Source organism: Primulina eburnea, chromosome 8 (genome assembly GCF_022965805.1).
Source record: "Primulina eburnea isolate SZY01 chromosome 8, ASM2296580v1, whole genome shotgun sequence".
Classification (NCBI taxonomy): domain Eukaryota; kingdom Viridiplantae; phylum Streptophyta; class Magnoliopsida; order Lamiales; family Gesneriaceae; genus Primulina; species Primulina eburnea.
The window spans coordinates 38,549,872-38,619,809 of record NC_133108.1 but is presented as its reverse complement, the minus strand read 5'-3'; the positions used below and the strand labels follow the sequence as shown (position 1 = coordinate 38,619,809).

Sequence of the window (69,938 nt, the reverse complement as noted above, 5' to 3'; positions counted from 1 at the left end):
ATGTGAAATTTGATTGTTGATGTGATGAAATTCCATAGCTCATTTCTCGTGTGTTGGTGGTTTTTGTGAACTTTGTCTTTTTTTTTTTGCTCCTTTAGCACCTAGCAAGTCAATCAAAGTTACAACAATTTATTCAAGTAAAATACAGTATGCAAAGTTACAACAATTAAATCAATTCAACTATATACTCGACCATCCACACTTAATTGAAAATATGAAAACTTACTTGAAACTTCTGTTTTCTCCTTTCATTTTCCTTTTCTTTTTTTACTCTTAGTATCTCAGTGTCGTGTAATATTAACATTAGTAACTTCTTTGGCTTTAGCAGTAAGTGGGTTACCTATGCAAACTTCAGAACTTCGAATATCATCACATCGTGTCTCATTATCTACACTTAACTTTGATACAAGGTTAGAGATTTCATCTTTTGTAGTGTCGACCAATCCATATAATATTTTTCTTGCCTCCTCATGAGATTTGCTCAGTTGAGTAAGATCATAGATTGATCTCATTATTTCGTTGACAAACACCATTTCAGATACATGACCAGCACCACCCCTTCCACTTTTGTCAAAGTCAAATGTAACTCTATTTCTTACATTCTTCATCCACCTCTTCAAAATATAACATTCAGGTATAACAGTGAGATCCATACAATTAAACACCATCAAAGTATGCTTACACAAAATCCTCATTGTCTCAAACTTTTGACAACTGCAATTTATTTCATGACTCAGCTTATTGTACACAACACACCTAACCCTTGAGTTTTCATCATGAGATTTTACTTTGATTTGAATCCAATTTCAATCATTACCAAAACAAGATGGTGGTTCAACCGATTTGCAATTCAATGAATTAACCAATTCAACTTCGAATAGATGATATATTGACATCGTATAAACATTAGACGCATTAATCAACAATGGATGGTTTTTCAAAATCTGTGCAGGATTACCATGGCGACAACGAGTATCTTCAATCTTCTCCCTTTCCCGCCAGTTATTTTGAATCTTTGCATAATTCAATGCAAAGTAATACAGAAAACTCATTTTGTTACCTGCCTTTTTTAAAAGTATATTCGTGACTTCACTTTTCGAAGTAGCCAAAAGTCTCTCACTAAACCTTCCATTCATAAAAGCAGTAGACCATTTCTTCTTAAGCTTGTACATATCATTCAACCATTTATGACCATGCAAATCATATGTTTCAATCATATATTTTCACGTGCTCTCAAATTCATCTTCAGAATCACCATGATTCATGCATTTATACCACAATCCTTTAAAAGCAGAATCACCATTTATACTACCAAAATGTGAAGGAGCATTTTGATTTATATGCCATTGACATAAACGATGATGTGAAAGTGAAAAAATTGTTTCAATGGCATTCATCATGGCTTGACATTGGTCTGAAAAGATAGTTTTTGGTTGCCGTCCATTCATAGAATCAAGAAATGTTGCAAATAACCATTCAAAAGAACTTTGAGTTTCATCTGACATAAAGGCCAAACCAAACAATACATTCTGCATATGGTGATTTATACCAACAAATGGAGCACATATCAAATTATACTTATTTGTTCTATATGTCGTATTAATCGACAAGACATCACCAAAATATTCATAATCAACTAGGGATGGCAATTTCCTCCGAACCCGTTGGAGAATCCGATACCCGACCCGAATAGAAGAGGGTATGGAGGGATTTTTAGACCCGATTAAATAATTGGGTAACCGGGTATGAGGATTTTCGGGTTCGGGTATAGAGGCGGGTTTGATATAATCCGACCCACACCCGACCCGAATATCCGTTCAAATTAATATATATAAATAAACATATATATATATATATGTTTGTATATATGTATATATATAGTAATTATAATTATTTATATTAAAGATTCATCTTCTCAAATCCAAGTGAATCGGTACTTTTTCTTTTCTCTTCTCTTTCACTTTTACTTTTACGTTTCAAGGTTTTAACGCTCTTTTATTTTTCATTCAATTTCCCATCTTCTCCATTTTTAAGTTTATTCCATGTTTGACTTCAAAAATTGAAAAATATCTTTTTCCCGAGGTTTGTGAAATTAAAGCTTCATTGCTCAAGTGGACAACATCTCCTAACAAGGTAATTTCTTCCATGACTGAAAGGATGCTTTCCAAATTTGAGAAGTATTGGTGTGATATTCATGGAGTAACGAGAATATCTACTATTTTAGATCCAAGATATAAGACAAAGTTGGTTGAGTATTGTTTCAAAAGAACACATGGAGAGATTGGTTTTGAAGAACCTGTTAAAAAGATTAAAAAGATGTGTTGTAATTTGGTTGACAATTATACAAATAATAATGGTTATGCCAGTGTTGAACAAAGATCAACAGAGACTAGATTGAATACAAGTACTGATGATTTTTTCGATGGTTTCGATAAAGAAGTAGCACTTGAGTGTGATGTTTACACTGATATGAAGACTGAGCTAGATCATTATTTGGAAGACAAAGTGTTGCCTAGAAATGTTGATTTTGACATATTGGAGTGGTGGAAGACCAATGGAATCAAATATACCACTTTGATGAGGATGACACGAGATCTGCTTGCCATTCCAATATCAACGGTGTCTTGAGAATCAGCATTTAGTACTGGTGGCAGATTGGTGAGTTCCCATAGAAGCAGGCTTCATCCAAAAACCATAAAAGCGTTGATGTGTACTCAAAGTTGGTTATTGAATGAGAAACAAGGTAATATAAATTGCATTTTTAGTTTTTATTGTTTTTGAACAAAAATATTATTAATTTACAATATACAGGAATGATTTTTTTCTTTGAATTTTGTAGCTACAAGTTCACAAGAAACGGAAGCATATTACTCTTCAGTTGAATTTGATGAGGATACTATTGATGTTGATGTTGTAAGTTTTTAATACAATTTAATTTTGTTAAATTTGACATTGAAAATAAACTGTTGGGTCAATTATTTATGTTGTTCTTCATCATTTTGCAGGACATTACAATGTCAAGTGATGAAGACATGTACGATTAGTTCGAAGATAAACCGATCTAGTTTGATTTTTGGTTGATAATATTTACATATGATTAAACTATGGATAGCTCATAGATGATTAATTAGTTGAATTATGAATTTTTGGATATAATGTAAATTCTACTATATTTTTGTTGAATTGCGTACTTTTTTTCAACTATTATAAACTATTTTTAATATTTTGTTTTTTTTTTCTATAAAATTTATTTTGCAAATTTTTATCATTAATAATTTTTCTTATTGTTCATTTAAATAATTTTTTAAATATTCATAACTTCATTGAAACAATTTAAATTTGAAAAAATTCAATTGTATATGATAATAGGGTATTTGGGTAGGGTATGAGTATCCGATAATCCGATGGATATGGGGATGAGGATGAAATTCAATAACAGATGGGTATGGGGATGGGTATGAGGATAAATTTAATAAATGGGTATGTGGATGGATGTATGAAATCCGACCCATACCCTACCCATTGTCATCCCTATAATCAATCTCGCATCTATAGTCCCTAAAGAAAAAGTTCATCACCCTATCATCATCATCCAATTGAACATTCCAGTAAAAATAATTCTCCTTATTCGCCTTATTTATAAAATATTGAATAAGTGCAGTGGCATCTCCATTCTCAACTTTGGTATGTTTTTTCAACCGATTCATATGGTCATATGCATCATTTCCAATAAAACCTAAATTTTGTGGCCCACATGCTCCATTTTCCATAAAAGAAACAGCATTAGAGATGGATATTCCAGCATTTACCATAGCTTCTAGAGTAGACTTTTTAGCATGTGATATATTGCGTGCCGATCTTAGCAAGTAAGTTTGATCAGGTGCAAACATCTCATGGTTATGCTCTTCAAAAAATCTACTCACCCTGCCTATTCACACCCTTTTTCCCTTGTAATCTTCAATTGGCTTTACATTGTGTTCTAATGACCGACTTTTGATAAACTGGAATCCTTTTACTAGAACATTTCTCATCTTTTAAACCTTCACGGAACAATGAAATTCTTTTGATTGAAGTTCATTGGTATGAGAAAATATCGTTGATCGCCCTTCCTCACACTAAATCTCTTGGCATGCGTATATTGACAATACAATGAATAAGCATCTTGAACGCTATTGACAACCTGCCCCACTTCCAATTTATTATCTAAAACATGGACAAAAGAGTTTTCATTTGGTACCTCAACATTTCCAGCTTCTTGATTGTTATCTCCTTCCACCTCTTCAAGTGACAGTTGATTGTTATCTTCCATTTTCAAGCAAGCAACCAACTGGATCAATAAAAAAAACAAAATGAATTTAAGTATTTTTGAGTCAATTAATAAAAACTTTAGGCAAAACAAATGCTAAACAGCGAACTGTGTGTGTGAAAGTGTTTTTCGTGTTCAGGGGACTGTATGTGTGAAAGTATTTTTCGTGTTCCGTGTGTGAAAGTATTTTCCGTGAATTTGAGTATTTTCCGTGTACATGGGATTGTGTGTGTGAAAGTGTCCCAGATTATTGATGACTCAAATGCTAAACAGCGGCACATGAAAAATGCTATCGAGAGTGCAGTGGCGTGAAAATGAACAAACTTTTCATATTACCATGAACAAACACATATATCTTAAATTTCACAGAAATTCTTTATTCACCAAATCTCATATTACAAGAAACAAACAAATTTATCTTCATTATACAACAACAAATGTGCAGTGGCGTGAAAATGCCTCGTCTTACCGGATTCAATGAGAGGAGCTCTCCCCTGGTGTGAAAGATTTCCAGTGGATTTCGAGAGGGAAGAGGAGCAGAGAGAAGAATTGAATGTCGAAATGAAATACCACGGGAGAGAGAGAATACGGGAGAGATAGAATAGCCCAGATCTGAATTAACTCAACCATGATTTGTGTAATTAAAAAAAATCTCCTTGACACGTGTAAAATAATTACGGGAAGGGGTGGAGAAGTCTTGTGCAATTAAAAAAAAAAAAAGAAAACTTCTTGACACTTGTCAAGGAATTAATGGAAGGGGGCACTGCCCTTCCTTCTCCAGCATCGACCGAACCCTAATGTTCTTGCAAAATCTCTCCTATCGATGTTGGGACAGTTGTGCTAGTCATTGAAAGAAATAGTCAAATAATTTTTTGTTATTTTTAAATAATTGTTTTAAATATGATTTTCTATATCTAAATGATTGTTAAATACATTGAAAAGTGATTTATGAAATATATATATAATGTTGGAAAGTTTTTTGGTACATATATATGTGATATCAAATAGTTACTCTAATAGTATCAGACTTAATAATATAGTATACATAACAAGAGATTAACAAACTTCTCTCCGTTCAAAATGGCTAATACAAATAGATCCGTCAAAATGGACTAGCGGTACGCGGTGGTCGGAAAATTGTCAAAACAAGTCGTGTATTTGTCAGACGGACCTATCTCATTTTGATAAGGGGTGTTTCGAAGTTCAAATAATGTTAAATAATTATAACTCTTTCATTTAATTTGACTTTCTTTAACTTTTTAAAATATAACTAGTGCACAATATAACTCGCAAAAGACCCAAGCTACTTGGTTCAATAATTATACGCAAGATGCCTAGAATTCAACAGATAATTCAAGATATAGCATTGAAAACGACGTCACCCAAGAAATAATAAAAATAGTAGAGCTTCCTACAAAAACAACATCGAAATGCAAGTCATTTCATGTGAGAATGGCCCATTTTGCTTCTACTATAGAGAAATAGAAATCGAACATTAACTTCAAAAATCAATCTTTAAATATATAAAATTAAATTAAATAAAGGGCCTTTTCATAAAACAAATTAGAGTAGAAAATTTCTGAAAAAGATTAAAATCGGAGGAAAATGAAACGAAGTCCATGCATGCATGTTATGTAGTGGTAGGGATAAGGGTGATTCAAAGAATGACAATAAGTATTATAAATTGTTAGGGATGGATGAGTCGAGTGGCAGCAAATGGTCCCTCCGCCGAATTTTGCCAAACAGGTTTCTTTGTACAACCCTCCATCTCCTGTTTTTTCACTGCTGGTTCATACATTATTTGATTTCAAATCATTCAATACTGTTCATGATGGGAAAATGTGAAAAATATAGAATGAAACTGTTACACTTTTGGTATGAAAACTGACCAAATAATAGTGCTACCATTTCTTAATTTAAGATCGACTCCTACTCTTTTTTTCAAATAAAAAAAAAAAAAGAGAGAAAATTGGATGGGTTACACATCAGGTTTGGATTGGTTAATTATCTACCCGTGCGTTGGATAAATAATTATGATTTATTTGAACGGAGAATAGGCCTCCAGTTCCTAGCCATCGATTTTTTTTTGTGTTCAGTCCATGAGTACTTTTTTAGTACCACATTTCCACATGAAATGTACCGTATTTTGTATGACATAGTACCATAATTTTGTGGGTAGGAAATAAACTCAAAGAAATAATTTGATTGGAAATTTTTCATCAACTTCTCTTTATTTGAAATACGTTCAAGATATATATATTTGTGGGCTATTAATATTTGTGCTTGTTTTTTTTTTTTAAAAAAAACCATAATGTTTTAAATGCAATTAATTTTACGCAATGGGTTGTTTCCTATTTTTTTAATCTGACGGTTCAGTTATTCTTTTTTTTTTTAATCTTTTTCAAAATTGTCTATATTAATTATATTTATTACGCGATTCATATATAAGTATTGGATTTTGATATGAATTGTGAAATTATATAAAGTAAGTTATTGCGTGATAATATTAATTTAATGCTTTTTTTATATCTAACATTGTATTTGAATATCTATTTTAATGTAGATAAAAATACGACAGCTAAATTTGCCACGGGCTATGCCAGGTGGAATTTGTTTGGTTATGATGTTGATTGATTGCAAACGTGGACAATAACTAGCTCAATGATATCTAAAACTAGTTGTCAATGTACCACGAGTGCTTATCTTATGAGACAGTATTATATATCAATTTTATGAAACGAATCAACTCGATTTTTATTCAAGAAGAAAAATAATGTTTTTAATATAAAATGTAATAATTTTTCATGAATCGAATCGGATTAGAAATTTACTTCACATAATTGAAAATTTTTCTGCCGGCTATATTACAACTATTAAATTCAATTCAACAATTATTTCTAATTATATAGTTAATTAATTTATTGTAGTTACATAATTTAAAATTATTGAAAATACTATATCAGTTATGTCGAAGAAACAATCCAATTAATATTATTGCATTTAAAAAAATGATTTAGTCCATATGGTGAAGAAATTAATGTGAGCAAAAAATAAATTAACATCGCACCTAAAAGTTAAGAGTGACGCGCAATTTAGTTTTAGGACCTATCTAACAATCCAATTTATATTTTGACTTTTTAAGTAATTTTTTCCTCTACACTATATCAATGTCACGTTACGTTAACAAAAAACTAAATTAAAAAATAAAATACATCGGATAAAAATTAAAATTCGATAATATTAAAATTCGAAATCATGTATATAAATCGATAAAAACTTGTGTGAGACGATCTCACGGGTCGTATTTTGTGAGACTGATATCTTATTCGTATTTCTACTTGACCCAGAAACATGGTCCGGAAGGGTGTTCAAACTAAGGATAAAACTGAAAATCGAAAATTCAAACCGAAAAAATCAAACACGAATCGAAAACGAATTTTACGATTCAGATATAAATGTTAAAACCAAAATTTATTTGGTTCGATTTCGGATTATATATGTCAAAACCGAACCGATCGAAAAAACCGAAAATTCATTAGATTAATAATTTTATTTTTATTATATATTTTTCGAGATGATATCAATAAATGATAAATTATTTTGAATAATATTTAATTGATTGTTATTTATATAATTCATTTAGACTTTATATTTAAATGTTTTACTAAAAAATCATATAAAAATATAACATATTATATTTTACAATATATTTATCTTATTAATTTAAATAACTGTATCAAAACCTAAATAATCGAATCATTTTAGTAGAAAACCGAACCAAAGAAAATAATTCAGATATCAAATTATATATTTATAAACCGAAATCGAAATAAAAAACCGAACTTACTGATGAACACTACTAATGACCCGTCGATTGTTGTGCCCGAGACATTAATTTATTTTGTTTCAAAAGAAAAAAAAAATATTTTATATATATCCTTAATAATATTCGGGGACATCCACTTTCGTAAGTATGAGCAGTGGTGGGGTCCAACCGCCGGAACCACCACCGGCCTTCAGCAACGGCTGCCGCCGCCGGCTCCAGAAACAATGTGTTTTCAGAGTAATACAGTAGACGAAGAAAGTGACACATGCACTGTTCAGACAAGTCCTCGAAAGAAATCTTTTATTTTCCATGAAATAAATATCTGAAATATAATATATATGATAAAACTTAATTTTATATATATATATAGAATTTTGTAATATTTGAAAAATAAAATAATGTAATTTTTTTTTTAAAAAAAGATTATTATTTGACAAAAACTTGTGTGAGACGTCTCAGGAGTCGTATTTTGTGAGACAAATTTCTTATTTAAGTCATCTATGAAAAAATATTACTTTTTATGTTAAAAATATTACTTTTATTGTGAATATCGATAGGATTGATCCGTGTCAAAGATAAAATTCGTGACACATCTACTCTGATTAATTAGCAGAATGTAATAATACTCAGATAATCACGGCGCGTGCTCCGATGGGGTGTTGGTGGTCCCCTAGAGGAGGGAGTGACGCGTGGAGGTCGTACGGCTCTGCGGTCAGTGTCGGGCTTTGCTTTTAATTTTATCCGCCTGTCTCTCATTTTTCTAGGTTGTAAATTCTAATGCTCTTATTTCTTCATATAATCTTATGTTCTTCTTCTATATGGAAACCCTTGTTGGATATTTTCTAATTCTATAGATTTCCATTTCAATAATTATATACTCACACATGTATATCTATATGTATATTATGTATGCAGTATTTTCGTTTTCTGACCGTGTGATGCTCAAAAACTCCACGCTCGTTCTGATGAAGATTTCGTCTCGACTTTCATATCATTTATTATTATTAACGTTTTTGCGCTCTCTAGACCCTCAATTATATTTTATATGAAATTCATGACAAAACATTAAAAATTTGGAACATGTATATGATATTGCATAATAAATTGTTTTATATCTGATAGAAAATATAAATTTTGAGTATAAAATTAGAACAACTATATTAATATCATTATTTTCTATACTTGTCTGTATACTCAAATATCACATATTAATATCTCATCTGAAAGAGTTTATACTGAAACACCATATGTTAGTTCCAAAATTTTAATGTTTTTTTACTAATTTTCATCCGAAAAAACACGTGTTATTAATACCAAAATTTGTTATACATATTTGGATACTCAGAAATCATACACTATTGTCAGATATAAAACATTCAATAATCAAATATCATATATTAATAACAGTTTTCAAATATTTGTACCGAAATTTTATTCAAAAAAACGTGGCATTAATATAAAAATTTGTCATACATGTTTAGGTACTCCAAAAACTAACATTTTCAATATAATTTCATCTGAAAAACACACGTGAACTCAGAGAACACGAAAACATTTTTTGTGCTAATCCGAAATTGCAGAAAAAAAAAATCTAACATAAACTGAAACATATTTAATTATTGAAACGAAGATTTATGGATATTTGGTCAATGACCCAAACTTATTTTATTGTTTTTTTGTCAATCAAATGGTGAACAAAAAAGTAAACAATAATAATTTAAAAAATTTAAATTATTATATTATATTATATAAAAGACGAGGATCGTCTCGTAAGCAAAATAATTCATGTAGATGAACACTAGAAAGTTTCCTAGAAACGTCAATCAACAGTCATTCATACACGCCTCACGCTTTTTGCCTTCTCCATTTTTGAGAAAAAAATTAATATGCAATTAATTATATAATATAATATAATTAACATAAAGTTTATACATCAAAAACATATAATAAATTAATAAAGCAAAATCCAATCAATCATCAAGTTTTGTCATATTCCGCCATCTTTTTAGAAAACATGGACAATTATTTATTAGGTTAACAAGTTATACATAAAAAATGAAACAATTATATTTATTTAAATTTCAAGAAAAATAACTTTTTTAATCTAACAACTGGTTTTTTTAAGTCCATTAACCTTTTAATTTGTGGTATTAGTACAACAAAATCTAAATTTTAGTCATTTTGATTCATAGAATATTCTTTTTTCGATCAGACGAATGCTAAAATTAAAGCTGACAAAAATTCGAGAATTTCTTCGTTTCAAAGAAAAATCAATGTACAAATCAAACGAACTTTACAAATTTTTTACATTCCACCATAATCATTAAATAATTGTGACACCAAAATGTGTTTAGTCATCATCTAATCAGTTTTTTTTCGAAAATTGAAATTTCGATGATAGATAAAGTAAAATAACCAAAATTCATAAGTTATTGTATTAAGATTAAAAAAAGAAAAGAAAATTTAATTGACAAAAACAAAATAACCTTTGGGTAAACCAAGGAATCCTTGATTTTTTTTTTGAATAAAAGTGATATCAAACAAATTGAAAGAACTGATCTTTCCAAATGGCATGAATAATAAAAGGCAAAATAAAATTCTACACGCAAGTGATCACAATGGACCACATATCGCACCAATTTTTAATAACCAGAAATGCTGCAAATAAAAGGTCCCCCTCCCCCCCCCCCCCCCCCCCAATCAACTTGCATCTTGTTTAACTTGTCACATAATTTAAGTGCAATAATTCGTTCCTCCTAATATTTGGTTGCATTTGACTTTTACTTTTATTTATTAAATGTGAGTTTGGTTATATGTAAAAATTATTTATGTATATGACGAAAACTTGTGTGAGTCAGTCGTCGTATTTTGTGAGACAGATCTCTTATTTGAGTCATCCATGAAAAATATTATTTTTTATGTTAAGAATATTACTTTTTATTGTTAATATTGATAGAGTTGATCAATCTCATAGATAATATATATTACATATGAAATTGGAGAATATCCTCCCTATCAAGATCAAAGTGAGATCGAAGAATGAAATGGATAGATAGGATAATGTGTTTTCCATTTTAATTAATATGCGTCCATGGATTTATTTTGTGAAATATTGCTGCAGAAATTGATTTCTCATTTGTGAATATATATATATATATATATATATATATATATATATAACGTCCATACATTTCTTCTATTGAGATTGAGAAACACACAGTGACACACACACACATTCTCTCTCTGAAAATCTTCGATAGCAGCAGCAGGAGGCAGCCGCTGTGTGTGTGTGTGTGTATAAATATTTGTATTATAAATAACTGTTGGGTGTAGGAGGCAGCGGAGCATCGACCACGACGCACATGGCATTTCAGGACCACCACAACCTCTCCCAAGAAATGCCGCTCCACTACCCGGAACACCACCACCCGGCCGCCTCCGCCTCCCTCTTCCGTTCCATCCTCCCCGATCACCACCACTCGCCAGACGACAAGCCGCAGCCATCTCAACCTGCAGTCGCCGCAACCAACACCTGGCTCCAACACCCCCACCACTGGCTAACGACCCAAAGTCAACCAAGCCCCCCGACCCCGCCGGACAACAACGATCACCATCAAGAAAGCGGGGGAGGGGATAACAGCAACAACAGCAACAGCAACAGCAACGGGAACAATACCAACTGGGAGAGAGAGAAGTGCAAGGCGGATATCCTCAGCCACCCGTTGTACGAGCAGCTGTTGTCGGCGCACGTGGCCTGCCTCCGCATAGCCACGCCGGTGGACCAGCTGCCGAGGATTGACGCTCAGCTTGCTCAGTCTCAGCAGGTGGTGGCTAAGTATTCTGTTCTCGGGCATGGTCATCCCCTCGATGATAAAGACCTCGACCACTTCATGGTACCAAACATATCTACTTCTTTCCATTAATGTCGTGTCTGTCTGTCTGTCTGTATATCTCCATGAATATGAATTAAATGTGTTCTTTTGCGCTTGTCCGGTGAATTATGTTATGGTCTGTAACCAAATTGTTTTAGGCTGAAAATTTTGGTCTTCTAGTTTCCAAGATTAAATTTTTAGGAATTTTTGGATCTCCGTCGATGATTCTTCTGCACTACTTTTCTTGTTCTCTGTGCCAATGAACATGTATGCCTACTTTCATTGGTGGTATGCAACTGCAAGAACTAGTTAATCGGTAATGCCATAAATTATATAATTTAGTTAATATGGTTGTGAAGAATTCACTTTTATTACAAGAACTAGGTGAATTTGTCTCATATACATAGATCGCCATATTCTAAAAAAATTAATATATTTTACGTTCGTGTAAATTAAGAAAAAAAGAAAGAAAGAGGAAAGTTGATTTCAATAACATAAATTTTTAGACTTTTTTTTGTTTGGTTTTGGCCCCCTTTGCCATTTCTACCTCTGTTGTTGATGGAATACCTTTTGGAATTCTCTTCTGTATAATTTGAGTCGGAATATCTTGTTGTCGCATCAAAGAGGAATCCTGTTGTGCTGTGTACACTAATAATTGAAACTCTATTTTTTTAGTGCTTCCAAGAATCTCTTTGTTGATAGAGTTCTGCAAGTACCTTCGAATAGATTAATTAATTTTTTATATATATATATTTATATTTTAGCCATATGGGAATTTCAAATTAAACTTAAGCTTGTGTTTTTATAGTGATGGATTTGAATTTGTGGGTGGATTTCAAAAAATACCGAGCCGAGTAGTGGATTTGAAATTGTAGAAAAAAATAATAAATAAAGGATTTCAAATCCTTCAATCAAATTTTGAACCAAATGTATACAATGGATTTGAGGGGCTGCTTCAGTCACCTGAAGATTAGATTGAGGATACATAATCTCTTCAATCTTGTTATTCACGGCCGCTTATAACTCTGCTAGGCCACCTGAGAATGTACATTATTTGAACTCATCCGCATGGATTAGCTTGGTCGTCGAAAGTTCGAAACATGAGCTAAGTTATCCTTTATAACCTCATTTCCTTCCCCCACCACTTCTAAAACAAACTAAAACTGGACTCCAGTGTATTTAGTTTTGGAATGAAAAGTTGGATTCTTTGCTATATGCAAGGTGCTCAAACTGTCATAAAGCGAAGAAATCATTTTCTTGTTTGGCCAGAGCTTTTTCAACAACTTTTGAATCCACATTACCTCTTTACAAACTTGGGTAGTTGCCATGTATTTGCCTCCGTTTTGAATCCAAAATGGGGCCTGCAAATTCAAAGAAGGAAAATGTAATACGTTTTCAAGTAGGGGGAGCTCCTTATAGATAGAGCTCCTCCCTCTCTCATTAGTATATCTCTAAATTTTAAAAAATATTTTCAAATTAAAGCAATCTTCTACTTCTATTATTTGTGCGAAAAGTTGTGCGAGCTCCAACCTACACATAAGAAATTGAGAGAAGGCCTAAAATGGACTTTGATTGAACTGAAATGGACATAATCTAAGCATCCACTGTTCCATCAATGATTAGATTTAAATGATATTTTCTATTTATTTCAGTTATAATGTCACATTAATGAGTGAAATCTTTGTTTGTTTTATCATTCTCGTGTAGACGCATTACGTTCTGTTACTCTCATCCTTCAAAGAACAACTGCAGCAGCATGTTCGGGTTCATGCAATGGAAGCAGTGATGGCTTGTTGGGAGCTAGAGCAATCTTTGCAAAGTTTGACAGGTGATCATTTACTTCTAAACTCTCATGTTTCCTATCGAACGTCGCATGTCGATCATAGTGTCTCATCTCTACCAGCATTGTCATGGAGTTTTAACTGTTGAACATCCATCGTCGTAATTAAATGCGACTAGTCTGAAGTTGATCGTGGCCCAAGAATTTATTCAAAGGAACTGAAACTTCTCAGCACTCGAGCCAACAGTTGCGGGTAGAGGAATAACATTTATTCTTTAAGTCAAACCACGACTCCTTTGATTACCCTATGCAAATCATTGAATTTGAACGAGTCACATCAAATCAACCATTTCCCATTGAATATACTTCACATTCAAATCTATTTTCACCATATTGTTTCCCATATACCCCACAAACATCAGCTCAACCGGACAATCCTACCATCCATTTAAGTTGCTTTTCTTGATCAGCCATGTTGAAGCATTAATAATCTTTCTTGTGTATGCTATCTCATTTCCCCTTCCACAGATGTGATTGTATAGTTTAGTGCGGTTACTATTGTGACCCATCTAATTTTATGGATGCAACTGGAAAAAAGTGAACTGCCACGTGACAGTTTCCGCGTATATCAGGCTGATTCACTTAAACATTTATTGACAGGGGTAGCACCGGGTGAAGGTTCGGGAGCAACCATGTCTGATGATGATGAAGATCAGGCTGATAATGAAACTAATTTGTTTGACGAAAGTCTAGACGGGCCAGACAGCCTGGGATTTGGTCCTCTTGTACCCACTGAGAGCGAGAGATCCTTGATGGAACGAGTGAGAATAGAACTCAAGCATGAGCTTAAACAGGTAAGAGATCAAAGATGTAAACTTGATCAGATGATAGTGCTTTATAGCACACATTCACGTGATTATAATTGATTATCATTTTTCTTCTTCATAGGGTTATAAGGAGAAGATTTTGGACATCAGAGAAGAAATATTACGCAAAAGACGTGCTGGAAAACTTCCGGGTGACACCACATCTGTCTTGAAAAACTGGTGGCAATCACATTCTAAGTGGCCTTATCCAACTGTAAGAAGACGCTAAATTGCTATGACAGCTACTTTCTACAACCAACTTTCACATCATCGTCTAAATTCATGATACATTTGTTTAGGAGGAAGACAAGGCAAGACTGGTGCAGGAAACCGGTTTGCAACTTAAACAGATTAACAATTGGTTCATCAACCAAAGGAAAAGGAATTGGCACACCAATCCTTCATCATCTACTTCCCAGAAAAGCAAACGCAAGAGGTTTGTTCGTCTCTTGACTCGCATATCGTTTTTTTTACTTCGGCTCAAACACGGACTTATTTCGTGCTCAAATAGTGGTGCAGGTGACAAAACAGCCAGTGATAGTTTCGTGTGATGGAAGAAACATACAGTAATATCCTTAACCACACCACAAAACTCACATTCCTTGTAGAATGGGGCCGGGGCCGGAAATGGACAAATTCAGCAGCTGCTAATTGACAAGATCATGAATGTAGGTAATATGCTTTGAACCATGTAAGAAACATGAAACATGATTCTTGATATCAGATGTAAACTTCTAGGAAGGTTTTCCATTTAATAGGTTTTGATGTTTGTATTGCTTGATTTTCTGCAACGTTCAGTGTTCTACATAAAAATTATTCCAAAGTTCTGCAACTCAATGAAATACCAGTGGATAAAGTACACGTGAAAACAAAAATGAAAACTTTGTTAGTATTTTGAAATGTAATTAAGAAATTATTTGACAATTAAAATTAATTTCATCTTATTAATGTTTCATTTGTTTGGTACCAATCATTTGAATTGAATAAAACTATAATTCTTTTTATATTCTGATTTCATCCATTCTTATCTTATTTCATTATAGTATACCCATCATAGTTTAAAAGACTTTGGTTTTACAAAATTTATAACAACTCGTCTCTACTAAAAATTATCAAATGCATATAATAAAACTCTTAGTATCTCTTCCACACAAAGGCGATTACAAAATTTTTATTGAATCATAGGTCCTGAGAAATACAAACTAGATTTTGTAAGACATCACAAGTTGATCATTGATAATATGTATGTGCTATGGATCAACTTGAATATAGAACAGTAAAGAGTGCTCGAAATCTTTGATAAGACGGGTTGTGAATGTTTTAGCAGTCTTTTCGATCTTATGCAAACTCCTCAACAGTCAGATCTTGAACAAAACAAGTACTTGTAATAATATTTGACATAAAAACAAGTTGTCTTTTATCTCATTTCTTTTCATAGTACGCCACAATAAATGTACATTGTCATGTATCAAAAATGGCAAATAACAACTTACGAGAATTTGTTTCATGAGACAGTTTATGAGATATTCTTAGACAACTGAAGATGTCAGATAATATGCATTGATTGATCTAATGATTTTCTAAAAAAATTCGGGTTGGTATGTACGCAAATTGACTTGGTGTGCTTCCTACAGATAAATCTGTAGCTTGAGCTTTCTTATGCAGTCCTGACTCCAGCAAATGTCTTGAATGTAAGGTTGTCCGGCTTGAACTATAGCACCCAGCTAGAAACTTATAATACAAAAAAAAAAAAAAAAAAAAAAACTGGATTGTTGTTATCGCCAAAATCGATACATATATTTTCAATCTAACAGATATGATGGTCGAGCTCGTGTAAAAACATATTTCCCTCCCAAAAACAGTCCCATGCACCAAGCTAGAGAGCGGGGTGCAGGTAAAATTTTGATGATTCAATTGAAAATGTGATATAATAGGAACAGATGAAGATAAGTTATGTTTGACTATTAAGCCGGATAAATAGGATATCATGAAATAATGATGGATTATTTCGAACCAAAATGTAAAATATTTATAACGAATAGTTTATTACCAGCATATTAATCGAAGAAGGAAAATCCCTAGGCTCCCAAAAGAAGGAGGTCGGGGAAGAAGAAGCAAAAGCGGTAAGAGCTTGAGCTACTTGATTTGTTGTTCGTGGTCATACATGTATGATCTCTATTCTGCCGATCGTTTGAGACATGGTGTTGCATCAGATTAGCAGCTCTTGATATCAAATCACAAAACCAGGCGCTATGGATTATATTTCAAATGAATTGCATACAAGGAAGTAAACATTTGATCTAATCAAACAAAGTAAGCTTTACCTAAGTGAATAGTATATATGAAACTATTTTATTTTATTTTAATTTATCCAATATTTGATTATTTCCTAAAATATTAGTGATTGAATCCAACATTCAAAATCTCCAATATATAGAATTATTTTTGTACTTTTTTTATATCAAAATATTTATAAGTTACTTGTAAATTTTCAAATATATTAGGTGCTTATCCTTATGAACAGTTTGGTTGGAATAAAGATGAACTCAAGAATTGGGAAACAATGAAGGAACCCACCATGTGATTTGCATATGCGAGAAATTAGTGTATCCCATGTTATTGCCAGTTTGCATTCCTTGTACTTGCTGAAAATGGCAATTTTCTACAATATAAAATTTGAATTTTTTTTAAAAATAAATTTTAAAATTTTTTTTTCTAAAAAACAATCTCTGTTTTTTTTTGGATGTTTTTGTTTAATTTTTTCACAAACGTTAACAATTATTGTATCCAGTTATAATCTTTCTAGATGAATCGATCTTTTTTTGTCATTTACAAGATCGCTCTTTTCACATAGTTGTCGATAAATATCGCTTGTAATTCAACAAAAAAACAAATTTTTTTAGCAAAAATTTGTGTGAGACGGTCTCACGGGTCGTATTTGTGAGACGAATCTCTCCATGAAAAAAATATTACGTTTTATTGTGAATATGGATAGTTGACCCGTCTCACATATTATAATCCGTGAGACGGTCTCATATGAGATCTCCTCAATCTTTTAGTCATGAAAACGAGAATCTAAATCCGAACATGGATCAAACTCAAATTTATAGCAAAAACTCCGGTGGAGAAAAAAATATACCAAATATTAAAAAAAGAAAACCTATTCCCCAAAATGAAAAAAATGAATGACAAATACAAACTTTCGGACCCAATTAATCTTGTTCATCGCACAACACCAATTGCGTTTTCACCCTCTTCAGCTCCTCCGATGCTGCGGCCACGGTGGGCGATGAGGCGGAAGAACACGGCGAGTATTGGCCGGAAGACGCCATCAACGATAGGCACCCCTCGCTCCACCGCCGGACGGGATAGGATACGTTGTTGTATCGAGACATGTGGGGGCAATGACCACGCGAGCTGTGCAAAGCGCAGCCGCAGTTCTTGTGATAAGGGCGCTGTTGGATGCTCATATCTCTGCAGGAGATGCAGCCTTCGAATAGTCCCCGGAGAACGCCATCTCCGGCAGCCGTCGTCATGTGGTACAGGCCCGTGATGGTGTATCGATTCACGGCGTTAGAAATGAAGGTCATTATATATTTTTTCGTGTCGCGTGGAATCGATGTTTGTCCACGTGCGAGGGGTACACGGTTTCTCGAACCCGCACGTGCGGAGGGTCTCTTGTCGATTTCCCCACCTCTGTTGTTCTCTTTGTTTACATATAGGTTAATTGGGTGTTAGGTTTGTGATTCTGGGTCAATCTAACTAAATAGATAGCGCAAATCAGTCAACATGCAGACTATTTTCTTTAGCATCCGGGCATGGGATGCTCGGGATATTTTCTTCCCGAGAAATCAGAAGTCCGGGATCTCATGCAAGCTCTCGGGAACCTTCTACCTAGGTTACCTCGAGAAGTACACCACAGTCGAGTGTATCGGTATGAGCTATCTTATGTTTGACAATCATTACTGTCAGAAATTACATGGGTTTAGTGTGTCAGGGAAGTCATCAGAAGCAGGTTTCAGCAGCCGCCTTACCATACTTAGCATGTGGACATTGAAAACAATGTGATCATTAGATTTCTCCGCATGTATATTTCTCATTTACAGATTCTGGAGTTTTGAACTCTAAAACACTCACATATATCAACACATATACATCCATTTTACTCTTCTTCACCTGCTGACTTAGGCATCGAAGTGGCTATGCCGGACATTCACCCGGATAAACATAAGTTTGCAATAATTATTAAGAAAAAATTATGTATACATGCATATCCATATTATATTTATTCTCGTAAAGTATAAAAGTTATATACCTACACAATTTTGATATATTGTCCATCAATTATATTCATTTTTGTGTTAATCATTAAGACCTAATAAATATATAATTTTGATACAGTTCGATCACGTTCAATAAATACGTGTTGACATTAATAATATATATAGAGATGAACGTGATTTGTGAGCAGTATATCAATAAAAAATGTAATAGATAAGTGTCTTATATATACCACATAAATATTGATTATTATCAAAAAGAAAATATATCAATAAAATCTTCGTGATCATGGAAAGAAATATGATTAAAGCTAACAAATATTCCAAATATCATCTAATAGTTAAAATTTTAATTTATATATGATTTTTAAGTGAGTCTCATGTGAGACCGTCTCACGGATCATAATCTGTGAGACGGCTCAATCATACTCATATTCACAATAAAAAGTAATAATCTTAGCATAAAAAATAATACATTTTCATGGGTGACCCAAATAAGAGATCCGTCTCACAAATACGACTCGTGAGACCGTCTCACAAATACGACTCGTGAGACCGTCTCACACAAGTTTTTGTCATGATTTTTTTTTATGTTACACTTAAAATATTTCTCGCATTTCTTGCTATCGTGGTTATTGTTTTCATCTTGAAATTCTCGTGTAGCCGCTCGAGTTCGAGTCCCCCACTCCTAGATTATGAATTTTTAAAAAAAAAAAAAGCTAACTAATTATTAATATACTAATATTTATAATAGAGGTGAAGGAGGACAAACTGATCATCTATGAATCAAAACACAACAAATCTTGACAAACGATAATGACTTTAAAACAAAATAATATTATAAAATTAAAATTCAAACACCAATGCAAATTTGAGTAAGCTAAATTACAAGTATGTCTAACAAAGAATTTAACCAAACCTCATTCGATTATTACTGTTTATTCATTTCTCATGAAAAATAGACATAAAAAACAACAATATAAGGAACAAAATTTGTAACTTTGCTTCCGATTCCTCCGACATGCCCTTCTATCTCAACCACCTTTGGAGTCACAGAGGTGCTCTCTCTAATCGAGCTTCACAGACGAAAACAGGTAGTGCACGAACCAGAACGAGGAAAGGAACCCAACCGTACCTGTTGCTAGCATGATGGCTAGAGCCATGAGCAGTGAATACCCGAGGTAAAGTGTCGCGGAGACCGGTCCTTTCAAACTCCTGAGGTCGAAGATGAGATAATTGATCGAGTATAGAAAAATGTATATGGCCACAGAACCGGAGGAAAAGAAAGATTTCCACCACCATTGCCAGTCCTCCACGCAGAGATGCATGTATGTTAGAACAAGGGATACCTCAGCACAGACAACCACCAGAAGGATGAGTACCATGAAAAGGAATCCAAAAACGTAGTACACACGACCCATCCAAATACTGGAGAAGATGAAAAAAAGCTCAATGAAAAGTGTGCCGAACGGAAGGGTGCCGGCTCCAAGAACCAAAAGCCAAGAAGGGTACTTTTGAGAAGGAATTTCTCGAGGAATTTGATTAGTTCGGACGGGGTATTCAATATGAGGTGCTTTTGCACCGTAGTAGCCACCAATAAGAGTTAGAGGAACCGAGATACAAAACCACAGCAGGATCAGTATGACAAACAGAGAAAAGGGTATTGCTCCTGTGCTATGACTACCCCATAATAAGAAATTCAAAGTTGTAAGAATGAGGAAAGCAATGCCGGGAAAGAAACAAGAAACTTTCCACGAGACTGAGATCCATCCCTTTGGGTCGCCAAAAGAGATAGTCTTCCATAGACGAACAGCAACATATCCAGCTGCGATTCCAAGAATCATGTAGAAAAACAGCATACCTGTGATCAATGTCCCGCGAGACGCCGGTGACATGAATCCGAGGGCAGCAAACATGATTGTCACAATTGCCATTCCGATAATCTGAACTCCATCTCCGACCATCACACAAAAGAATGACGGGTTGCTAGGTGCACGAAAAACATCGCCGACGATGAGTTTCCAACCAGACAACTCCTCGTTCATCTGGGCTTGTGCTTCCTTGTCAAGCTCCTCATACCGAGTAAGATCCCGCCTAACAGTCCTTAAGAAGATCACAAGCACGATTCCAGCCAAGAAAATGATCACCATCAAAGAGTTCAGAATCGAGAACCAATGCACTTTCGCTCCCTCCATTTTTAGGTACGCATCCCATCTCGATGGCCACTTGATGTCACTCTCAACAAATGAGACCTCATATGTAAAAGCCAGTGGCTCATTCTCCTTAATAGCCATGGAAACTGTGCTTGGATCACACTTAATCGATGTCGGATACTTGTCATACATTTTCAAGTTCTTCCGGGAGTCTGCATTGTGGGTGACACTGCAAGCCACCACCTCAAAACCAACAACCATGTATCCAGGAACATCTGATCCTGAGTTTCCCACAGTTGGAATCATTTCAGCGGCATCACCAGTACCCATAACTCGAGCCACATTGGTCTCCTCGTACTTATGAACCAGGACAGTGAACTTCAAGTGGTTAAACACAAAATACCCACCTTGCACCTTCGCCCCAACAGGATAACCTGTCCACCTCACCATAAACCCATCCTTCTCGGTATACCGAATAGCAGGTAGATTATCGAGAATCACATTAACCTGATACATCTCATCAATCCTCTCTTTCAAAAGTTTAATATCCTCAGCCGACAAAGGCTTAGATTGGCACAGAAAAATATCGGACTCATTCTCATGCATCTTAAACCTATACGGAGAATTCTCTATCATATCACCCATAAGCAGCTCACCGAGATTCTCTGCACTGTCCATAACGCCCTCTTTTGGTGTACAAAACGGCAAGCTATAATAGCTAAAGGGCATTTCAGTTTCAATTGAAGTCAGAGAATTGACCTTCACATTCAAGAAATCACCGATTCCATAGTTGTGAGGGTAACTACCAGGGAGATAAAACCCCTCCCCCTCATGAACAAAAGCCACCAGAATAATCAAGACCCAGATCTCGAACATGAAAATGGATTCCATATTCGCGGTTTTATTGGCAGATCCTGATGGCCCAGAACAAGAAGTCAATGAAAAATGTCAAGAAAACCAGTTTCGCACAGGATATCAGTTCCAAACCCAATCCAGATTTGAACTTTACGTCGATACAATTTCAATGAGTTCTCTCCTACCAAATCTGTGATATAATAAAAAATAATGAACCGCAAAACCATAAATTTACCAGAATTTGAGACAGTTTGAATGACTCTTCAACACAATGAGGATGAATGTAAGTGATAAATTTTTTTCCAGAAATCACACCTGATCTTGGCGCAAATTGAGGATCAATGAAGCTACGAAATTAGGACGAACCAGAAATGTAAAAGAACGTGCAGACGTGGAAATTGAGAGCAGGAGTGATGGAAATGCAAAGAGGAGCAGAGCAAGGATGGATGACCGGATGATAGTTGTATATTTTTCAGCGTGGGTGAGTTTAACGTGGGCCGGTTATCTTATATATATACATGCAAAATAAGTAAATTTGGTTCTTTATTTTAAAAATATTTATAAAGTTAGATTTTATTATTATTATCATGTAATTAATTATTAAAATTAATAAATGTTAACATTTTAAAAAATTATTAAAATTATTGATATATAAAAAATATATTTAGATTTTAATTGTTACAAAAATTATTATATAAAATATGTTTAGATTGTGTTTCAAATACTTGGATTTCAAAAATATTCAAATATATTTTGTTATTTTAGAAAACCTTGTTCATACAACTTCACATCCACATCTTACTTATTTATAAAGTATTTCATATTAGTTATAATGAATTTTAAATTCACCTAATAATTATATAATTTGAAATTCATCATATTTTATATAATTAATATGTAAATAAGTAATGTGCTGATTTAAGATTTGATATATTAATTCACTGTTAACATTAAAACTATAATCGAAATCCGAAGATTTCAAATGCATCTCCTCACATACAAGTTTGTATTATTTGAAATAACGTTTAAATTTAATTATTTTTGAGAACATTTAAAAAAAATATTTTTATTGAAATTCTAATTAAGATACATACTAATAGCATATAAAATTCACGACGACATTTTTTTAAAAAGTTAAAAAACATAATGATATATAATCAATTTATATAAGAGTGGTGAGACCGTCTCACGGATATTAATCTGCGAGACGGGTCAACCCTACCCATATTTACAATAAAAAGTAACACTCTTAGCATAAAAAATTATTTTTTTTCATGGATGACCCAAATAAAAGATTCGTCTAAAAAATTCGATCCGTGAGACCGTCTCACACAAGTTTTTGCCTTTATTATAATAAATGTGTACGAACAGATGTCACAAAAATCGTCATGAATCTTCATTAAAGCTAATTTAAATTCCCTACAATAAATCGATCCCGCTTTCTAGTCTTGATTTTAAAATAATGAAAACATGAAATGATTAGCCAAAGATTAATCCAATACAACATCAGTAGTTAGCAAAATGAGACATGAATGTGACACGTCGATAATGTGGAGAACTTTTTTTTAAATTTTGTTTTTTTAAAATAATAATAATAATAATAATAATAATAATAATAATAATAATAATAATAATAATAATAATAATAATTGAAATTTAAAACAATAATACAAAAAAAAATAATGGAAAATTACTTAAATTAATTCATTTATCTAACAATCTTGTACATTTAGTTCAAACTAATTCTATTACTAATTATTTGAACTTGAATTGAAAATAAATATTAAAATTTTGTATTAGACAAACACCATAATTTGTTATAAATTATTTTTTGGTTGGTAAAAATATCCGCGTCGGCCTCATTCATTAATTTCTGTGTCATATGTGATCAAACCAAAATCTCCGCCTGTTGACGTGCTCAATTCACGCCTTTTCCGATAATTAACGATTTTTTAATCATATTTTATAGTTTAACGAGAGTCGTTAAGATCTTGGGTATGACCAAGGAGTAGGTCTCTTGTGAGACGATCTAACGAATCTTTATCTGTGAGACGTGTCAACTCTATCGATATTCACAATAAAAAGTAATACTCTTAGCATAAAAAGTAATACTTTTCATGGATGATCCAAATAAGATATTCGTCTCACAAAATACGACCCGTGAGACCGTCTCACACAAATTTTTGTCATGACCAAGTTATTCCACTATTTTTAAAAACTTGGCAATTGTAGTGTTTTTTAATTGAAAATGTTCATTTGACGCTCCAGACGTAATTAATTATTGTATCAGTATTATCTCAACATCATGTCGAAAAAAAAACTACAAAAAATATATATAGCAAACTTATATTGAAATCCGACGACATAGAAGATCAAAATCGAAAAAAGAACTAATTTATTAAACTAAAATTGTAATTTTTCCTATAAAAATATAGATGATAGAATCATAAAAAGAGTATGCAGACGGGGAATTAATGGGAGGAACTGTGTTTTATCCAAATTTAAAAGATTGAGTGAGCATATCTGAATAGCATAAACATGTCGTTTAGAATAAAAATAAAGTGCTATAAATCTAAAATCCCGATAAAACATATTATATGAGACAATTTTATATATCAATTTTATGAAACGTTTTATAATTTGATTAATATCATAAATAAAAATGATATTTTTTATATTGCCAAACATAATTGTTGTGGCCCAGCCAATATAACAATTACACGTAATTATTGCGAAGTCTCTCTTTTTTTGTCTATATCGAAAATTTTGTCAATTACCGTTCGATACTTGTCTTGGTGTTGGAAATTTATTGGGATTTGATAAATTTAATACAATTAAGTTGATACATTTCGTTGCACCATATTCGAGTGAGCTATATAAATAATTTTTAAAATAAAAGTATACTTTAAATTTAGTTTTCTTTTACCATTTTACCATGAAATATAATAATAACTTAATGAGAAGACTATGAATAATAACGATTGTTTCAGAATATTTGAGAGAAACTTGTGAATGGACTATATTTTCTAAGTTAATGAAAGACTTTCCTAATAATTGCTTCTAGTTTTTTATGTAAAATATTTAATTTGAATTGAGTGTATATAAATTAACAAAAACTTATGTAAGACGCTCTCACAGATCGTATTTTGTGAGACAGATCTCTTATTTGGGTAATTCATGAAAAAATATTACTTTCTATGTTAAGAATATTATTTTTTTATTGTGAATATCAATAAAGTTGACTCGTCTCATAAAAAAACAAGTTCTTACAAATATTTCCACCAATGGGTAAAAGAGGGGAATTTTATTTAAAAAATGGGATGGTAACAATGATAGAGGAAGTAATGAGTATAGTTTGGTGTTGTTGCTTTAAGTGCGTATGTGCACAAACAGAGAAAAACCTGTGACCCTCTGACTGTAATTTATTGCCAAATTAATGTTGAATTAGATAGTTTCAATATATCAGTTGACTCGTTCACAAAGAAAAATATGTTTAGAATAAAAAATAATATTTTTGATATAAAAAATAATATTTTTTCAAGAACTAAATTGGATTGGAAATCTGTGTCATAAAATTAACTCGTGAGATGTTCTCACATTAGTTTTTGTTTTAAATGTTTGCAGAAATAAATAAATAAACTCAGGCTTTTCATACTGCAACACATATCACAGCCTTGGCATGTCATTTTATGCACAAATATCGTGAATATTTTAATACTACACGCTCTTTGTATCTCACGCTTACCTTTAATGGCTGTTGATTATACTGCCTAGTCTAAAATATATATATATTTAATTTTGAAAATAATTTCACATCTTTGTAAAACTTAATTAATAGAGGTATATAATAAAATTTAGAAACTGCAGCGCTATAGTGTGGCGCATAGGCGCTTCTTTCTCTACTTGAGGCCTTAGCACTGTAGCGCTTGATTCTTGGCGCTGCGGCTTTTATCCACCAACATTTCACGCTCAAAAACACCTCTAATTGTCATCAACAATCCAATAGTTGTTTATCTCCTGCACGACACAAAAATAACAAAAACCAAGCATAATTCTGTCCGAAACTAAAAAAATTCAAATGGATTCTCATATAGAATAAGTGCAATTCTTGCACTTATCAATTTCACATAACACTTAATCATGATAAACACAAATTTACGGTTATATACGATTCACTCGTGTTACTGTCAAACAAAATATATCTCATACTTTACAATTATCAACAAAAATTCTAGTGAATTTTCTAAATAAAGTCTGATTATTTTAATTATGTAAGTAATTATGTTGGATCAGAAAATTTTCTAAAAACATGATGAGCTGCAATATCTCGTTTTCTAAGAATGTTTACACTGATGAAATAGATCGAATTTGAAATTAAATCAAGCGAAAAATACTCGAAATAATCATTCGTTAAGAAAACTAATCGGTTAAAGCTTTAATCTTGTGTAACTAATTAACTGAAGTAAGGGGGATCGGTTCTCGCATGTATTCCATTCAGTTATGGTGAGAACTAAATTGATAGATACTCGAACGGATCAAGTCAGTTCAAAGCTTGGGGTTAACAGTTAGAGTACACAAGATATGTTTATGGATGTTCGGAGACTTCAGCTACTCCTGCGTCACCCATTCTACCACCTCGGGTAGGATCCACTAGAAGACTTTGATTTATACAACTACTTATACAAACCCACCCAGCTTAGGACTTACCCACTGCCTAACTGAACTCCTAGTCTAGACTGAAGGCATCACCTTCCAGCCAACACTTGTTTAACGTCTATGTGTCAAAGACTACACACACAAGTTTTACGTCATTGTGCAAGACGGAATTTGAGTGGTGGTGTGTGTGTGTGAGAGAACTGATCTGGGAAAGAATCACGAAGGTATTCTCACACACTGAGAGAAATATGCTTCTAAAACTTAGCTGATAACACGTTGAAGTGTTCCCTCTGGGCTGATTGCATCTTCAAATATGATAAGCATTGTGCGTGGCCTCTCTGTATTTTACTTTTCACTCGTCAACTCTCATCTTCGTCTTTATTGAGCTTCGGCTTCTATTTATAGGCATTTGACTGAACGTACAGTGAGACTCAGTGAATGGATCCGTTGCAATTTGAATTTGTCCCCTGAATAGTTATCTAGAACATTTGGCTTTAAGCACCGCTGTAACGTCTCTTATTGTTCCTTGATCGTACAATAACTTTTGTAACTTTGTGCACAGTTGGATTAAGATTGTTGTATCTGCAAACTGGTTCGCTCCTAACTGATGTTCTGAACGGGTAAGTTGAACTGGTGAGGTGAAATCAGTTGACTCGTCAGTTGAACTGATTTCATTGATTCAGTTGAACTGGTCAGTTTGGCTCTTCATCAGTTGAACACTTCATCAGCTGGCCGGACTTCTGAATGCCTTCTACTGAACCACCTATCAATTGGACAATCAGTGGAACTGCTCTTGATACTTCAGTTGTACTGGTTCAGTTCGATCAATCAGTTGTCACTTTCAGTTTGCGTCTCAATAGCTTCAGTTTAAGCTTGGTAACCGATAAGTTCGAAGCCCGATCAGTTTCAATTTCTGTGCACTTAGGTAAACTCAATAGAAACAAATAAATAAGTTTTGTTAACATCAAAATCAAGATTGACACCGTGAATTACGGATAAAAGTTTTGTTAAATTACACTTCACGCGAAATCCATATATGTGCTCTACTGAGTAATAAAAGTTGACACCGTGTACATTACGGATAGCAAATATCTCAATCTTAATCATTAGGCCTAGGCCTCGTTCGCGGGTGCCTTAGTTGTTATAATTGTTATACAAAATGTATGGAATAAACAGAAAGGTATACTAAAACCAACGAACTAGTAGTATGAACAAAACAGTAGAACAATGCTTAAAATAAAGCAAACCGAGGCCTGTATGAAAATACAGTGTCCTTAAAACAGATTTGTCCCTTCCGGGATGTGCTTCGAGGATGAAATTGGACGTCTGTTTCCCAGGATACAACGAAACAACCAGCAGTGACTTAGCACGAGACACTACGACGACGAACTGAAAGCGTACCTTTACTTTATCACCGAGATTTAACGGAGGCCAAAAGAAAAGCTAACAATATGAAATGCAAGAGAATACTTGAAAGAGAAAAGATTTTCATGCACATGAAATGATGAAATGAGCACACTATTTATAAGCCCCCAAAAAGCATACCAAGAGTCATGCAAGATTAATTAACTCAATTAATCTTCCCATTAACTCAAGAATATGAAGAGCCACAAGTTTTCAAGTAACTCAAGAATGTGGAAAGTCAAAAGACACTCCACAATAATGAGCCACAACCAACTCAAGAATGTGGAGAACCAAAAGGCAGTCCCACATTCAAGACATGTAATTTTTTTATTCAAATTTCCAACAATCCCCCACATGAATAAAAATTGATATACATCTCGGTGAGAAAGTTCTACAGTTGAATCCTGCATAGGATAGGTAGGTGTTTTCCTTTGAACCTTCCCTCATGAAATATATTTGTTTTACTAGCTGACCAGTAGACATGATGTCCTTGAACTGTTCTGCCGTTTATGTAAATTAAGATATATTTCACACAAGACTCTCCCTGATATTATTCAGTTCTCATGATTGTGTTCGTTTTGGCCATGAACACACGTCTGGTTCTGCGAGAGGGTCTAGAATTGAGCCTTGCAATTCCTTCGAAGCGGCCCCACTTCTCTCTCACATAGGTGATTCTATATTCTTCTCATCAGAATCATTAAAAGCCGTAAGCTTATCCTCAACATTCACTGTTTCATAATAGGAATGGACTAGGGATAACCCCCACAGTGATTCTCCAAATTAATGCGATTAGGTTGTCCCATTAAACCTAGTTCTTGGGATCTCCAGTCAGCGTAGGTTGGGTTTTCCTTCGCACCAATTTATTCTATAGGCTTGAGCCCCATTCCCCTTGACATTTTCGCAACTAACTCTCTGTTTAACCCTTTGGTTAGCGGATCCGCTATATTATCCTTTGACTTTACATAGTCAACAGAGATAACTCCGGTTGAGAGTAGTTGTCTAATGGTATTGTGTCTACGACGTATATGCCTAGACTTACCATTATACATTGTATTTCGTGCCCTTCCAATTGCAGATTGGCTATCACAATGTATACATATAGCCGGCACTGGTTTTTCCCATCCTGGAACATCTTCTAAAAAATGACGCAGCCATTCAGCCTCTTCACCACACTTGTCAAGAGCTATAAACTCAGATTTCATCGTGGATCTGGCTATTACAGTTTGTTTAGAAGATTTCCACGTAATTGCTGCACCTCCTAAAGTGAATACAAATCCACTTGTAGATTTTGAGTCTTTCATATCAGATATCCAATTTGCATCACTGTATCCTTCGATAACAGCAGGATATCTGGTATAGTGCAGCCCATGATCACGAGTGTACCTTAAGTATCTTAGCAATCTGATAATTGCTTTCCAGTGTTCAACTCCTGGATTACTCGTGAATCTACTCAATTTGCTCACTGCATAGGCTATGTCTGGTCTTGTACAACTCATCAAGTACATCAGACTTCCAATGACTCGAGAGTATTCTAATTGAGACATACTCTCACCTCGATTCTTTGATAGATGCTGACTGGTGTCAATCGGGGTTCTAGCCAATGCAGAGTCATCATTATTGAATTTCTCAAGTATTTTGTCAACATAATGCGATTGACTTAGGACTATCCCTTCTCATGTTCTATGGATTTTAATTCCAAGGATCACATCGGCTAAGCCCAAATCTTTCATGTCAAATCTTGAGTTCAATAATTTCTTAGTGGATTTAATCATCTTATCATTACTACCAATGATAAGTATGTCATCTACGTAAAGACATAAAATGACATATCCATTTTCAGTGTTTTTTTATGTATACACATTTGTCACATTCACTGAATTTAAATCCACTTTCCATCATGGCTTTATCAAATTTTTCATGCCATTGCTTTGGTGCTTGTTTTAAGCCATACAGAGACTTCACCAGTTTACATACCTTATTTTCTTGCCCATTCGCAGAAAATCCCTCAGGTTGTTCCATGTAAATTTCCTCTTCTAAATCTCCATTTAGAAAAGCCGTCTTTACGTCCATTTGGTGTACTTCAAGATTCCGCAAGGCGGCAATCGCAAGTATCACACGAATAGAGGTTATTCTCGATACAGGAGAATATGTGTCAAAGTAATCAAGCCCCTCACGATGATGGTAACATTTAATTACCAATCTGGCTTTATACTTATCTATTGTTCCATCTGATTTCATTTTCCTTTTGAAAACCCATTTACAGCCTAGTGGTTTGCTTCCCGGAGGAAGATTTATTAATTCTCACGTATGGTTTTGTAAAATTGATTCCATTTCGGAATTGATAGCCTCTTTCCATAGAGGTCCCTCAGATGAACTAATTGCTTCCTTGAAGCTTTGAGGTTCACTTTCCATCATGAAAGTGATGAAATCCGGACCAAAGGATTTCTCAGTCCTAGCTCTCTTGCTACGTCTAGGTTCAATGTCTTGATCAAGCTCTTGTTCTTCATCAATCGTTTCATATAATCTTTTGGATGAACTTGGTTCTTCCTTAGATTTACATGGAAACATGTGTTCAAAGAACGAAGCATTTCTTGATTCCATTATCGTATTCTTGTGAATATCAGGTATTTGAGATTCATATACAAGAAAACGATACGCACTACTGTTTTGAGCATATCCAATGAAAATGCAATCCACAGTTTTTGGTCCTATCTTTACTTTCTTTGGAGTGGGTACTGCTACCTTGGCAAGGCACCCCCACACTCGCAAGTATTGGTAAGAAGGACTTCTACCTTTCCATAACTCGTATGGGCTTTTATCTAGCTTCTTTCGGGGTACCTTATTTAAAAGGTAATTTGCTGTTAGAACAGCTTCCCCCCACATGTTCTGTGGTAAACCAGAACTTAATAGCAACGCATTCATCATTTCTTTCAATGTGCGATTCTTTCTCTCTGCAATGCCATTTTGCAGAGGAGAATAATATGCAGTTCTTTCGTGTTTAATACCGTGTTGAGCACAAAACTCAGCAAATGGTGATTCATATTCACCTCCACGATCACTTCTTAGCACCTTAATTTTCTTGCTAAGTTGGTTTTCAACTTCACTCTTATATTGGACAAATTTGTCAATAGCTTCATCCTTACTTTTAAGGAGATACACATAACAAAATTTTGTGCTATCGTCAACAAAAGTAATGAAGTATTTATTTCCACCACGAGTTTGTACACCTTTTAAATCACATACATCACTGTGAATTAGATCAAGTGGTTCACTATTTCTTTCAATAGTTCGAAAATATGATCTCATTAGTTTTGCCTCAACACAAGTTTCACATTTGTGTTGTTTGTCAATTTGGAATGCAGGAATGCTTTTCATGTTAATTAATCTACGAATTGTATCATAATTAACGTGTCCAAGTCTACCATGCCATAAACAAGAAGACTCAAGCAAGTAAGCAAAAGTGTTAACTTTATTCATCACGGGCTTAATAGCCATTACATTTAGTTTGAATAAACCATTACAAACATAACCTTTGCCAACAAACATTCCACTCTTTGACAAAACCACCTTATCTGACTCGAAGACAATGCGGAAACCGTGCTTGTTAAGAAGCGACCCGGACACCAAGTTCTTGCGAATGTCCGGTACATACAACACATTGTTTAGAGTCAGTTCTTTTCCAGATGTCATCTTCAGAACAACTTTCTCTTGACCCTTGATTTCAGAAGTGGCGGAATTTCCTATGAATAGTTTTTCACCATTCTCAGATTCCTCAAGAGTAGCAAACATCTCCTTGTCGGAGCAAACATGGCGAGTGGCACCAGTGTCGATCCACCACTCCCTGGTGTTCGAACCCACCAGATTAACCTCTGATATTACAGCACAGAGATTCATGTTCGAAACCTCATGAGCAATGTTCTCTACCACATTCGCCTCTCGATTTCTCTTCGGCTTCTTACATTCAGATGCCTTGTGACCCATACCATCACAGTTGTAGTATTTTTCAGAGAACCTTTTCTTTGACACGCCTCCTTTGGGTCCCATGTTCAACCTTTTGCTGGAGGAGGAAAATGTTTTCTTTTTCGAGCTTTGGCCATGCTCGACAACATTTGCCTTAGCGGCAACAGGAGAAAATAATCGTCTTTCCGAACTCTTATTGTCTTCCTCGATGCGAAGTCGAACAATGAGCTCTTCAACATTCATCTCCTTTCGCTTGTGCTTCAAGTAGTTCTTGAAATCCTTCCAAGCTGGTGGTAGCTTCTCAACAATAGCAGCCACTTGGAATGATTCGCTCAAAGTCATCCCCTCACCGTGAATCTCGTGAAGAATCACTTGGAGTTCTTGAACTTGGCTGATAACCGGCTTTGAATCCACCATTTTAAAGTCCAGAAAGCGACCAACAAGAAATTTCTTGGCCCCGGCATCCTCGGTTTTGTACTTTCTGTCAAGGGATTCCCACAGCTCTTTAGCCGTTTTCTTTTCGCAAAACACGTTGCAGAGCGAATCTGTCAATCCGTTTAGTACATAGTTTCGGCACAAGAAATCAGAATGATTCCATGCCTCAACCGCACTAACAGATTCAACATCTCCCTCACCCTCGTTGAGTTTAGGAGCATCCTCCGTGAGGAATCTAGACAGGTTCAGCATCGTCAAGTAAAACAGCATCTTCTGCTGCCACCTTTTGAAGTCCACACCAGTAAACTTCTCGGGTTTTTCACCGTGACTTGCTGGAACAACAACCGCAGTAGCACGTGGGGTACCATGAGGGACAACTTGAGGAGGGACAACATGACCAGTTTCCCTTTGCACGTTGGTTTCAGTAGCCATATCTGAAACAACACGTAATGAGTAATCTGTTTTAAGATTGTTATACAAAATGTATGGAATAAACAGAAAGGTATACTAAAACCAACGAACTAGTAGTATGAACAAAACAGTAGCACAATGCTTAAAATAAAGCAAACCGAGGCCTGTATGAAAATACAGTGTCCTTAAAACAGATTCGTCCCTTCCGGGATGTGCTTCGAGGATGAACTTGGACGTCTGTTTCCCAGGATACAACGGAACAACCAGCAGTGACTTAGCACGAGACACTACTACGACGAACTGAAAGCGTATCTTTACTTTATCACCGAGATTTAACGGAGGCCAAAAGAAAAGCTAAAAATATGAAATGCAAGAGAATACTTGAAAGAGAAAAGATTTCCATGCACATGAAATGATGAAATGAGCACACTATTTATAAGCCCCCAAAAAGCATACCAAGAGTCATGCAAGATTAATTAACTCAATTAATCTTCCCATTAACTCAAGAATATGAAGAGCCACAAGTTTTCAAGTAACTCAAGAATGTGGAAAGTCAAAAGACACTCCACAATAATGAGCCACAACCAACTCAAGAATATGGAGAACCAAAAGGCACTCCCACATTCAAGACATGTAATTTTTTTATTCAAATTTCCAACAATAATATTACATTCATACTTTTAGTTATACGATTTTACGCTTCTCCTTCCTTGTTGCTTATAAAAAGGACACTGTAGCTTCATTTTGAATTGAATAATACAGAAAATGAGTGCTTTAACTTAATATACTTGGCAATTAGCCTTCAAACCCTGCGGTCATTTATTATTGGTCAAATACAAATATACATATACTTACTTACCCATAAAAAAAAAGCAAGTAAATGAAAAGAAATTAAAAGACTGGCCAATATAAATGTGAATGAATACTAGCCATTATGGTGGAATCGAACTTTTGTACAGTTCAAGGCGTTAGGGGCCGGGTGTAATATTTTTAATTAATTATATTACATTAATAATAATAATATTATTTTTTTCAAAAACATACTGTGAAGAGTTAAAATTTGATTTTCTAGGACTGATTTTACCACTGTTTTTTATATCATTATGTATGGATAAAGGCACGAGTTGATGCGAAAATGAGAAAAGATTGCTTAAATAGTTAAATTCCACTTGAATTCTTCCTTGTTTAAAGCAAGAAAAAAGGGTGATGCTCGGGCCTTGTATTTATTAAAAGAGCAGGTCGATCTCACGAATATTTATTTGTAAGACCAGTCACTACTACCAATATTAATAATATAAAGTAATACTCTTAGCATAAAAAATAATATTTTTCATGGATAACCCAAATAAGAGATCTGTTTCATAAAATATGACCTCTAACACCGTTTCATACAAATTTTTACATTAATAAAATAATGAGATGACCCCATGTTGCTCCCTAAAGCAAATCCAATCATATTCTCAATTCAACTAAAACACTAATTTTCACCCTCTCTTTTTCTTCGAGGCTTTCTCTATTCCCTATGCATCATTTCCCACACCATGAACATATAAACAATTAATTAACAGATGAAAATATATATCAATAAAAGTTTAAATTTTTACATATATTAACGTTATACTATAGCTTTCTTTCTGAGTATCTTGGGTCTCTTGGAGTGAGCCACCATATCTTTCTTCTATGCAAGTTCCGATGGAGATTCTTCGTCCCATGAACTTCACTCTCGTAGTGGTTTCTTTGCTGTTTATGGTGCCGATACTACTAGCTTTTGATCCTCTCACGGACGCTCTCTTGAGCTTCAAATCCGAGCTTTTGGATGGCTCCGACAGTTTGAATGATTGGTTTTTGCCTGATGGGATTCTGCCCTCGACTCAAATTTATGCATGTTCTTGGACTGGAGTGAAATGCGGTGAGAATTCTTCGACAATCATCGGTTTAGACCTGTCGATGAAGAATCTTGGAGGTTCCTTGTCGGGGAAACAGTTCGCTCTTTTTCTTGATCTTGTCGAGCTCAACCTCAGCCACAATTCCTTCTCGCATCAACTTCCAACTGGGATTTTCAATCTCGCAAGCCTCAGGTTGTTAGACATCAGCAGGAACAATTTTTCTGGTCGGTTTCCGAATGGGATTTCAGGCCTGGGAAATCTTGTTGTTCTTGATGCCTTCAGCAACAGCTTCTCCGGGCCGTTGCCCGCGGAAGTTTCTCAGCTGGAGTTTCTCAAAGTGTTGAATTTTGCAGGGAGTTACTTCAGTGGGAAAATCCCATCTGAATATGGCTCGTTTGGGAGTCTCGAATTCATTCATTTAGCAGGAAATTTTCTAAGTGGCGGTGTGCCACCTGAGTTGGGGAAACTGCAAAGATTGTCGCATATGGAGATTGGGTACAACTCATACGAAGGTGGGATTCCCTGGCAATTTGGTAACATGAGTGAACTTCGGTATCTTGATATCGCAGATGCCAATCTTTCAGGCATTTTACCAAACCAACTCAGCAATCTCACTAATCTTGAATCACTCTTTCTGTTCAAGAATCAGCTTACTGGGAAAATCCCGCAAGAATTCAGCAAACTCTTGACACTCAAAAGCTTGGATCTATCCGACAACTTGCTTTTCGGTCCAATTCCAGACAGTTTTTCAGAGCTGGAGAATCTTAGGTTGTTGAGCTTGATGTACAATGACTTAAGTGGCAGTGTTCCCGAAGGGATTGCTCAGCTTCCAAATTTGGATACATTGCTTATATGGAACAATTACTTTACAGGGTCACTCCCGTTTGACTTAGGAAGATACTCAAAGCTTAAACATGTGGATGCTTCAACAAATTATTTTGTTGGTAGCTTACCACCTGATATATGTTATGGAGGAGAGTTGCTCAAGTTAATCCTGTTTTCGAACAATTTTACTGGTGGGCTGTCTCCGTCGCTCTCCAATTGTTCTTCCCTGGTTCGCCTTAGGCTCGAAGACAATTTTTTCTCAGGTAAGATATCACTAGAATTCGGCAAATTTCAAAATATGTCATATGTGGATTTGTCTAGGAACTGGTTCGCAGGAGGGATTCCAACTGATATTGATCAAGCTTTAAAGCTTGAGTATCTCAACTTATCTGATAATCCATTTCTTGGAGGCATTATACCGGTTGAAGCATGGTCTTTGCCACTTCTTCAAAACTTCTCTGCGAGTTCTTGCGGGATATCAGGCAATCTTCCTTCATTTGAGGATTGCAAATCGTTATCTGTGCTTGAATTTAGAATGAACAATTTATCGGGAAAAATCCCAGGAAGTGTATCCTTTTGTAAGGAACTTTTGATGATAGATTTGGCAGATAATAACTTGACCGGCTCAATACCTGTGGAGTTCGCTAGTCTTCCCCTTATCAGTGTATTAGACCTGTCACATAACAGTTTCACCGGTCCAATCCCGGTCGAGTTTGGATCCTCTCAAAGCTTGGAGCTGCTGAATGTATCATATAATGATATTTCGGGCTCGATCCCTAGACAATCGAAGCTCAAGTCCATGGATATTAGTGCGTTTCTTGGTAATCCGAAGCTCTGTGGGGAACCTCTGAGACGTTGCAATCGTGAAAATGGGATCTCAAATGGACTGCAAGTAGGAAGCAGAAGAGCACAAAAAGTATCCTGGATTCTCATCATTTGTGCAGTCACGGTTTTGTTCATCATGGCTGCAGTGTTCGGGATACTATACTTCAAGAAAAGAAGTAAAGGTCCGTGGAAAATGGTTGCTTTTGATGGGCTTCCTCTGTTTACGGCAAAAGATGTTTTGAAAAGCTTTAGTGGAAATGAAGCTGGGGAGGCATTGCACACATTGCCCGATTCAATAAGAAAAGTCGTTTTACCCACAGGAATCACGGTTTCAGTAAAGAAGATAGTATGGGAGCCAAAGGAAAAGAAAAATGCTTTAGAACACCTGATTAGGATCGGTAATTCAAGGCACAAGAACTTGACAAGATTGCTTGGGATTTGCTACAATAACAACTTGGCTTATCTTTTTTATGATTACCTGCCTAATAATGATTTAGCCGAAAAGATTCGGGTGGGGAGAGATTGGGAAACTAAGTGTAAGATAATAGATGAAGTTGCAAGGGCACTATATTTCCTCCATCATGAGTGTTATCCAGCAATTTCTCATGGCGATTTGAAGGCGAGTAACGTGCTTTTCGATGAAAATATGGAACCCCATTTGGCTGAATATGGACTCACTTCATTCATTCAATCAAGTAGTAGTCTTCTTCCGGAAAAAACTAGAAAACAAACAGGTACATACATGCTCATACATCCACTTTCGATATTTGTAACCATACGGCAAACATACATTGGATATGCCTCTCTTCTGCTAAAAAGTCCTGCTATCTATGTGTAAATTTAGCAGGAGTTGAAATATTGTGACATAATATGATCATTTTAACTAGCTTATATAATTTCCTTGAAATGTAAAAACTTCGGTTTTCGACAACGAATAAATAGATGTTTCTGTTTTGATCTGATATATTCTACAGAACGTGGAAACAATTCGTGTCGATCATATAAAAAACATTGATTGTGCAGGTGTTGGTGGATTCAACACGTCCATGAAAGATGAGCTACAAAAAGACATAATCAACTTCGGGGAGCTCGTTCTTCATGTGCTGAGCGATGGTCGATTGGCAAATACTACCAGTTTAAGTATGCAGAACACTCCTAGAGAGGTTCTCATAAGGGAAATAACTAAAGATAACGGAATCACCCCTTCCAGCTCGTCCCAAGAACAGATGGTGTCGGTTCTTGAAGTTGCTTTACTATGCACAAGAAGCAGATCATCAATGCAAGAAATAGTAAAGATGTTGTCTTCGTTGAACCTGCAAACAAGTGGCAAATCTTTAGGAAGAGAAGGCCATGGAGCATTGTAAATGAATGTGCGTATTCAAATTGCCGTTTGTGTGAGTGGTGATTTTGATGTTTGATTTGTATGTAGTTTTGATGCTTGTGTGAAAATCAACTTAATTGCTGTATAATAGAGGAATTGTATAATTTTTATTTTATACTTTTCATTTTTTAACTCTCATCGAACTTTTTTCCATTGTTCTCCTCTCTCTTATCTAGTCTTAAACTTTAAGTACCAACAAACTTAATTGTTCTCTTCTCTCTTACGTTTTAAACTATAAGTACCAACATACAAGGTTTACTAAATGAGGTAACTGTATCAAGCGTACATAGATTATCAAGAGATGATAAATAATATGTGCCAATAATATTTGAATAAAGAAAGACTAAACTTGCAATTTCCACCAAATAAACATAGCGGAAGAAGACAAGTCTTCATCAAATCGGCCAGACAACCATGTTTAATACACCAAAATAGATCCTTCTTAATTTACTCTGCAGGGTGAAGAGGTTTTTAGGTACAGAGCCCGATCGATAAGACATTGTATTATCTTAATAAATATTAAGATGGCCGATATACGTCCCCATAGAGAGGAACGAAAGAAAAGATATCTATAAACACGAAAATTCACCCTTAGATATCTCATATTCCCTTCGTATAGAGCCTCCTTCTTCACCCCGACAGCTATCTGCTGCCGTAAATAGAGAACAGGGACCACCACTTCCTATTTTGGTGTTTCCTTCCAAATAAGCAACAATAACCAAATGTTGAAATAGAAACCAAATTCATCTAAAAAATGGTATAACGAAATTGTATTTCATATCCAAATAGTAACAAGTCTTCATCAATAATCTAAAGCATCACATGGCCTCAACTTCAATATATTTGTCATCACCTAAATACATGAATCTTTCAACATCAATTGACTTTTGGCAATTTAGGCAACCTTGCAAGGACACTCTTATATGAGTAGTGGTATAAAAATCCACTCACCATGTGTGACTTGGAAATAAAACTAAATTAACATTAGAACAAATCAGAACGATATTTGTACTTTTCTTAGCACGTCAAGCAAGATATTCGGCACAATCTCTCTTTTGATGTCCAACAAAAGAAACAATTTGGTCCCTCATTTGTTTCCTTTTAGCTTAATCTTCTTACTTTTCTCTATCATCCTTAGAGACACTAGACAAATTAGCACTTTATGTCCTTTCTTGCTTCAACCTTTTTTCTTCTTCCACACATTAATGAATTAGTTCATTTAGAGTCAATTGCTTCTTTTGACAGTTATAACTGACCTAAAACTAATTGAATTGTGCAGAAAGCGAAATCAAAACCAAATACACAAGCAAATCCTCTGATAAATCTAAGTTTAGTGCCCTAAATTTTGAAGCATGATGAAATATCTCTATGATATACTTCTTTATGTTGTCTTTGTCCTTATACCTCATTGAAATTAAGCTTCTTAAAATTTTGCTAGTTTCAACCTTATCATTAATCTTGGCAAATCGTTTCTCAATTTCCTAAAGAAACTCTTTAGGAGGTGTAACCTTATCGGACATAGTGCCCCTAAAATTTTCCGGAATTGCGAGACTCATTATAATTAGACTCATGCGATTTGAACGATTCCACTTGTCAAAATCCCATTTTTCTCAATGGAACTTTTATCTGTAAAAGCATCAGGTTGTTCAATCATTTGCGCAAGTTCTAAATCTATGCCCATGAGGATATTCATAACATTTTCTTTCCAATCCTTGAAGTTATTCTCATTCAACATAGGAATTGTACTGACACTAGCAGATATAATATAAGGAAAAACGATAGTCATAAAAAAAACAAAATATATCATATAAGAATCATTTATAATAATTGATAAATGACAAAAATTTGAATGAGACAGTCTTACAGGTCGTATTTTGTGAGACGAATCTCTTATTTGGGTCATTCATGAAAAGTTATTACTTTTTATGTTAAGAGTATTACTTTTTATTGTGAATATCGGTAGGGTTGACCCGTCTCACAGATAAAGATTCGTGAGACCGTCTCACAAGAGACATACTCTTGATAAATTCAACCTGTCACGAGATACATAGAACAACATTAATATTTTGTCTTTATATATATATATATATATATATATATATATATATATATATATATATATACACACACACACACACACACACAACAAATCGCCGAAAGAATGAGTGAAATAACGCAAAACCCTAATTCGTTATTTTCCGGCCAATACAACAGCGATTCCACCTAATTAAGAGGGGTATGGGCGTCTCACGATGGCTAGCAATATGTCTCAACAAACTTCGCCAGAAATCAGCTGTGGCTCAACCGATTATGCATTAATTCTGGCAGCCTAAGCCCTAAATTGAATTTCACTTTTTTAAAATAAAAATAAAAGAAAAAAACTTGTGTAAGACGGTCTCACGGGTTGTATTTTGTGAGATGGATATTTATTTGGGTCACATGAAAAAATATTACTTTTTATGTTAAGAATATTACTTTTTATTGTGAATATCAGTAGGGTTGACCCGTCTCACAGATAAAGATTCGTGAGACCGTTTCACAAGAGACATACTCAAAATAAAATATGAAAATTCAAAAATATGATATCCCAAATCAGAAATTCTCTTCCTTCGATGAAACCGGTGATCGAAGAAACCAAATTAAAATTTCCCAATTTATTTAGATCTAAAAGATCTTAAAATATTTTAATCAAAATGTTCAAGGTTTTATTAGACTCAAATAAAAATTCATGAACATAACCAAAGATCTAAATAGATAGATATGGAGATGGCACTCATAGATTTGAACACAAATCTAAAGCAATTATCTAATAACAATATAACATAACCATAAAAAAGATCATTAAAAAGACTTGAGCCGTGATTAAAAATTATAAAGTTGAAGAACTTTGGTTATCTTTCTTTAAGTGAAAAATCGGATTGAGAAAGCATTGCCCAAAGGTGCTCATTGAGCCGGTCACGGAAGATGGTGGGGCTTGCCTCCTCGTTCCCTTTTACCTATGTCATGATGCTTATGGGTAGCTGAGGATATTTCATTCCTATCGGATCGCTAAAAAACGGGGTTTAATGCAATCGATGAATCGTGTGAGACGGTCTTACGAATCTTTATCTGTGACAAGGGTCAACCCTACCGATATTCACAATAAAAAATATATTCTTAGCATAAAAAGTAATACTTTTCATAGATGACCCAAATAAGAGATATGTTTCACAAAATACGACATGTGAGACCGTCTCATACAAGTTTTTTTCTATAACTTAAGCATACCTCAATCCATAACTACATATGTTTGACGAAGATACGAACGTTGGAATCTTCCAGATCAATATGCACTCTTCTAGAATTATTATTGTATATGCTTTCACGTTTCTTTACTAATTAGTCATTGGAAGTATGTTTCTTAGTATTCTTACACAGATTGTATATAAGGGAACACGATACAACGGTTTTACTTGAATTAGAACAAATCATTTTCTTAGCTCAGTGAGCTTGCTCTCATTTTCTTCATATGGTATCAGAGCCCGGGTTCCACCGTTATGTGTTGTTGGACTGCCTATTTAAGCCACCTGTTCTGCCTATAATTGGGTCATTTGTAAACTCCACGCTCCAGATGTTCATTCCTGGGCGTGAGAGGAGTGTGTTAATTGTCCCACATCGGTAGGATAAATAACCTGGGAGTTGCATATATTGGCTGTTGGCTTGGACAATCCTCCCCCTTTAGCTAGCTTTTGGGGTTGAGTTAGGTCCAAATTCCAATCTTAACAAACACGATACAACAGTTTTACTTGAATTAGAAGAAATCATTTTCTTAGCTCAGTGAGCTTGCTCTCATTTTCTTCACAAGAATTTATGATTATAAGATGCATTCAATGAATTCATAGTTGTATATTAACCGGAACCTCAACCTGACCATATTTATAACTTGAAGAGTTATAAACTTCCCTCATCTCTAATTTAGCACATCATAAATTAGTAAATGAGAAGACAAGTCTCTACATAAATAATATCCATATTTAAATTTTATTCTCCAAATCCGAAAAATATAACTCAAGTAGATCACTCGATCGGGTTTCAACTTTTAAGATAACAATCAATAAACACATTTAATTAAATATACTAGCCCACACGATTATGTTCCAACACAATCGAGTTAATTAGGTCTTCGTTATCCAGGTCTATTTCTATTATTATTTCTAGTTAGTAACTTGATCGCTGATATCCAATATAAATGTGGAACAATTACAATGACATTTAGAATAATATTATATATATTGTTCCATTTTTATTGGCAGTTCTCGAAATGGAAAGAAATCCAAGCAGCTTGGCAGATAAGGTTTGGTTTGAGAATCTGTCACTGCATATGCAGTCCAGTTCACCTCATGTTCGAAGTGGAGGCTCGTCCTGTCGGAGGAGAAACATGAGGAAATAAGAGAAACAGATCAATGAACAGACTTTCATGTGTGATATAGTCAGGCAGTGCGATCATGGTGGGGTTTAACTTCTTCAATTATTATGTCAGTCGAGAATATATATTTGTAAAATCTTCTTAAACCAAAGTCTTGTATTAAAGCGGGCTTGTATCCAAAACATATCAACTTGTATATATTATCAGTATATGTATATTTCAACATATATTCTGGAGTTTATGTGCAATGACTGTGCAATTGTTCAATTACCGTGCACATTTTGTGAATGATATGTGCATGGGTACGTAATTTTGATTGATTTTCTCTAGCGCGAAATCATCTTTACTTGTTTGGAAATAAAAATAGTCACAATGACTTATTTATTCTTTGAAACACGTAAACTTATTTATTTATATTATATTATTATATGTGACTAAAGTTATTTTAAACATTTTATAAGCTCGTGTATCTTATATTAAACTGTTTTAAAAATATATGAGGTGTAAAGTATTGTTTTGAAAGATAGTGAAAATTAAACATGCATGATATGTTCGACAACAATGTAAGTTCTTTTTAATATATATCATAATTGCCAATAAATATGTAAGTAGTTATTTTTTTTTTTTTACATATTTTTATACAAATATAAAAAGGAAACTTTATATCTCCGTAATTTTCCTACAATTTAAATATGATACATATTTTATACAAATATAAAATGGAAACTTTATCTCTCCGTAATTTTCCTACAATTTAAATATGATACATATTAGGAAATTTAGATTAATTCCATGGTTTGACTAAGAGTTTGTTTGGTTGGAGAAGATAACAGACTAAAAATATATTATTTTTTTTTTTAAAGAATGTGATTTTGCTTAAGTGAATTTTAATACATGCAATTCAAAATAAAACTTTTCTGTATAAGCCCTACAGTCATAGATGTTTCAAGTACTAATGGAGTGAAGCATACACATTGTGTACGCGTAATATATATATATATATATATATATATATATATATATATATATATATATATATATATATATGAATGATATAAATTTGCCTATGTCCAATATATTTTACTTTCTAAATTATTTACTTAGTTTATTTATGTAAAATATTTTTGTGTTATCGCTGTTTTTCTTCAATGATTTGAGGGGCCTTCTCAAAAACGGATTTTTTTAAGCGAAATGTCATAATTGATTCGTGGTTCTAATTAATTTGAGTTCTAGATCGGAATAAATAAACATTTTCTTGTTTTAAAAAAATACTAAAATGATATCTGAAGGAGGTACGATGAAATATGAGGAAAATAAAATGTTAACTACGTACCACGATCAAAATAACTAAAATAGTAATCAATGCAATAATAGTTTCTGCTTCTTGTCCACTCAACAGTACTGATTTAAAAATAAGAACTCCGACGTCCCGTCTGGACGAAATCCCGGCAGGGGTGATTCATTCATATCCATGATCAGTCCTAATTATAAGGGACGTATTTTGTTTTTGAGAGCTTTCACGTTGTTGCATTTTTGGTTGTATTTCTACGGAATATGATGAGTGTATTTAATTTGTACTATTCAATTTAGATAAATATAACCTTTTAGGACACGCTTGGTTTGGTTTGGAAGATGAGATTATTAAATAATTACTAAATCAATGATTAAAAAAATTATCCATAGAGAAATGTAATATACGTCGATAAAATAATATTATGTTTAATATGATTTTTGTGGACGTGATAAATCATTAATTTCATTCATTAGAGGACGACTTTTCTACTTTTCACTTTGTCACACAAAGAATTCTAAGATCCCGAATGCTCCATTCTAAATAATTTCCCAGTTTATGGTCCGTTTGAAGGAAAAACAACTCTTTTTGCCAATTAAATATTTAAAAAATTTGGTTTTTGTTCAACTCATTATTTTTTTGGCTTTCAGTACTATTTTATCGGAATGTTGATATGATACCAATAAATATTATTGCACATGATACCTGAAAATGCTGATAAAACATTAGAAAATTTTGATGTGACACCAAAATTATTCTTGTTCAACGCCTATACAATATTTAAAACAAAATAACCGAAAATTATAAATTATTACACAAAGACCAAAGTTTGAAGAGTTAGCAGTGGACTAACACTCGAAATAGAGCAAGTTAATAGACCAAAAATTTATTTTATTATTGTTCCACATAGTTCTCAAACGTGTATATACCTAATAACCATACAAGTACTAAATTTATATTATATTAGTTCAACAATTCTTTTATATTTTTATTTCATTAAAAAATTCATTTATCTTAATAATAATAACATAATATTAATATCTATCATAAATGAAATTTTTAATAATTAAAATACCGTTCCCCTACAAATAAAATATTTTTAGCCCACTCAAAAGCGCAAATGTGGTGTTAAGTCAAATTACACACTACCTTTTCGCTTTTCCTTGCTTTCCTCGCCTACACTAACCCTAGTAGCAAACCCTAGCCAGAACTCCCACTTTAGCTTTCTGAGTTCTGTCCCTCAATCATTCGAAGACCCAGCACACACGTTCCTCTTGGGAGACGAGTTTTGGAGAAACCACGCCATTAATTCTCATCTGATCTAATTACTGGTGGTATCTTTCCAGCTCCTTTTACGTACGTGTTCCATCATTTATCACTGTAGGGATTTTTCTTGATTAATTAACTCGTTGTTTTGTGCGGATGTTCTTTCTTTCTTTTTCTTGGCGGATGAATTCACTCATCATTTTGTGGATCGCCTGGTTACGCATTCTAGTGTGTGATTTTATGTCTGGTAAAAATCATCAGCACACGGATTTGTTGAATAGTGCTTTTTATTCTATCTTTTATCTTGAGTTTGTCTTTGTTTGAAGAATGTGTTCTTTTGAATAATTACTAAAATACAAGATTTGACACTAACAAAATTACTGTGTACGAATCAAATTTTCTATTGACTAGATTATTATAACCATAGGTTTGATTTCTCTTTATTTTCCTTGTTGATTTGTGTCTTCAGATTGCTCGTTTTTGTATAAATGTGTGCGCTTCGCTTCGAGTTTCGATCCTGCATATACAGCATTTTATATTTATTAATTTGCATGCATGTACGCTTTTCGTGGTAAATGAAAATTTGATGATACTTTTATCATATGCAATAGGATATGATTGTAAGATTCATGGCAGACCTAGTCATGTGGATTGAATATAAATGGAGTTGTCTAGTTTCATGGGAAAAGTTTGCATCTTTGGCATGAAAGTTATGGGGAATTTAGTGTTACAGATTCCTGATCAGTTTAATTGTCAGCAAAGATCAAGGTTAAATGAAGAGCAATTTATTGAGGAGGCACATGCATCCGCGTGCGGCTGTATGTATCATTACATACATACTAACTTAAAGCTTTCGTATCCGGTCCACATGGTTTAAAACCGCTCCCATTACTTGAGTTTTTGTACTGGTTGAAAACCACTTCAGTTGATGAACACATAAGAAAGGTTTGAAAGCGTTTCCTATAATTTTATCCGAAGCGATTTAGCAAGTTTTACAATAGATCATGCAAAACACTCCTATTGAATTTATGCGATCACTATCTACCATCGATTTTTGTTCTATTTTAAACGTTAGCCTTTTGTCTTCAGTGCTCAGCATTCAGTTTTGCTCTTTCTTAAGTTATTCAGTTGGGTATTCGAACTAATGAGTGACAATTTAGTGTGTTCAGTTTTTTATGTGAGTACTTCATCTGAAGTTTCATGATCTAATTTGCCTTTATGTTTGTTCAAACTGTTCTTTGTTTTGCCATACACTGCTGTAGCAAACTTGTCATTCTTAAGCATCAACAATATACAATGAAAAGGCCTTGAAATTTTTAAAAATTATACAGAAATCATTAGCCTGCAAGTCTTATATATCTTTTTAATTTATTTGGTCATAAAGTTTTCAAGAACTTGTTGGCATTGATATTCTCATGCTGCATTTCGATTCAACAAATCTTTTGCGTGGTTTAGTTCTTGCAAAACATGCCCCAATATTCCACTTAAGAAGGGGAACAGGCAGCACATTTATTTGACATGTTGAAGATGTAAAGCTTGCATTGATGTTTTCAGATAATATTTTCCAGCTGATTATTTGTTTTTTGGTTTCTTGGTAGTCAAGGCTTATTTATTTGCTCGTGTTTTCTGTTGCTTTCCTAGAAACTTAATTTCATTGGTAATTATATGTTGAAACAAAGTGTCGGTTAATTTAAACAATGATAATGATTGTCCATATGGACCTTGTTATTTTTCTTCATCCAAGATTTATTACCATCTTATGCATATATGCCACTAACGCAAAAAGATGTATTGAGCAAGATCTTAATGAACTCTAATAAGTAAAAGAGTTTGTAACTTGCTACAACAAATGAAATTTATTCAGGAAGAAGTAGGAAAATGCTATATTTGAAGATTTTCCACGGGAAGTATTTGCATTGATGATGCTTCGGGAACACCTTTTTGACAGCATACACTCCAAAGGAAATGCTTATTTCAATCTTCGTTATTTTTCGATTAACTTGTTCTGCAGTTTTTCAGAAATATTTGTGTTCATTCACAAACTAGGTTTTCGCTTGTGTGAAATTTAGTTAGGTTTTTTTTTTTATCCAGGTCTAATTCTATTTTTTTCAGGTTCGTAACTTGTTCACTGATTTTCAATATAATGCAGAATCATCACACTGACACTTTAGAATATTGTTTTCTTTTTATTGGCAGTTCTCAAAATGGAACAAAGTCCAAGCAGCTCGGCAAATAAGGTTTGGGAATCTGTCACGATATATACAGTCCAGTGTGCCTCATGTTCAAAGTGGAGGCTCGTCCCGTCGAAGGAGAAATATGAGGAAATAAGAGAGACAATCAATGAACAGCCTTTCATGTGTGATATAGCCAGGCAGTGGAGACCTGATATATCATGCGAGAAGGAATCTGATGTCAAACGGGAGGATCAAAACTGGGTATGGGCAATGGACAAGCCCAACATTCCTCGGACTCCTAAGGGATGGCAACGCATTATAAGAGCTCGAGCGGAAGGAGGCACGAAATTCGCTGACGTGTATTATGTGACACCGTCCAACAAGAGATTACGTTCAATGGTGGAACTTAGTCGGTAGGCTCTAAATAACTTATTCATTATATATGTCATAAAATTGGATCCGGAATATCTATTTTGATGATTAATGTCAGCATTTGTACAGGTACCTTGGTGAGCATCCGCAGCTTGCACAAGACGGTGTCACCACATCTCAGTTTTCGTTTCAACCCCCGGTACGATTTGTTGATAATCATGTTGCGAAAAGGCGAGCTCGCTCTTCATCACGTGACAAACAAGAGACATAAGGTTTTGTGGTGTTATCTTGCTTGGTTTAGTACTACGGAAATCTTGATTCAATGTTAGAAATTGAAACTCTTATGTCATTGCAGCCATTGTCCCATATAGAGATCCTTTTTCGGAACATGATGCGCCGGAGACAATGGTTGAACCCCGAGCAGAAAGTTGGAGAAATTCTAAATTATTTCCTAAATTGAGCAAAGTCGTCTGTTGTATGAAGTTGTCTGTACACAATTGTAAGTTTACATTGGTAAATTTGGACAAGATTTTCTGGAACTTAATTGTGTGCAATAATCGTGCACCTTATGTGCAAGAATAATGCACGATATGTGCACATAAAATATTTACTGACACAAAAGTATCTTGTTTGGAGATAAAATAATCCTAATGACGCACATTTGGTACATCATAATGCACGAAATTAGGGTCTAGGAATGTGGTCTGATGTGGTAGCAATCGCCTTTTGCAACGATCAAGGCTGAAAACCTATCAATCCACACAGTTGTCCAGGTACCCGTAGAAAATTCGACAACTAATCGTATGTTATTTTGTTGGAGAAAATTATATTTTGATTATGTAACTTATCGATAGATAGTACACATTAGCTAAAATAAAACAAAAACAAACAATATTTAATATACCATATCACAAATTTAGTATGTGAAATTCTAAAAATTGCCTTGAAGACAGAATCCTTAAATTTGATGTCGACTTCACCAAGCTCCGCCGTTAAATTAGCAGTTTACGGACCAAATTAATTAAATCCGATGTAAATAGAACTAAAACATCGAAAATCTTGGTTTAGAGGAAAGAGTGTGTTTACCATTAAACTTCGTTTCAAAGAATGAAATAGTTAATTGAAGGCGACGAGGTCTTTTTTGCAGAGGTGTGGAATCGATATAATCCATGGTTGTGGAGCCCCAAGTGTGTGAGTTCATGGGTACTTTGTGAATTTTATACGATCCCGAATGCCACAACTCAAACTCGAGGCCTCGACTACAAAAATCCTCCTAGAGTTGAGGATTCAAATATCTTATTTTTAATTATTATCTTTACTATTTTATTAAGTTTGAGACATTTAGGAGTAGGCAAATACTTGTGTGAGACGGTCTCACGGATCATATTTTGTGAGACGGATCTTTATTTGGGTAATCCATGAAAAAGTATTACTTTTTATGCTAAAAGTATTACTTTTTATGATGAATATGGGTAGGGTTGACCCGTCTCACAGATTGAGATCCGTGAGACGGTCTCACATGAGACCTACTCTTTAGAGTAACTAACTTTGATGTCATGGTCTGTTTTAATAATTATATATATTAATAAAATGTGAAAATTTTAACGCAAATTATATATAGTTCAGCAGATAGAGTTATTTTTTTTGGTGTTTAAGTTATAGATTCAATTCTCACTGAAGTCATTTTTTATTTTTTTTATTTTTCAATTTATTTTTTAATTTATATATCAAAATTACAGTGTAGTCTCTCACTATTTTTTATAATTATATTTTGATCATCATTTAAATATAAATCAAATAAATTATAAAAAATATTATACAAACGCACCGCGTGCGTCGATGCACTAGTTAGTTATCAAGAATCTATGTAATAGACACAAAAATTATCTATTTGTTTTCTTCTTTTTTATTTCACTAGGAAAGAGAACTCCGATGCACGTTTAGAAAAGTTGTTTTCGTAAAAATTAATTATCCAAGTGAATTAATGTCACATCTATTTTTTATTTATTTGGTTTTGATGTTAATATGACAAATGTATTTCTACATGTATATAAGTATATTAACACTTTAAATTTTATTATATCAGACATATATAATATAGTTTTATATACTAAATAAGATAATTTTAATTTATTATTTGCAATGAAAAAATTTAAAAAGTATATGTTTTATTTTTTGTCATAAGTGAAATTTAAATGAAACAAATAAAGTATATAATTTTTTTAATGTGATTGGACAATCATTGTACTACTCGGGGCTATGAAGAAAAACATTTTTTCTACAATTAGACACTCTCTCTGAACATGTATGAACATGGTTTCCAAAAACAAAGGTTCCAAATTTAATTAAATTCAAAACCAAAACAAAATCAGCGTATACGGTTCCAATTCCATTTCTAACATTTTCCACCATGTTATGAAATAAAATTTATTCTTTAAATTTTTTTAAAAAAATTATAAGCAAATAATTGATTTATTTATTTTAAACATTATATCAAATTATCATCTACCTTAACAAGTATGATTTTTCTTCTTCATAAACTTCTTATATATACTTATTAATATTATATTACAATTATAATTTTCCAAAATGAAAAATATAAAATCTTTGTATAAATATTCAAATAGATTTCATTATTTTAACAAATATCTTCAGATATCTTTCATTTTCTTCAACAAAACACCCAGAATAAATCTATGTTTGAACACTTAATCGATGTCCACATCAAGCAGTCTGAACAAACTGATCACAACATTATAAGTGTGAATACTGATAGTAAACACTGTACGAATTGTCAGAAAAGCGTTGACATGGACTAAATAAGAAGAAGATTATACAAGCACGCAATGCGTGCACTGGTGTACTAGTTATTAATTAAAATTAACATGCAGATAAGGAATGATTTGGGAATTAGGGGTGAGAAAAATACAAAAATTTTGGTATACCGAGATTATTGTACAGAAAAATACCTAATTTATCGAATTTTTGGTATATCGAATATTTCTCTACGGTACGGGCACAATACCGAATTTTTCGGTATGATAACAATATGAAATTGGAAATTTTTCATTTATACCAGAATTCCGAAATACCGAAACAATATATAAAAATTTTAAAATATATGATATGTTTAAACTATAAATTTTAATTTTTTTTTAAATATAAGATTTTTCCCGTATAAAACGATATATAACTGAAATCTTGGTAAATCATACTGTTGGAACTTTTCAAGTTCCAAATCTTCATTTTGATGTTAACAAAACTTGTTATTGTGTTTCTAACATATTTACTCAAGTGTGAAATTATTAACACAAGAAACAAACTGAAACCGAATTCTGCACAAACTGAATTTCTGGCGAGCTTCGGGGTTTTGATGATATCTCTCAGCTGGATGATTCAAATGACAATCCGCCAATTGGACTGAACAAAAAACTCAATTTGGAACCAGTCGTATTTTACGTCAATTGGGAAAAATCGGATGTTATCATGGTCTAACTGATCACACGAAAACAACAATCAGTTGGGTTTGAGCAGCTGCGGTATTTTGATCATATCTCTCAGCTCGGTTATCAAAATGAAGCGATTCAGTATGCATTGGAAAGATAAGACAAAGATCTACAAATCAACTTCAGAAGTCAAAGTCTGAATCGAAGCTTACGATGCTGATAAATGACGATGAAGCTACTGGTGCTGCACAAACTGAAATCAGCTAGGCTGATTTCAGCACACCAGTTGAAACTGAACCAGCTGCTGACCAACCAACTGAACTGAACTGAACTGAGCCAGCTGCTGACCAAATAAACTGAACCATCTGCTGACCAGCTGAACTGAACCAGCTGCTGACCAGCTTAACTGAACTGAACGACCAGTTGAGTTGACCAGAGTTGACCAGTCGGGAAAATGCCCATCAAGCTGAATTTGACCGTTGCAATTTCAAAAACAGTATAGAAACTTTCCAAACAGTCATATTCTCGTGTCTAACGTATATATCATTGTTGTGACTTATAAATACTACATATTGAAGATCAAACAAGAGCTTTTGAAGAGGATTCAAAACATGGGCAGTTAGCATGAAGAAATCAGCTAGTTGAGAGCACAAGCCCTTGTGTGAGGATATATTTGAGATGTACAATGTAACTGATAAATTCCTCACACACGATCACTCACACATATACAAGAGAGTTGAAGTTCAAAGATTAGTTGAGTGAATCTTGCACAAAGACGTAAAAATTTTGTATGTAGTCTTTGCATATGAGACATTAAACAATATGCTGATTGTGAGGTGCTGCCTAAAATCTTGAGTGCTAGGAGTTCAGTTTAGGCAGTGGGTAAGTCCTAACTTAATGTGTTTGTACAAAGTGTTGTATAAATCAAAATCTCCTTGTGAATCCTTCCCAAGGAGAATAAGGTGTGACATAGGAGTATTTAAATCTCCGAACATCCATAAACAAATTCATGTCTATTTGTTTATTGCATTTACTTATCATTTCCATAGTTTTAAAGATGCATTTTATGTGTTTTTCAAATTCCAAAATATTGTATACCAAGTGTTTGATAAAATGCTTCAACTAAAATATTTTTTCTCATTCAACTTGTATATATTTTAAATGATTTACAAAATATTAATCGGTTTCTACGAAGGATTATTTCGAATATTTTTCGCTTGGTTTGAACACTAAACTCGATTTAATTCATCGGTGTTCAATATTTCAAGAACCGAACTATTTTACTTCAACGGTAGTATAATTCATATGCTAGTTATATAAAAATTTTGTATATTCCGTAATTTTATATCGATATAAAATTTTTCTTATACCGTAATTTTATGTACGATATATGATATATAATTTTTGATACGATACGATATAACACCATGTTGAGAATATCCATGGGATGAAAGAACTATATATATATATATATATATATATATATATATATATATATATATATATATATATATATATATATATATATAAACAGAGTTGTGCTATATTTAGTAAGTTCCCGCCAAAATTTTTACTCAATTAGGAAATTAAAAAAAGAAAAATTATTTCCTAATATATTTAATAATATTACAATTTTTAATAACAATAAAATGAGTTGTCTTTTCAAAGTTTCTTTTCGAAATTCCATGCCTATTGGATACACAATTTGATATATTTGATAAATAATGTGTAATTAATTAAATTATGAAAATTAATAAAATTTTGTAAAATATATCAAATTCTTTTCCAAATTTCAGTTTTAAAATTGAATTTCTTGAAAATATACTTTCACTTTTAATTTCAAATTTGAATCTAAATATCTTGAAAAAATAAATAGCATTCAAAGATTTTATATTGGTTCTATGACATGATTTAATATCTTGGTTCCATCACATAATTCATATCAACGAGGTTGCGCTGAATAAAATTTGATTGAAAACAATTAATTTTAAAAATGATAATTCTAAAAAAAAGATATATCATTAATCTCGAAATAAGTTAACTGCAATAAATGATTGAAAACAATTAATTTTATGCGATATTATTGATATTTTTTGTAATAAAGAATTATATATTTTCTTTAAAAAAAATTCAAATGTGAATTGAAAAATATTTGAAAATATAAACTTCAATTATTATTTGAATTGATTATATCAACTCTTTTATTAGTTAAAATTTAAATTTAATTATTTTTATATCAATTTAAATATAATCTATGAATTATGTGTTTTTTTTATATATTTTATTCAAATTGAAACTGAACTGAATTGAAAACTTAATCTACTTTTAAATCATTCAAAAATACATTTAGAGCTTAAACTATATTCCCCAAACTGTTAAAAAACAAAAACCACTCTTATTAGTTCGTTGATACGATCTACCAGCATATGGAAACAACAAAAATTCAAGTTTAAAATGTATTTTTAATTATCAAAATTTTATTATTATTTTTTCCAGACATTTTATTTTTTTATTTAATGGTATTATTTATATTTATTTTATTTTATATGGCTCACATGCACACACATATATAAACAAAAGTTTTTTCCATATCTTGAAAGTTTTTTGTAAAAAATAATATGTTATAAAAAAATATCATTATTAATGTATTCACGTACCGCATTAATATTTGAAACAAATAGGAAATAAATATGTAATTAAATGTGAATTGTTTTCAATTTATTTTTTAAAATTCAAATTCAAATTTGATGTGTTTTGAAATTATAAACTACATTTGAGTATCTGCATTGGTTATATTACTCTATTTAATTTCAATTATGATTTTAAATTGTGTGTTACTTTTATAAAATTTATGTTTACTATTCTCTATCATACTAAGTAAAATATAAAATCTTTTATATAATATTATGTTTTACAATTTTTTTTAAAATAGTGTCCGTATTGTTATTATTGTTATGTATCTTAATAGAACTTTAAAATATGCATTTTAATAGAAATTTAATATAAATATTTTAACATATCCAAAAAATAATTACTTTTTTAGTCAAATTTATTCATATAATAAATGACAAAAATTGAATTTTTTTAAAAAAGTTTATTTATCCTTTACAATTTTGATAAACAAAATAATATAAGATTATTAAATATTTTTCTATTTTTTATATTTATAGCAGTTTCACTTAACCAAGATAATAAATCAATTTAACGACAACATATTGTTTTCATTAATATTTGAGCGTTATTTCAAATGACATTAATATTTTGATATAATAATTTTTGATAATAATATTTAAAAATTAAATATATTCATTATATTAAATCAATAATTTTAAATAATTATTTAATATTTACTAATTTTAATCATTAATTATATGAAATAACATTCCATGCATCGTACGGGTGAAATACATATTTACTCTAAAAAAGAGAGAATATAAGGTCATTTAAGTCGAAGCCACCTTGTAAAAATTAATAATAAATGCAACTTAATTATAAAGATTTTGAAAGCTCCTCCTTGTATACACACATGTATCATACAAAATGAGGCGTAGCTTTTCTTGACCTCTGATCCATTCAGTTCTTGGACTCATTTTTTTTGTTTTCATTTAATTCGTGAAAAGACCTCTTGGATCTCCCAAATCCCAACTTCTCTTGGAATAAATTTTTTGGCTACATCTTTCAACTTTCAAGAGATAATAAGCTCAAGCTAATCAAGAAATAAAGTTGGTCGGATCATCGCGGAGAAAACTCACCCTATTCACAAGACTCAAACCCGATATCGCATTGGATCGAAATCGATCTCCTTATCACTCATATCATCAAATTCAAAGAATATGGATGTAAAGTTTGGATTGACTATTATATAAAGATACAAAGAATATATATCTTTAATATATTTTATATTATTTAGCAACACGGTGGTGCATGGTATATGCATCATGTAATTAAATAGGTATATATCATCACAATTTTCTTTATGATTTGATTCGAAGAATTTGTACAATAAAAAAATGTTTAGTGCGTGACAGTCAAAGATTTGTGAACCACTAGCGAACGTGACTTATCATGGAATATGACATAAAGATTTTAAAAAAATAAAATTAATTAGTAGGTTAAATTAAGTGTCACAATACTTATGCTGCAGCTAATTATGTGTAATTAATCTACTTTTTTAGAACTCATCATTTACAGACGAACATATTGTAGTTGATTCAAATAAAACTAAAACGTACACATTAAAAAAATAACTTATCCAAAATGATCTATTTATGAATAATCGTTTATATTTTTTTGTCATCGAGAGTGGGGATTTTAGATTCACATAGCCTCGAACTCGAGACCTTCTCATTTTTTAAACAATCTACTCCAATCTATTATTATTATTAAGAATCTCTATGATATAGACAAAAATGATGTCTTGGTTTGTTTTTTTCTCTTCCAATTTTGTCCTTATGTTATACTAATATTACATTTTTTTAAAAAAATTCAACAAACACTTTAGTTTTTGTCCCTCGATATTTTGTTAAATTTCATTTTAGTCCCTCGATAATTATAAAAAAAATGCCCACACACGCACTGCGTGTGCAAAATAGCTAGTATTTTATTAAACTTTATCTTAGTCCATATACTATTATTGAGAATATCTATAATAGAGACAAAAATGGTGTCTTGATCTGTTTTTTACTCTTCTAATTTTGTCCTTATGTTATATTAATATTACACTTTTATTTTATTTTTAAATTCAACAAACACTTTTGTTTTTATTTTTTTAAATTACAACAATTCAAATAACACTTTAGTCCCTAGATATTTCGTCAAATTTCACTTTAATCCCTCGATAATTATAAAAATAACTTTACACACACGCACCACGTGTACAAAATAGCTAGTATTTTATTAAACTTTATCTTATTCCATATAAAATGTTTATTTCAATATATGTTGATGCGCACATTTCTCTTGAAAATTGTCCTTTATAATTAGATCCAATGCATAAATCGTAGTCCAAAAATTAACAGATTCTCAAGATCTCAATAAATGGCAGCATTAAATGCCTTTAGACAAGGTAGTACTTAAATGTGAGTCAAAGTATTATTTCTTGAAAATAAAACACATTGTAATTTCAAAATGGGTATAATATAAGTCATTTGCGTTTACCACCCTTTTATATTTTATATGTATCTGACACTCACGTCCCTTATCGAATATAAAAATTATAACATGCGAAAGAAATAAACCATAAAAACATAAAGAATATGTTTCTTGTGAGTGGTCTCATGAATCTTTATCTGTGAAATGAGTCAATCATATCGATATTCACGATAAAAAACTAATACTTTTAGCATAAAAAGTAATAAGTATTCATGAATGACCCAAATAAACGATCTATCTTACATGTCACGTAAGTTTTTGTCAATTATCCTAATATTTATTTATGTCGTAAATGATTTCCCATAAAAGGTGAATGGGATCATCATTAGCATTAACTCCCCAAAATATACATATATTTCTATATATGCATATATAGAAACAAAGAAATAATTTAATGATTAACAATATAACAATATTTAAATATGGAATTTCTCCCGATTTATACATAATTAATTGGATATTTAAGATAGTACTAAGATGAAGGGAAATCAAGGGCCAGGATTTCTTGAACCAAGTGTGGGTGTGTACGGGGTCCTCTCGGTGGGGATGACACAGTGAATAATAACAAAAAAGTCTTCCCTTTCCAAAATTGCATCCTTCTGGCTCCATCTGAGTGAAGAAAGAGAGGAAAAAAAGTTGCAGATTATAAAGAAAGCTTCCATTATTTGACACCATAAAGCTCCATTATTCACACCCACTTGGACACGCACATATACGTGTATCTATATCCTTGTTTATATTATATATATATATATATATATATATATATATATATATGTAACACATCAACCTTTTGTCATTATTCATAATCACTAAGAAAAGGGGTATAAAGTTGAAGGAAAAGAACAAACCGCACACACATAGTGGTACTATAGGAAGGGAGGAAGAAAGTGATGAAAGTTGTTATACGATTTGGTTCCTTGCTGCCTTGGAACCTTTAACTATGTTCTGGCCATCACCATCGTTGTCAACACGTACGGATTTTATTTTCTCAAGCCAAGTCTTTCCTTCCCCCGTCTCTCTCTCTATTTACACACACTCACGGTGTACTTCGTGTTTTTGTTTTGATTCTTGCCGATTCTTGGTAAGTTTCCATTTTAAAGGAGGCCTTTTGGCATCTGGGTCTTGTGTTGGGTGTTCAAGAAATTGACTGTCGGTGCCAAAGATCCCATCTTTAGGGTTTGATCTGCGTGTTTCCCATCTGGGTTGTTCGAATTTTGTGGGGTGTGCAAAATGATTGTGGAGAAAATCATTCTTGACCATGAAAAATCTGATATGTTTCCAGCGGGCCTGCGTGTTCTTGCTGTTGATGATGACCCGATTTGCTTGAAGTTACTGGAAACTTTGCTTAGGAAGTGCCAGTACCATGGTATGTTTTTCATCTGTTTTGTGTTGATGATTCTTGTTCAGTGGATTTGTCGAGTGGCATCCTATATTTGTTTTGAAATTTCTTGATTTATTATCATTATTATTACTTTGGATTTTAGTTCAAGTCATGTTGATTGATTCTTTACTAATCTGCTTTCATTCATCAATATCCGGGTTGACTTGGTTATGGTTATGAATATTTCAGTATTTCAAATTTTGTGTGTGTAAATCTTCCAATTCTCGAGTATGTCATCAGGATTCAGAACTCTCAGACGTTAAAGTTAATTATGCCTTCTGGAATTCTTTCATAACCTGATGTTGTTTGCTTCTATATCTTGTTGATCTGCTCGTTCAGCTTCCATTTTGTCCTTTTTATTTAATATCTGAAAATTTCTGGTTTGTAATTTCATTTAATTCTGTTAATTGATGTCTATGTGCTTCCTACTCTCCTAGTTTTAAGTCTTGTTTTTGGTTCGTAATATGATAATCAGCAGACTGCCATCTATTATGAACTTAGAGAACCTTTAAAATAGGTCCAAAACCCGATATTTTGATTTCTGTCGAGTTTACTTTTAAGTTGTTGCCAAATGCTGGGAACGTACAGAATCGTCTATTTGATTCATAGAGGATTAATTAACATTAACAACTTAGGGATCTAGAATGATACTGTACTTAGCCAAAGCAGCCTGCCCTCTTTATCATTGAATGTGCTGCTGTTTAAAATTTTGATTTTTCTTGGAATTGCACTATGATTCGAATAATGAAATTTGAATTCTCAGTTTACCAGTTCTATTGGTCCAGAGTGTATTAAAAACCCATAAAGGGCTGATTTAGGCTCTGTGCTCCGCGAGGCTCAGCCTTGGCACCTCTAGCATGTCTCAACTGTATGTCCCAACTTTGATGCACTCTCGATGCTCTAGGCATCTTTTAAGCGCTTCTTATTGATGGCGATAGCAAATAGCCAAATACATTATAACATGAGAAATACTCATTCATTATTGCAAGCAGAGTAATGAATATTTGTTAATTGTCGTTAAAGAGTTTGTTAGGTTATACGTAACGTAATTTGTTCAAATTTTGGATTCTGTCATTGTATCGAGTAGGATGCCTCATTTAATGTGAGTGACTTGCCAATGCATTGCGCCTAGACTCCTCAATGCCCTTTGCCTTGGGGCTCATTGTGCTTCTAGTAACTATGGTCCAGGTCATTGCTCTGGAATCTTGTTCTACAAATTTTGATTTATTTGTTGTAATTTATGGTGCTTCATTACAGATCACATACTTTTAATGCCATTTTTACTCAAAATCATGTCCAAGCTCATCTCTAATGTCATATTTTATTTTAAGTCTTGTTTAATGGCTGAATTTTTCTTTCATGAAATTGATTTGTGGTTCTTGCAGTTACTACAATGAGTCAGGCTCGTATGGCGTTGACGATGTTGAGAGAAAATAAAGACAGATTTGACCTGGTTATCAGTGATGTGCACATGCCAGACATGGATGGTTTTAAGCTGCTTGAACTTGTTGGTCTCGAAATGGATTTACCTGTCATTAGTAAGTTCATTTTTTGCTTTTAACCTTGTTTCTCCTGATAGACAAGAGACTTGGGACCAAGTTCGAATCTTCCTTTTGGGTTTTGATTCTTGTTCGAAGATGTCAATATGCAATTATTATATAGTGTGGAATTGCCAGTATAATAGCTCTGAATCTCTGATCTTGGAGTTTTTTCGACCATTTGTGGTGGCAGTGTTGTCAGCAAATAGTGATCCCAAACTTGTAATGAAAGGGGTTACTCACGGTGCTTGTGATTATTTGGTGAAACCTGTTCGGATTGAGGAGCTGAGGAATATATGGCAACACGTACTTAGGAGAAAGAAGTTTGATTCAAAGAACCAGAATGCATCCACTGATCAAGTGAATGCTCAGACAGGCAGTGGAGAAGGTCATGTATCTCCAACAACAGGGAACGAAGATCTCCATGGGAAATTTAATCGAAAAAGAAAGGATGAGGAAGATGATGGAGAAGATGATGAAAATGAAAGTGAAGATCCTGGAGCACAAAAGAAGCCTCGCGTAGTCTGGTCTATTGAGCTTCATCGGAAGTTTGTTGCAGCCGTGAATCATTTAGGAATTGAGAGTAAATTCATCCACCTTTTACCTTTTTTTTTACTGAATTTGTTTTGCATGTCGATGTCCCCGTTATTTTATTCCGTTTCTCAATGTAGAAGCTGTTCCTAAAAGGATTCTCGACATGATGAATGTTGAAGGGCTTACTCGGGAAAATGTGGCTAGCCATCTCCAGGTACTAATTTTTTATTCTCAATGGCTTGTGATCCATTAGATTTTGCACCTAAAACTACAAATAATCTAGTATCTATATATCTATATGCATATAAAAACGTGTACCATGGGCTTTGTTTTCCAGTTGTGAAAAAATAAAAATGATCTCCTTATCAATACAAATCCAAAAATTTAATAAGGATATATAAGTAAAATTCTAAACGCTGATGAATTATCACTATGTAATTCATATCACTTCAAGGATAAAATGCAACTCCTATATTAATTTTCTCAAATAATTCATCTTTATATTATCATTAAATGTTTTATCTTTTTAATTTTCTCTTTACATATTTTTTTATGATTTTAATGTAATTTTGTAATTATATTTTTGTGGAATTTCTGATTTAGTGATAAATTATAGCATTAAAAGAAGATTTTTGAAAAAATTAACTATATATAAAATAGTAGAATAACAAGATAAATATAGCATAAGAAGTATATATATAAATATGAATTAAGCACACGTAAATACATAAAAAAATAAGAGAGATTTTCTTAAATGGACTTCACACAACTACTATAATCAATTTTAGTTTTCAATTAAATTAATTTACCAAAACAATCTTTTTATCATATCAAATTACAACAATATTTCCTATCTATTTAAATTCTATTAGCCATCAATTTCATCTCAAACTATGTATTTTATTATCTCATCAATTTCATGCGTACAGAGTGGCCATGAACTTATCAATCCTATTTCTTTAAACAAATATGAATTTCCTTTTTTTCCACTTAATTTTTACGCAAAAAATTTGATTTTATATTGATATTACTGTGTGCGTAGGTATATGGACTATGTCAAACCCATTATGTTATCAATTTTGTTTATGTCAAATCATTAGAATATATTGTCTAGAATTGATTGCTCAAATTTTGATTTTAATTTTTTTTAATATTTGACTTGATTATTGTCGTGATTTTTTGATAATTTGTAGGTTTAATTAGAATATTATAAACTTGGTGGTTTCGTATGCACTAATTAAAACTAACAATTCATAATTTTATTAAAATATGTTTATTGATTTAAGTAAGCAATATTAAAAAAATAATATATTATAAATTAAATAAAACAGAACAAATGTTAAAGAAACTCTCAAAAAGAGAAATAATAGATAATTAAACAAATGAATCACGAAAATAGAACATGTGTGTTCATAGAAAAATGATATTTTAGATTTTTTTGAATTATATAAGACATAATACAAAATGTATAATAAAGAAGGTCATTTTAAAATTTATGACTTTGAAATGAACTAGAATAATCAATTTCCCAAAAAATAATAATAATAACAATGATTCATATACGAAGGTTTGATGAAAATTATAAATTATATATATTTTTAATAATTTTTCATAACTAATGTATATGAAAATTACTTTATTGTAAAAAAATTATATATTTGCATATATTTTTTTCCAAGTGAGATAATAGCTATCCATGTGAAAATTTACAATGTAATACCTATATAATTTTGATTTTGATTTTAAAAAAGAGTATAAATTAAAAAATATATATGAAAATTTGAAAAAAAAATTATCTATAACAAATATATATGTTATTGGCATGATTATTTTATTAAATTATATAAATAAAAAATTATATACATTTGATTGTCAAAATCAATCATCAGTTAAAATCTTAAATATATGATGCATGAAAAGATATATTAATGAGTAATTAAAAGACACATAAGTTATTTTTTACTGTAAAACAAAATATGACATAATATTTGTAATAAATATAATTATAATGATAATTTGTTAACATTTGTCAAGGTATTAGATCTTTTACATATGATATTTAATATCTTTATTTAATTCTTTTGAAATCAAACTGACTAATTTAAGAAAGTTTATTTATTTAGTTATATTTAAAATTTAACGATGAAAATCATATCAATAGTTTAAAATTTGTATTTAATAAGTATTGTATCAGATTATTTTATGTTATTTGATATTTACTATAAAATTTTATCTGAAGGTGTATTTCATTATATATGTTGATTTATTATTATTTTAAAATTGTATTTAACAAGAAATTGTTATTCATCAATGTGAGTCTACAAAAGATTGAGTCTGATATAAAATTAATTATATGTGATATAGAATTCTAAAAACATAATGTAAAAAAATTCGTGTTAAATATTATTTAATTGAATATTATGAGTTATATTTTACTGTCAATATTATTGTTTCATTAGTTTTGATATTATTTCGATGAGTTAGTCATGAGGATTTTAAATCGATAATTATTTGTTTTTAATATGCTTCACTTGTGTAAATCATGATTTTTGCATTGATCAAATCCATAATTTAATTGATTTTTAAGTTATTATGCTAGCTAGTATAACCAAAATAATATAAAAGGATTCGATCTCAATGTATTTAACTTCTTGTAGAAGTATAGGCTTTACCTGAAAAGAATCAGCCACGTCACTGCCCAACAAGCAAATATGGCTGCTGCTTTTGGGATTAAGGATTCCCCTTTCATGCGAATGGGTTCATTGGATGGGCTCGGAGATTTTCGTGCTATGTCTGGACCAGGAAGACTCGGAAATGTTGCTTTATCACCTTATGCGACCAGTGGCATACTCGGGAGGACTAAATAGTCCTTCTAACATGAACCTTCATAATCTCACGCAATCTTCTCTAGTCCAACCGAATCATTCTCCAAACTCTAGTAACTTGATTGGGAAAACACACCCAGTCCTCTCATCCCCATGTTTAAATTCGAGTTTATTTCAAGGGATACCATCATTGGATCTAGATCAAATACAACAAAAAGGCAGTCTAAATTTCAATGGTATGAATGATTCAAAAATCTTTGCCGCTGCCAATACATTTACAGATCCGGGAGCTGCGATTGGTGGCTCTAGCAACTTGTTTAACAGTGATGGAAATAATGCCATGGTGCTTGTTGGGGGCTTTGGAAACCCGTCTTCCAATAACATGGCTTCTTTCAGCTCGGAATCCTTCAATACTGGTATCCCTTGTTCCTCCAATCTGCTGGATCCTGGTAAATATAATGAGACCTGGCAAAACACCACTGAACTGCCCAAAATGCAGCCAAATTCTTTGCTTTCTATTAATCCTTTTCATCCTCAGTTGCCTCTCAATAGTATGAGAGACAATAACTCTTCAAATGGTTCTTATTCTCAGAACAACCCCATTGTTGCTTCTTCAGTGCCTCTTCAAGTATCAAGGGTGAGGTCTTGCCAAGATTTGGTCTGTGATGCTCAGACCACAAATCAAACCACAAACCAGAGATGGGGAGAACAAAAGCAGAATTACAGGCACAACCCAAATAATGCTTTTGGTTCCTTAAATTCTCAAAATCCGGAAAATGGTATCATCTCTCCCTTAAACCATAGTCTGGCCAATAATAGTGGAATATTTGAGCCGAAGATGGACGAGTTTGTAAATGGCAGATCAAGTGGAGGTGTTTTAAGTCTTGTGCAGCAAAACGAGAGTGACAAATCTGCTATGGAATCTAGAGAAAGGTCCAATGAGAACTTCCTTTTGGAGCAACCAAAGCTGCTAGGTGGCTTCGTTCATCAAAGTTACGACTCCTTGGACGATTTGATGAATGCAATGATCAAACGGGTACTGTAGACTTAGAACACAACCATGTTATTCTATACATGCTCGTCATATCAATACATATCTCTAGTTCCTTGAGTAATACCAATATCTCGTGTGTTTTTTGTGTAGGAACAGGATGAAACGACGTCAAATTGTGACTTCAGATTTGATGATTATGCTTTCGGACAAGGCATATGATGCACTCCAGGGACAACTATTTCTCGTGGAGTGCAAAACAACAAAATTTGTCTTCTGGAGTTTGTGTATATGTAATCTGCGATTTCATTCTGAATCATGGTAGTATGCTTGAATTTATCTTTGTTTATTTGTTTTCCTTGTCTAATTGCAGTTGAGAACGGTAGTGTAGGTGCTATCATGAGGAGATGTAGACTCTTTCTTTCTTGGTAACCAAAATTATGAACAAAGGCATTGTGGTGATGACGGCAAATCTAGCCGTCGCTCCCAGGATTTTTTTTAAATAAGTTTCTTGTTTTTTTTTTTTAAATACATGATTGCTTTGGAAAGACACGTAAATTAAGTAATACATTCCCCAATTTTTCTTGCCACGATTACTATTGAATTGCTTTCTCCGAATCCATTTATAAATGGTACTGACGCATCTGATATGTTTACACGCATACAGTGTTGTCTCGTCTAATGCAAACTTGTGCACAACATACATATTACGAATGAAAGAGACTCCGAGGAAATGAATCATAGAGAAGAAAGAGTCACATGGAATGTTCTTATTGCTAAAATGGGACCAGAGTAATAGGTATTAATTAAAATGTTGTTTATCACCAGAAGTTCGCATAGAAAAGTCCTCGCATATAAATTGCCAGATAAGTTCCACATCTTTCAGAATTTGAGTGCACCAGTTTAGCACATTCTACCAAAATATAAGATACAAGTAGTAGAAGGCAGCAAAAGCAAATGATTTACCAATGAATAATCTTCCTTTCAGTACTTCATTCTCATCATGGACCAGTAGATACATGGCTTATGGTTATATTTACTCACCTTCCCAGCCAAGTTGGCGAGCTCTTCGTTCCCAAAGCAAAGTTATCTTTTTTTCTTTGGTGAGAAGCACCACAGCTCGCTCCCGAGCTCCCTCACAAGTTTCTGTGGCAATATTGCATTTTTCAGCTTCCCTTTGATATTGAGAAGCCAATCTTCTTGCCTCGCCAAAGGTGAGGTTCATATGTCGGGAATTCTCTTCATCAACTGTTTCTTGCAGTTTCAGCTCTTCCGATAACAAGTCCACGAATTGCTTCTCCATCTCCTCCTTGAGATCAGGGTCATCTTTCCCACAATCTGTCAATGAAAATTTGTTGATCAATTCATTTATGATTCAGAAAAGAAGCTATGATTTAGCCAACTGAAATTCAAATATCAAAAGATCATAACATTGAGCATGTTTGGTTTCATCTATTATACCCTCACCGATCTTGAAAATGAATCCAAAAATTATATTCTAATTTTCATTATCTATCCACGATTCCTTTCTACCCATTTTCAAATCTCACCACCTTCTAACTTAGCTATTCTCTACTCCCCAAAAATACTATATTATTTTACTATAATTGAATTCTGACATACTACATATGTTATTTAAAAACTATACATTTATAATGAGAAATCACTAACTTAAACTCGACATGATATGATATCTACAATTGAAAAAAATATCTCTACTTCAGAAAATAAAATCAAACAAGCATATCACATGCTCCAATACATTTTCCAAAAAACATTTATTTTCCAGAAAACACAAAAACAAAAGAGAGATATAAAGCTGTAATTTCAGCCTATGAAGTTGACTAGACAATCAAAAGAAGAAGAAATAAATGAAATTAAAGCAGTTGGTGCCATGGTTTAGAATCTTGGCTACCATCGTACAGTGCACATTTTACCAGAATTGCTTCAAAATGATATGATAGGGGTTAGGGTGCGGGGTGGGGGGACGACAGATGCTTTCAACACAATCCTTACCTGTAACAGAAAGATTAGCCAACCCTGCAGAAAAAGAAAAACAAAGTTGAAAGCATTAACAAAGTCGTGTTTTCGGATTCAGAACAAGAGGAATTAAATAATTTGAGTTTTAAAATGTAATTAGACAAGAAAAATAAATTAAGTAGGAAATGAAAGTAAAAGAACTAGAAGTGCGTGAAAAATATGCAGAAATGTTCTCTGACAATCCAACATATTACAGATACGAAAATGATACAAAACAGCGTAACAACAAATGTCAGTTGGATTAACAAAATATTGATTCAATCACCCCTCAATCCTCCTACTGCAACCTGCGAACATTAAGATTGAGGCTGTTCACAATTTATAGCAAGTAAATGCATCTTTTACAATTAAACTGAATAGCCACGTCAATCTTCTAATATCTCGCATAAAAACCATTCACATAGTTATTAAAGATACAATACAAACTATGCACAGTGTGAAAGGAGATACATGGTCTAGCAACTACTCTAGAAATGCACAACTTCATAAAATATTTATCAATCTGAGTTCGGATATATGTCTAGACCTATGAGCCAAAAAATGGTCCATTTGATATCCTTATATCAAAGAACATATCACAGAAACGTATAAAACATCAGGATATTCTTGAAGACTATTGGAATTGGCCCTTGTCAATGGAATCTCATTGTCTATACATTAGCAAATTGTTGCGAGGTATCCATACAATAATAGATGGGAACAATAAGAAACAGCATTTGTACTGAGTGACACAGGATTAGAGTTTAGGAGTCAAATATAAAATATTTGCAGAAGAATATATTCGGTTTTTGGGGAAAATTGTTCACTAGTTTTGTCAGTAATAGTTCTATTTCGAGTGAAATGAGATTCGAAAAGAAAATAAACAGTAGAACTCGTGACAGAATGAATGTAAGATTGCAGATAATGATGATCTATAGATTGTCTGGATGATAGCTAAGATGCAGGGAACATGCTATTTCAAGTATCAAGAGTTCATTTAAATGGACAATATTGTCCCTCTGGCAACAACTTAGTTGCAACCTTGCATACAAGCAATTAAGTAGAGACAGAAAAGGAAGGTCACAAACCTGATGTTACTATATATTCCCTGATTTATTCCATTTTTTGTCTGTTTCGTTATACCTTAATAAAATTAAAACGATTACAACACTGCTCAGAACCCCCTTGCAATATTGCAAGGTCATTCAGAAAAACTACTCGCTATTTAAGCCACAAGATATAAGAGGAAAAGTACTAATTTCGCTTTAATTCTGCAGTTGAGACAAAAACCAATCCCATCTATCCTTTAATTTTATTATCATTGAAGTGATAAGCTACAACAATCATAACCATGTACAAGCTATATGCCAACTCATCCAATGAGATAAATTTTATTAACTTCAAAAAACATGGGATATCATCTAATTGCATCATCTTTCATAATATCTTGAAGCGATCTTTTCAGATTTGTTATCTTGATCAACCTTTCTTAACTTCCAAAACCTACCAACGGTGAGCTACGAATCAAGGGCATTTACTATGCTAGTGGCCATTCTTGCATCACGTGGGTTTCTCACGAGCACTACACTTCCCAACACAATACTGTGATTTGGTGATCGCAAGACAAACTAAACGTGTGCACAACACAAGAATGTAAGCTTGAATCAACACATGTAAATAAATTGCTCCCATTTGTACTGCAAGAAAATAAGAACCCACACTTACTGGCAGCTTGGAGTGTGATATCATAAGGCACAAATAACACCAGGTCAAGGAAGGACAGAAAAGGAGATAGAAGTAATAAATCCAGCAATACCCAGATCAGATTTTCATTCTCGTATGGAGGAAATCGTCATAGAAATAATAAAAGTCGATTAAAAAAATACGACCACAGGAGAAACACCAAATAATCAAGAAATCACACCATGACCCATGAACCCATAAACTGAAACCACAATGAGTGAAAATCGGACAATAAAAACCACAAGAGAGTTGAGGATATCATACCAGGTGCAATCTGAAGAAGGGATTGAGGCGGGGAACAATTGCAGACGCACGGAGGACAAGCTGAAGAAGCTTTGAATTTCAAACCCTTGTTGAATTTGAAGTACAGAGCCGGGCCAGACACACAGAGTGCAGAAACAACTGCGAAAATCACCAAGCAACAACGCAGGCAAGCCCCAGATCTTCTGTTCATCTTTGTGTGTGGGAACTGGAAACGATGTATGATCTACACTGGTTCATTATTATTATTATGATCCATCGATTGAAATCAATTAACACCAACTCGGAAAATGCAAAATAATTAAGATATATGAATAACATTCATGTCATCAAATTAATTCTAGGGAAGTTCGAAAAATAATTAATAATAATAAAAAAATTAATGATATTGACTTATTTTAGTGATGTATAACTTTTGAGTTATTCGAGCTTATCTTTGATTAATTTTATGTATTAAATTCACAATTAAAATTTTATTTTAGATTATTCTAGAAGTTTAATTAGAAATAATATCAAAACTCTATTACAATCATTGATAGTAGTGAACTATAAATTTAAAAAAAAATCAAGATGTTCTAATTAGTTTGACCAAAATATCCTGATATATTTATCAATCCCTAATTGTTACTCTGCAATTTTTTTTTCAATATATGCCCCTCGTACATAAATAAATTGACCAAAATATCTATGTAATATATTATGGTTTGCACATCAAAGTGAAGATGTCGGGTTAGTTTTTCCAATTCACAATTGGAAAACATTACCTTCAATCCACAAAATTCTTTGTTTTTCTTGAGGCACGGAGGAGTTGTTACCTGATGATGAAGATTTATTTTAGCAAAATTGATTTGTATTAATGCATAGAAAATGAGTCTTTGAAAAAATGAGAAGTTAGAAATGATTAGTTAACGGAAAGTTGGTGAAAAATCCCCAATCAAAAAATTTCTTTGGGTTCACTCTCTACTCACAAAATTGTGGTACTATGTCATACAAAATGTGGTACACTTCATGTGGAAATGTGGTATATTTCATGTGGAAATGTGGTACTAAAAAAGTTTCCAGAGACTGAACACAAAAGAAATCGACGACTGAGGATTGAAGGCTAATTTTCCCGATCTAATTGATCTGAATTGAAATATTGAGGCATATTTGAATTTGGAAGTCACGTACATATGCTATGAATTTGATGGGTCAAGATAACAATTTCGTTTTGCATCATTTATGCCTAATAATTAAACTACTTTACAAAATTACTCATTTTGTGTTTCATGATGTATACATAAAAGATGGTTTACGTGATGGTAATTTTGTCGATTCACAATTGGAAAACAACTGTCTCTATCCATGCTCTTATATGTATATAAATCTATCGGTGTTAAGAAGATAAAAAAATAATTTTAAGAAATAAATGAAACGAGTGACATAATTTAATAATAATATTATCTTATTTTATAATATATATTCGATTAATTACAAAATTTTATTAAAATTATAAAAGAATTTAAAAAATATGTCACGCGCGCATCAGGTAATAGTATATAATAAATTAGAGCAAGAATTTCATCCATGTCTTAATTAAGTTAAGGTAGAATAAGCTCAAATGATAATATTTTTGTTTTAACAACAGATATATGCATGCTTCATGATTAAAACAAATCCCTTTAAATCCCTTAATATTTTGATTTTTTTTTGCTAAAACTAATAAATAAAAGGCAAAAACTTGCGTGAGACGGTCTTACTGGTCGTATTTTGTGAGACAGATCTCTTATTTGGGTCATCCATAAAAAATTATTACTTTTTATGTTAAGAATATTACTTTTTATTATGAATATCGGTAGGATTGGCTCGTCTAACAGATAAAGATTCGTGAGACCGTCTCATAAGAAATCCACTCTAAATAAAATGGAGAGTGATGTAATTTAGGTAAGTATAGTTTTCATAAATTTTTTAAGCCAATGAAACATTTACGAATTTATAATCAGAATATCAGTTTGTAAAGAGATGGGACATTTCAAAAGATTCAACATAGTGATTGTGCCACAAGACATGATCGCTTTTTGTACCATGTTTTTTGCACTTTAACTTGATGCAGATATTACATGACCAGGCTGTTCATTCCTGCTTCATATCAAGATGATAATCTGATATCCATTTCTTGATGATCTCAACTTCTTGATTTCTCTGATGAATCAGCCATTCGGGATCGCTGCTCGTCGCAGCACGTAAATCTGTGTGGTGTGCTCCTGTTTCGAGCAAGTGAGATATAAGCATCAGCAATACTAATGGAAAGCATTCGATTCTTTGAGAGATGAGAGAGTTGTTAGCTGAAAAACTACCTTGTTCTGCCACAAGTGCCACAATGCTAGCAGATATGTTCTTCAAAACACTAGATATAGCCAAAACGATATTTATCAGATAAGTAATTAAACGCAATGCTAATCAATGACGTGTGGCTGCATAATACATCAGCTCAGATACATCAACATGATATCCGAGCTCGGGTCATGCCTGGATGCTCCTCTCGACCATGTAGGAGCCACCTCAAAATTCCTAATGCAAGTATATTGATGGGGCAGACGTTCTTAAAAACAAGAGATTGTAATATCATGGTTTCACATCGGTTATGCTAACATCATATATGGGTATGTGTTTGTGTATCCATTTCAAGAATAATCTCAAAGCTACGAAAATGTCTCTAGTAAATTACACAGTTTCTTTCCAACTGACCTGCCTCTACTCCACGGGTCTTGTAATCCATTGGAAAATATAATATTGCTGCCAAATCTCTTCAGAACTTGTTCAATGTTCTGTATAGCA

General features: G+C 33.0%; 7 protein-coding genes across 8 annotated transcripts in view; 4 read left to right on the top strand and 3 right to left on the bottom strand.

The window, feature by feature from the left end:
* Positions 1-11,318: 11,318 nt before the first annotated feature.
* LOC140839606 (homeobox protein knotted-1-like LET12) lies at positions 11,319-15,482 on the top strand. 2 transcript variants are annotated; one of them, XM_073206435.1, is made up of 6 exons: positions 11,319-12,025; positions 13,712-13,832; positions 14,445-14,638; positions 14,733-14,864; positions 14,950-15,086; positions 15,170-15,482. In XM_073206435.1, the coding sequence occupies exons 1-6, from the start codon at positions 11,495-11,497 to the stop codon at positions 15,171-15,173; spliced, it is 1,119 nt and encodes a 372-aa protein (XP_073062536.1). In that variant the 5' UTR covers positions 11,319-11,494; the 3' UTR covers positions 15,174-15,482. The 2 variants fall into 2 exon arrangements, with proteins under 2 accessions (XP_073062536.1, XP_073062535.1); XM_073206434.1 differs by having other exon boundaries at positions 15,162-15,482.
* A 4,284-nt stretch (positions 15,483-19,766) lies between these two features.
* LOC140839605 (transmembrane 9 superfamily member 11-like) lies at positions 19,767-22,406 on the bottom strand. Its single transcript, XM_073206433.1, has 2 exons — positions 22,254-22,406; positions 19,767-22,128 (listed from the first exon to the last, which is right to left on the bottom strand). Exon 2 carries the CDS (start codon positions 21,972-21,974, stop codon positions 19,998-20,000), a length of 1,977 nt encoding a protein of 658 aa, XP_073062534.1. The 5' UTR covers positions 21,975-22,128; positions 22,254-22,406; the 3' UTR covers positions 19,767-19,997.
* Positions 22,407-34,278: 11,872 nt separating this feature from the next.
* LOC140839604 (uncharacterized) lies at positions 34,279-37,823 on the top strand. The gene is made up of 2 exons (XM_073206432.1): positions 34,279-37,074; positions 37,364-37,823. The coding sequence occupies exons 1-2, from the start codon at positions 34,485-34,487 to the stop codon at positions 37,702-37,704; spliced, it is 2,931 nt and encodes a 976-aa protein (XP_073062533.1). The 5' UTR covers positions 34,279-34,484; the 3' UTR covers positions 37,705-37,823.
* Positions 37,824-44,611: 6,788 nt separating this feature from the next.
* Positions 44,612-47,500, top strand: LOC140839256 (methyl-CpG-binding domain-containing protein 2-like). The gene is made up of 3 exons (XM_073205895.1): positions 44,612-44,751; positions 46,880-47,270; positions 47,359-47,500. Exons 2-3 carry the CDS (start codon positions 46,888-46,890, stop codon positions 47,498-47,500), a joined length of 525 nt encoding a protein of 174 aa, XP_073061996.1. The 5' UTR covers positions 44,612-44,751; positions 46,880-46,887.
* An 8,921-nt stretch (positions 47,501-56,421) lies between these two features.
* LOC140839602 (two-component response regulator ARR12-like) lies at positions 56,422-63,595 on the top strand. Its single transcript, XM_073206430.1, is given in 7 exon segments — positions 56,422-57,195; positions 58,596-58,748; positions 58,942-59,331; positions 59,420-59,496; positions 61,940-62,140; positions 62,142-63,143; positions 63,252-63,595. Coding segments are annotated over 7 exon segments (2,028 nt in total). The 5' UTR covers positions 56,422-57,059; the 3' UTR covers positions 63,321-63,595.
* Positions 63,596-63,929: 334 nt separating this feature from the next.
* LOC140839601 (uncharacterized) lies at positions 63,930-67,384 on the bottom strand. Its single transcript, XM_073206429.1, has 3 exons — positions 67,125-67,384; positions 65,115-65,138; positions 63,930-64,436 (listed from the first exon to the last, which is right to left on the bottom strand). The coding sequence occupies exons 1-3, from the start codon at positions 67,312-67,314 to the stop codon at positions 64,135-64,137; spliced, it is 516 nt and encodes a 171-aa protein (XP_073062530.1). The 5' UTR covers positions 67,315-67,384; the 3' UTR covers positions 63,930-64,134.
* A 1,727-nt stretch (positions 67,385-69,111) lies between these two features.
* The window catches only part of LOC140839603 (uncharacterized), a 3,912-nt gene continuing 3,085 nt past the window's right edge, over positions 69,112-69,938 (bottom strand). Inside the window, exons 8-10 of the mRNA XM_073206431.1 lie at positions 69,849-69,928; positions 69,458-69,507; positions 69,112-69,364 (exon numbers count right to left, since the gene is read on the bottom strand). Coding sequence (XP_073062532.1) covers positions 69,234-69,364; positions 69,458-69,507; positions 69,849-69,928 — 261 coding nt within the window. The 3' untranslated portion in view covers positions 69,112-69,233. The remainder of the gene's footprint in view (positions 69,365-69,457; positions 69,508-69,848; positions 69,929-69,938) is intronic.

Coding starts and splice junctions, on each gene's coding strand:
- LOC140839604 (XM_073206432.1), top strand. CDS start 34,485: ATGCAAGTTCCGATGGAGATTCTTCGTCCCATGAACTTCACTCTCGTA. Junction 37,075..37,363: donor AAAAACTAGAAAACAAACAG/GTACATACATGC, acceptor TTGATTGTGCAG/GTGTTGGTGGATTCAACACG.
- LOC140839606 (XM_073206434.1), top strand. CDS start 11,495: ATGGCATTTCAGGACCACCACAACCTCTCCCAAGAAATGCCGCTCCAC. Junction 14,865..14,949: donor CTAAGTGGCCTTATCCAACT/GTAAGAAGACGC, acceptor ACATTTGTTTAG/GAGGAAGACAAGGCAAGACT. Junction 15,087..15,161: donor CAGAAAAGCAAACGCAAGAG/GTTTGTTCGTCT, acceptor GTGCTCAAATAG/TGGTGCAGGTGACAAAACAG.
- LOC140839605 (XM_073206433.1), bottom strand. CDS start 21,974: ATGGAATCCATTTTCATGTTCGAGATCTGGGTCTTGATTATTCTGGTG.
- LOC140839256 (XM_073205895.1), top strand. CDS start 46,888: ATGGAACAAAGTCCAAGCAGCTCGGCAAATAAGGTTTGGGAATCTGTC. Junction 47,271..47,358: donor TCAATGGTGGAACTTAGTCG/GTAGGCTCTAAA, acceptor GCATTTGTACAG/GTACCTTGGTGAGCATCCGC.
- LOC140839601 (XM_073206429.1), bottom strand. CDS start 67,314: ATGAACAGAAGATCTGGGGCTTGCCTGCGTTGTTGCTTGGTGATTTTC. Junction 65,139..67,124: donor CCTTCTTCAGATTGCACCTG/GTATGATATCCT, acceptor CTTTTTCTGCAG/GGTTGGCTAATCTTTCTGTT. Junction 64,437..65,114: donor GGCTAATCTTTCTGTTACAG/GTAAGGATTGTG, acceptor TTTCATTGACAG/ATTGTGGGAAAGATGACCCT.